General features: G+C 36.0%; 1 protein-coding gene across 1 annotated transcript; it reads right to left on the bottom strand.

Annotated features, from left to right (window-relative positions):
- Positions 1–15,370: 15,370 nt before the first annotated feature.
- Positions 15,371–34,887, bottom strand: ATP6V0D2 (ATPase H+ transporting V0 subunit d2). Its single transcript, XM_030943138.1, has 8 exons — positions 34,689–34,887; positions 27,638–27,809; positions 25,617–25,795; positions 22,844–22,923; positions 20,911–20,988; positions 17,498–17,674; positions 16,032–16,109; positions 15,371–15,532 (listed from the first exon to the last, which is right to left on the bottom strand). Exons 1-8 carry the CDS (start codon positions 34,816–34,818, stop codon positions 15,371–15,373), a joined length of 1,056 nt encoding a protein of 351 aa, XP_030798998.1. The 5' UTR covers positions 34,819–34,887.
- Between the last annotated feature and the right edge of the window lie 26,660 nt (positions 34,888–61,547).

The raw sequence follows: 61,547 nt of genomic DNA, 5'->3' as shown, positions 1-61,547 counted from the left end.
TTGAGGGGTTAAAAGTCATTGATTTTTATCTACAGTTCTAAAAAATGTATTTTTTAGCGTACAAAAATGTCTTCCAAAATGTATTCAGGAATACAGTTATTTCAATAAAAGTTATTTCAATGCCCTGATACTGTCAGCTTTTCAGATCTGTTAACCATCATTGAGACATCAGTGAATCAGCAATCAATGTATTGCTTTTTTCTTGTAAGTCTAGAGGTTGATGTGCCAAATCCTAAATTCAATAGTCAAGTAGTCAAAGGGTTGTTGTTTCTGTGCCATTTCTTAGCAGCCCAGAGTGTTAGATTTATTTTGGGGGGTGGGGGGAAATTTACAAACCAATACATGTCATTTTTATTCTAATGAGATTGTGTTGTAATTTCCTTTAAGTCTGGTGCTGCACAGTCCTCTCTAAAATCAGAAACCTTAGATTTTATGTCAACATATTGTAATGTATTTGAAAGACAGCTAAAATATAATTATCTTTTAATCAAGTACTGTTTTCCCAATTACAATAGTGTGAAATGTATTAATGTAAATTCACTTCTGTCTTGAAATTATAGCAGATAAGTGTTGAGCCACTGTTGGAAGTCTCTTGTTGTGTACTGAGTTACTTTTTTCAAGTAAGCCTGCCCTCCTGACTTGGAAGTGGGGCTGAGGTTGAGCACAAATATTGAGTAAGCTGAATGTGGCTTAGGCGCCTGAGATGAGTACAGAGACAGGTAATGGAGAATAAGGGACTCCAATCCCAGTGGAAGTGGTAAGTCACAGAAGAGTGTGGGAGCACAGCAGCTCACCATGAGGTGGACAATGGAAGAGAATAGGGTTGTTTAGAAGGCATGACTTATGGGGAGGGCATTTAAATAAGGGAAGGCAAATAGTTTGGTTTATTCTGTTCATATTCCAGTGGCAATATTTTGTATTTTTGCTCACCAATACATTTTCAGTGAGTTTTGGAAAAAAATCAGAGTATGGCAAGTTATTTTATCTTCAATTCACATGGAAGGAAGATGCATGTTTACCAAGTCTGTGCAATTACCCTTAAATCTCCATAATAACTTTTTTGAGTTCACAGGCCAACTTCAAACATGTCTAGTAAATCTGATAAATTCTTTTTCCTTGAGAAAATAGATGGCAGAGTATAGTGGAAAGCTTCTGTAAATGTTCCCTGGAAGGCCTGCAGACAAAAGAAAAGCTACATCATTAAATTGCACACTATTAACCACTGGAGAATGGGGAGTAAGGAGAGAGTAAACAATAAACCAGGCAGCCCTTATAAATGCCTACCATAAGAGAAGACTTCAGTTGGAGTTTTCATTCTTAGGCACCAAAGTCAATCAACCATGAAAAACAAATCTTTAAGAGACCAAGCTTCATTAGTTTCAGTACTCACTGGGTGATGTGATTTAATTGCAGCACTACCTAAAGCAATGCTATGCAGCCCATAGTCTGTGGGTAATTGATGGTCAATAAAAATCAAAAGGGAGCTCAAAAAGCAAGTCAAAACCAGACATTCCAGCGCAGCCATGTTCTCTCATATATAGAAGCAGAAGGGAAGAGGAGAATGAAAATTAGGTTAATTTTTTAACCTTTACTTTTATTTGTCTCTAAAAGAAGGCCATTGTGAGTACTTTGGCATGGTAAGCACAGGATGGCTTTTGAATTTGTTTTGCTTCCAGAGGTTAAGTGATCCTTCAGTTTAAAATGTTGAGAAATGTAGTGGTCTAGAGATCACAGTCAGAGAATCAAGGTTTTGGTTGTTGTAAGAAACCCTATGTCCTTTTTCCCTTATTACCCTATTTAGGTTGCATAACTGAAAATGATCAAGTGAATGTAATTTGCATTTGTCTTTTGTCAGAGCATGGCCTACGTGAGCCATCAGTTTGAGTTGCAAATTGTTTTTGTCTTTTGTTGAACCTTCTCTGAGAATTAATTAGAAAAACTAAGAAATTGAATGCTTCAAATTTGTATTTTCTGAGACTTAGCCATATATTCTTTCTCCTAACATTGCAGTGGTTTGTGTAGCGTTCATGCTTAAGAGCTGAAAGGTCTCTCACCCTTTAATATAGACTATGTGCTTATTGAACTTCTGTGCTGAACTCCTGTCATGACTTTCTTTTATTCTAAGGAAAAACAAGGGTCTCAAACTTCAGCTTTCTCCTGACCTGCCTTTCTGATCTTTCTTGGATTCTTACCTGCAAGCTTTTTTTGTTTGTCAAGCCTTAGAACATTTTTTTGTCTCTGAAAACCGCCTCTTCTTTTTCTCAACTGGACATAAGAATTAGACCACAGTATTGTATGTTTACTAGTAATAAAATAGGCTTATAAATTCATGCATGTGTTTTAACAGCTTGGGAAAGTCCTTTTTTTGTCAGGTATTTACAGTACAGTACTGTTTGTTTCTTTATGAATAATCCCAGTGTTTAATGCAGTTAAATGCATTTCAGTTTTAGGACAATGCACCTCCTTGGTAGTACATGGCAATCTTGATGAACCATTCCTTCCATGACTGTTTAAACTGATAATGGGAATAAACTAGGAAATGTTTAACTCTGCCACTTTTGATTTCCTTATTATTCTCTTTTAAAGCCTCTGGGACACCTTGTCCCCAAATCACTCTTGAAATTTCACTTGCAATTTGTGCATGTTGTATGTTTTAAAATTAATATAAAATTTATACTTATGTAAATGTAAAATCTTTTAGGCATAGATGGGAGTCATAATATTTTTAAATTGTTGTTTTTAAAACTTCATTTTTCTTATGACTTATACAGGACAGTTTTAACCAATTAAATATTAATACAGAATGTTTCAATGTTTACTGTAGAAATTAGTGTACTGCTGCTCTTTAAAAGCCTTTAAAAATGCATTGCTTTTTTTCTTCTACATACTGCACACTCAGCTTAACACGTAAAACTTTTAGCACAAATCTGATGGAGTGACAAAAGACATGTTTGAAATAGAGCTGCTTTTGTGCTCTTTTTTGTCTTCTGCCTTCAATTAGATTATATCTGTTGGTTTGGTGGGCCAGTTTGTGATACGGTCGCTAAAATATTGGCAATATCACATGTAGTGCCAACTATGTCAAGGTCTGTATTTCCTGTTCAGCTGTTTGATGTATTGCAGAGGGAAATGAGCTTCTGCCATGAGTAAAAGCCCATGAATTTTAGCTTAGAAAACACAGGATTTTCCATAGTTATTTCTCTGTCTGATGTAAGACCTTGAAGAAGAGGCTTAGTTCTGAATTTCCTGGTGCAGAGATTCCTACAGGCAAAGGTATGTGGAAAATATATGTGGGTATATGGAAGATATATGTGGGAGATATGATCAGATAGATCAGTTGTGTTTTTAAAGGCTGAGTCCTGTCTTGCACATCTCTGCGTGTGAGCTGTAGGACTCTCCTTTGGCTTTCTACCAAGTACTGAGTGAATTACAGAACTGACTGTGCACAAAACATCTCCTTTATGAATATGGCCTCTGGGATGGTTCCTATTTTCATAAAATAGTACTCTGTATCAGTTTTCTTACCTTCAGTGGATTGTAGGTGAGAGAGAAATGAAAGCAGGGTTGAAAGGAGAAAGGTGATGGACAATGGATTTTTTAAATTATAGAATTGGAATATTAATGTATTATAAATTGGTATCATTATAACCATTATTGTTATCATTGTCATTATTATTCCTGCTGACAATTCTAGCTATTCCTGAGGGAGAAACAATATGTAACATACAACAACGAAATATACACCTGTATAGTTCTTTTTCAGGTGTGTTATTTTTCCTCTCTAGAATTTAAAGAAAATACTGCTTTGATATTCAGGAAGAAATTATTAACTAGATGGAGTAGTGTTTGCATGGAATTTGTTAAATTGAAAAACGGTTTTACCTACAAAAAAAATTTGGAACCCCAAAAACATGACTCATTTTCATCCCTGTTTCAAAAAAAATACCAGGGAAGAAAGGTATTTTGACTGGTATAGTTCATTTCACACAGTTGATTATTCTATTTAAGTCAGCACAGTATTAAAAAATGGGTTTCCAGCAACCAGTGAAGTTTCTAGATACTTTAGGTAAAATAACAGTTTATTTGAAAGTGCTAAAACATTTCAACTTGTTCTGAATATTTATAATAATATGAAAATGTGAGTTAGCAAGTTCCCTAATGACAAAGATTTTATTATGAATAAAAACTAGATTTAGGAGGAGAGAGTTAACTTACCTTTCTCAAATAGAAGTATTTTATTTTCTCTCCTCTTTCCCAAGATGTAGCACATTAGCTTTGTTAAGGAGCATGCTAGTCTTGCCATATTGAGGAAAGCCACAGAACAATTTTGTTGATTTTTCTTGGTATACTAGTTTATTTTCTTATTTATTTTATGAAAGAAAATGCAAAGAAAATTAGTTTTAAAGAGCTAACAAAAGTGGAACTTAATGAAATGGTAGGAATAAAATATTAATGTAGTAACAAAGTGAGAACTCAAATGATTTTGGATACATAATTTTTTTAATGGTAAGTCACCTTGAATCTGAGTCATTTTATACACTCCTGAAGGTTTGAGACCAGACACTATTTGAAAGAGAAATGGTAAAAAAAGCTGAAGAAAGTGTGTATATTTCTGCAAAATAATATCCTTTCTGAGGCAGAGATAATTCAAATATTATTCTGAAATAGTTCACTTATACCAAACAATGGTTTGGGCTTTCTGCAAAGATATGGAAATCTATCCCTGTACCATTTTATTACCCTCTAGGTAGGAACAGAATTGGATTTTTTCCCTAAAGTGTTATGCATAAGAGTGATCCACATACTTAGCCTTTGCTGTTTCCAAGGTATTGCTTTTCTTTTTCAGCAGCTGTGCCTGCTGCACTGGCAGCGGCCAAACAGCAAACAGTAGATTTGAACAACAACTAAGAACTTGTAATTGCGTTTTCAGTCAATCTGAATTACATTCTAATGGGAATGAGAAAGCATTTTCTTTCAAAAAACAAGTCTTGAACATATATTTCTAGCATAAATTTTATATATATTGTAGATATATATGGATTCTGAAGTTTCACTGTCATTTTTAATATACTGAAATATCTGCACACAAATAGTTGGCAACAAAACTGAGTTGCAGCCAATGTGGTTTTTTTTTTTTTTGTGGCAACAAACATAACTGACGAAGCTGGACAGGCTTCAATCAGAAGACTCAAGTCAAATGATCTTTGTGACGGAGCTTAATTTTTTAAATAATTAGATAGTGGTATTGACTCTTTGTCCCATGATGGGCGGTTATTAAAATCTCTTCTGGCCTTAAGCATTGTCAGTACTTTGATTGTGAAAGAGCTGTTTTCCTGTACTCCTGGCCTTCAGTTTAATAATACTTTGTTTTTCTGTGTGGTTTAATGCAAAATCTGCCATGTAAAATTCAACAACAAATTGTTGTTGTTTTTCTCTCATAATTAAAATCAAGAGAGAGCAAAACAAACCACCAACTTCTGAAAATCACTGTTAGGAGATTACAGTACAAATGTAAAGAGGATCAGGCAAAGTCAGTGTGTAGGGAGTTTTTCCACTGAGATCAGTCCTTCACATATTGAGGAAAAGAACTTACTTAAACCTGGCCAGTAAGCTGCCTGGTTGCAGTTTCTGTGATGTATGTAATCCTCTTGATGGCATAAAATGTTGACAATTTTATGAAGACTTCTGTAAGTAAATACCAAGATGTGCAGCGATGGTGTCTGGGGTTGTTTTTTTAATAACTCTTTTAACACAAAATTAGTTTATTCCTTTTTTTTTTCTTTCTGTGCTTTTGCCAGAGTGCTTTTCCTTACTAATGTAGTCATCTCTAAAAAGGTAGTATAATTCCTGAGCATCTAGCTTTCAAAAGCCAACAAGGCTTTCAAAGCCAGAAAGATTAATTAAGTTGAAATACATCAAGTGTTTCCATGAGTTGTATACATTTCTAAGTTTGTTTTTACCCAGTGCTCTCTTTGAGACAGAAAGGGCCCAAATTAGGATAAATTTAATTTTCTATTGTTTCCACTTACAGCTTGGAAACAGGTTGTTAATTAACTTCATGTGGCTTGCAGCCTGAAAGTGGGAACAGATTATTGTATTAGTGTGGCAAAAAACAACCCCAAATGTATTTGTTCTTATTGATAATGAAAGCTCATGTCTTTGTGTAGGCCATAGATATCTGACTATCCTTTGTAGGGAAGAGGTAAACAGTCTTTGCTATGGCTTTAGGAAGACAAATAATGTTTCGGCTTTTGCTTCACAAGTTTCATCTTGACAGAAAATTGTATTTGCCACAGAACAAGGTATTTTCCAGCTTAGCAATAACTTTATTGATGTCTTGCCTTGTTCTGAAATACAATCCCTTCACTGTTGAGGGTTTTTTTTTATCTTAAGAATAGAAGAACATGCCTGAGTGTGCCAGGCAAGAGTGCGACTGTATCCTGCACCGTGAATGTAAACATGACCATTTTGAACTGTCAAAACCTGTATTAAGTTGGTGGATCCTATTAACCAGGAACTGATAAATTATTTTTCCTAAATTTTGGTATTAGTTCTGTTAGGATTCCTAAACTACTGTGTTAGAGATAGTCATTGGTCTGAGTGTGAGCATCATTTTTATTAGCCAAGGACAAACTTCACCCAAACACATTTGGACAAAATATGACTCGGTCTGCACTACTCCTTTTCTTGTAAAATTCATCCTATTGCAGCATTACCCTTGTATACGGTACCAGATTCCTCTTGAAAAACAGCTTCATGTTTTTGCTCAAATTCAGATGCTTTACTTGAGACAAATACAGTATTGCCTTCAAGAAATACTGCTATAAAGTTAGACACTTTTGAACTGGTACCATCAGTTTAGGTAATTTTAATTTTCCACGTTTATGACAGGTTTTGATATCAATCTATATATTTCTGAATTTCTAATTCCATAGAGACAGACTGTCTAACTGTTTTTCTTTTAGTGGAATTAGATTGATGTCCCCATTCTGGTTGCTGTAGGACTTTGCCAAAATATGTCAGTTATTTGTTCTTTCTGTAACTTCAAATATTGTCTGAGTAATGATCTTACCTTGTTTACCAGCATACTTGAGTAGGTGACAGAACTCTTTAGGGAGAATTAATGTTCCAAAAGGTTTTATTTATTTTTCCTTCTGCTTATTTGTGTACATTGTAAATGCACAAACTGAAATGTTTTGAGAGAGTTTTTAATAATCGTCATTCTCATTAATGTGCCTGGTGCTGTGCCCAAAACTAATCTTAATTGGTGCACTTCAGAAGATGTGTACCAATTGGAAGGGGTCCAGAGCAAACAGATTTTATCAGACATCTAGAAAATGTGATCTACAAGGAGAGGCTCAGCTTGTTTAGGTAGTTGAGCACAGCAAAAGAAAAAACAGAGTCTGTTCAGGGTAGTTATCTTTGATGATAATTTGACCTACTCTCAGTGGGGGGGTTGGACTATGCATTATTAGTAAGGTTTGTTGGGAAATAAGTCTTTTGAAAAGAGCCTCATGATAGAAACGCTGAGCTAAGACTTGAGAAATGTGCACTTAGTTCTTGTTTCTTCCCAAAGTGGCCTTGGGAAATCTCTCTGTTCTTTGATCCACCAGCACTAATATGTTAATATTTTTCCACTCTGTTTTGTTTATAGGTCTTAAACCAATTAGGACTTTGGCACTGAAAACATAACTCTGTCATGCCTGCAGCACGTGAATATAAAATTGCTCCAAACAAGCCTTGTTCTGCCTCTGACTCTTCAAAATATCTAAACTCACCTGTCATTTCACTTTAAAATTTTCCAATTATCTTGCAGGATTTCTGCCTTTTGCGTAGTATTGTCTCAGTCTGAACAAATTAGTGAATAAGTTGCTTAAACTCACTTAAAAGCAGGAACTGGTGCAACTTCAAGTTGTTTCCTGTCATGCAGAGTCACTGTGTGTATTTGAAAAAATTCTAGAGACCTAAACTGCATTGGTTTCAGGGCTCACTTCATCTGGTTTCCAATGTCTCAGGCTTGCAAGTTCATACCTCTGAGTTATACTGGTTAGGACATCTCATTGAGCTTGGGTTGTTCATCAGACAGCCAAAACTATTTCAGCTTGTTTGCTGTTGGCTATAGATAAAGTGGCTCTGGCAGCACAGACCAATCCCAAGATCTCCCTGCTGAGGGATTTAATTGATGAGTTAATGCAGTTGTTGGCATTTACACCTAGGAGCAGCTTTCTGTTCCAGAATTGGATAGCCCACTTATGCTCCTGAGAAGTATAGTAGCTGTGCTCTGAGCTTTTGCTGTTGATCAGCTATGTGTCTCTTTGCTCATTTGAGTGCAGGATACATTTTGATTTGCTTAAGCTGTCCACACAGTACCTATTAATGTATTGGCACCCTGTGGAGTGTACCTGACAGCTTCTAGCTCTTACTTTGTGTGCTCTGATAGTGGGTGAAGGGACTCATTATCTTGGTTATGACGTATAGGCATTACACTACAAATTGAAACATACCTACATACTTACTTATCTCAACTGTTTTTTTAGTGAAATAGAGGAGTAGAACATATTTGAAAGTGTCTACATTCCAATTGCTATCACTTCATTTGAATACAGGTGAGTATTGTAAATAAGTTTTGTCTGCAGCATTTCAGAGACTCATTGTTTATGAGGAACTGGATTATAATTTTTATTTCCTAAGAGCTCAAAGCGAAGTAGAAGAAAAAATCTTGCAATAGCTTAAACCTGAAAGAAGGCAGAGATCTGGGTCAACTTTGTCCTCTGTCATTCTGCTTAGATGGTTCATTCCCCATATTATCAATATCAACATTTGAACAAAAGCAGCAGCCAGCTAAAGCTAATCTAACCATGATTAAGGTAATGCTGATTAAGTCTGTACATGTATCGATCCTGTACCTTTGTGGTTGCTGTCACTACTTTAAACTCCTGTTCCCACCCTTTCCAGAGTGTATAGCTATAGTTACAACTAATTGCAGTAAACTCTTCAGCAATAGGGGTTTTGCTCAAAAATACTTTGGGATATTAAACCAGATCTGTGTATTTCACACTGAAAAATGAGGCAGCTGCATTGTTCTGAGCTGCCATTAAAAAAAGTAGTCTGTTGTTTTTCATAACATGGTAATTTGCTGCCTGTACTGCCATAGAAATATAGACTGCCAAGGTGATGTGTGCTGTAAGTCCTCTGCAGGAACAAATAATGTGTAATTCCATTCTTTGGGTGATATTTAAGAATAATTTGGAATTTCTCATAGCAGTGATTTTCTTTTGGAGTTGAAAGTCCTAGGGAAGTCTAAAGGAGCTTCTGAGATCAATCCTGTATGCAGTCCTTAAGAAGTTAGCAGATGTATAAATATCCCACCCCTAAAAATACATATGCCATCCATAAAGTACTTCAGTGGATATGAAATACAGCAACTTGTATCCTAAGCAATAAGGATAAGAACTTTCTAGTTTCTTGATTTCCTGTTCACTGTTTCTGTTTTTCCTGTTCCTGTTTTCTGTGCCAGGTCTCAAATCTATAGGAGAGTTTAGGGCTGTAGAGTTCACGGTACATGAAATGTATGAAATGTGGTGTTTTCTTTAATGAATTACTATGATCTGTTTTAGTAATTTTTTATTTTTTTTTTATTTAATTCCAAGAAATATGGCACTGCCCACTTCAAAAATAAGACTGGACATCTAGGTGGAATGTTTGTTCAAGGTCTGGCCCTTGAACACTTTTCAAAGCCTTGTGCAATGAAACACTTGATTTGCAAGACACTTAGATAAAATAGCATGTAGGGCACCTGGGATTAGAATGAGTAGGACTGATTGGAAAGGCTGGCATTTTGATTTGTGAGTTAATACCTTTGGCAAGGGTTTGTTTTAGTGCAAGACTTGGCTTGTGCTTTGGTGAGGGCAAATCCTGAGAGATGAAATTACAAACTGTATCATTTATCATGATTCAATAGCAAGGACTGATCTAAAAACTTAAAAGAAAAAGTTACAGTGTTATGATGACATTCAGAGTCACAGCCTTGCTGCCTTGGTGGAGGTTGTAAACTGTTACTGCTGGTTTTAAGAGAAAAATATTAAAGCTCACACCTTTAAATGACAGACTGTTTTCTTTGGAATGACAGAAATAAGACTTTGATATGGAAGTCATGACATTATTTTAGGCAGTCGCTTTTAGTAGCACTTTAAAAGCAGTGGCCTTCCTTGGCTTCAGTGGCTTTCCCTGTTTGGTTTCTGCATGTTTATTTGAGCAAAATGAGGAGTGTACATGCAGCTGGATCCCATAAACTAAATTAAATAGGTCTGTTTAATTAGTCAGATGATCAAACCTCTGGATCTGAACTGAAGTGCACCCACTCAGAAGCACTCTATTGTAGACCATAGACGGAGAGGCAAGTGGTGATAATAATGTTTGCAAAACTGCTCAGCTACTGTCTCCTGCCAATGACGAGTCGTCAACATTAATTCATCTAAGGGTCCTGAGAAAATGTTATCTTTTTCAGTCAGCTGCTCAGTCTGCTGTGACCTGTGCTGGGCACAGTGATCATGCTGGTTACTACCTGGCACAATATTTGTCACAGCATCCTGGCTGCTGCAGGACACTAAGAAGTTTGAAAGAGAGATTCAGGTTTTTCACATAAACCATAAAGCCATTTACCTTCCTGCAGGCTCTAACCTCCCTTCTCCTCCCACTGAATTCAATTGGAGCATTGTCATTTATTCCCGCAGGACTATTACTTACAGTAGCTTTTGCTGTATGTAGTTATATGCTTTTGTTAAGTCCTTTATTTGTTTGGGTATTTTTTTGAGACATAGAACAATTTTGTATATATTTTTACATGTTTTACAACATATTATTTAGACTAATTTGGAATTTGTTTGTAATTTTTGTACATCCTAATATATGTATATGAGAGTCCTAATGTTTGCTATAAATAAACTTTATCTGCTTTATTTTGGCTTCCTGGGCTTCTGCACATTTCCAAAAATTTTAGTTCTCCCTCTTCATGTAACATATGATAGACAAAATACTCAGGTTTTTGTTTTGTAACAGTTATGATGGCTCCATCCTATCTAAATATATACATATACACATACACATTTTATGAAGCCATTTCTGGCAAAGGTCTGGTTGAGGGGAAAGATTTTTAAAAGTACGATTTCAACCTTTTGAATTTTTTAATTACCCTACTGAGGGCAGAGAATATGTGACCTCCTTTTTTATGTTTCTTGGTTTGCCCAGATAAGTGACAGCTTTTGTCCTCAAATTCAGCCATTCTCAAGTTTGCTTGGGTTTTTTGGTTAATAGTCAGGGGTTGTAAGCAACAGCGGTATGGGGTTCAATTGAACTTGGTTGAAGTGTCATTCATGTATAAAGAATTTTTATGACCCTAAATTCATAGGTCTGATAGGCTTGTAATTATTTGAGTGCTCTCATTTGCCTCTTGTGATGTACGGTGTGGTGAAAATGGTTTAAATTATTCTAGTTGAAAATGCAAAAAGAGTTTGCTTTATTTGGCCTCAATGAACTTATTACAAATCTTTCAAATATTTTAATTGTTTTTCAAATTTTCACTGGTAAAAAAAGGTGTTGTGAAGGAACAACTTCTACATTGTTCTAGATTGACTTCCCCAATGGTTGCTTTCTCTGTTTACAGCAGATATGTGACTCAGTAGAAAATTCTGTAGTTGACACATGCACATATGTATGTATGTGTGTGTGTGTGTGTGTGTGTGTACATGCATCGTTTGCAAAGCAGAACTTTTAGAAAGCAGTGAGACGCAAAGAAAAATGAGTATTTACATTTTCAATATAATATTAATTACATAAGAATGTGTACTTTTTCTGGATTGGAAAAAATATACAGCTATTATCTTATCAATGACCTTGAAAGTTCTACCTGTTCCTTTTCAGTCTGATTTGCTGTTACATTTTATAAGTAGCAAGTTAGAACATGTAATTAACTTCCAGAGAATTTATTTTTCTTAAGTAATGCTTAAAATAATTGTAGAATATGGATTCCTAATAGTCAAATATTTCTCACAGTGTGCCATAAACATAAAAAGTTTTCCCTTTGAGAGCTTTGTCTTTTTATTTCTTGAATCACATTTTTATTTTTCCTTTGTCATTTGGGAGGCATTCCAACATATTGAATAAATTTCTGTTTGTTTGAGAAGATGCTTTTTGTCATGTAAACTGTTTTAACTGCCTGGTAGATATTATTGCCATTTATCACTTTTTTTTTTCCATTATTTATATTACATATTTCTCCACATTCCTCAGTAAACCAATCTAGCTGTCCAGCAAATCAATGGATTTGATCTTTTTTCTTGTTTAAACTATTATGGTAATATTCATCATAATAGCTTTATAAATCTGATGCAAATCCAAACACTGACCAGCTGTCTCTGGATTGTTTTTGGCGTTTCCTGAAAGTCATGCTGGAATTGACAGAACCAGAACAAGAGATTCTACTATTGTCAGCTGACTGTGAGTCCAGAGAAAATCTAATGACCACATGCTGATATGATTCATCGTATAAATCTTCAGTTCTTAGCAAAGGTGTCTAATGCAGTAATTCATGCTGGAAGGAGGGATTGGGCCTGGGAAGTGCTTGGGACAGCACAGCCCGGTGCATCCACAGTTCTGTGCTGCCCAGCTGTTTGTGAGCACATGGCAAGCACATCAAGCCTGAGCTGTAGATGGGAAGGCAAGATTCACAGCTCTCAAAGCCCACCAGGAACTCGTTCCTGGTCCTGCTCTCCAGCTCTCATTAAAGATGCAACCCAAGATGCATAGTCACCTCATACTGAACAAATTTCACTGGACAGGCTTAGCCATTAAAAAATGTGAACACAAGTCCTTGTTGAGAGGTGAAAGGGAAAAGATGAAAAGCAGCTGCTTCCTGTTCCCCTATGTTATAGGTTGACATTTCCATCAAGAAGTTAATGATGCTCTTGGTAGTGATCCTGTGATCAGAACTTCCACTATAAGGTCTTGTTGGAGATGAGATGTATCCCCTTTATATTGGGTTCCTTCCAACTCAGCAAACTCTATGAATCTATTTTATATATTTATATTTATAGATTTATAGGTCTATAGATTTATATTTATATATACACCAGCATGAAGACCATTTTACTAACAAGGGAGTAATGTAGAATATATTATTTATAGAAAAGGATAGATTTTGAGGAGTTAAAAGTTTAAAGTCCTAGCTTGCTTGTCCTTGAATTAAATATAATTGAGGTCTATTACATGCTGCCCTCATTTGGCAAATATCTAGACATTTGTTTTGAAAAAAGCATCAATCAAAACCGATGCTGTCCTTTCTATAGTCTAAAGACCAGTTCTGCTGACAACACAGTCATGAAAGCTGCAATTTCTGCTCACTTCTTTCTGAGCCAACACTATCCAGACTGTAGCAACAGCAGCTGCATATCTTCCCTGGCACAGAATGATTTAGGGTGGAGAGCAGATTCTTTCCCCTTCAAATCACTTCAGAAAATTCTTGGCAGAAAGTCAGCTCATTTGTTTTGTTCGAGTAAGGAGGCCTGATTTATCAGTACAGAAAAAGTATTCATGACTGTGCTGAATTGCATTAACTAAGTTTCTGTGTCTCAGACCAGTTGACTTTGTTATTCTTCTGCTCCCAACACTTTTTAAATGCATATATAGAATTTCATGTAATTTTAATGCAAATATAGAAAAATCTACAGATTTGTGGCAATGTTTTCTATTTCTTTCTTCATTGCAGTTTGTGAAGTAGTTTGTGATACACTTTATGGTATATGAAAGCACTGATTACAGATTAGACTCAGAAATATATTCCTTTTTTTGTTTCTTTTTATTTTTTTTCTGAATTGCTGGATCCACTAAAGATATATGCCTTAATATAGAAATAAGACTAGTATTCTTGTTTTATACACTTATTAATTTTTAGTCAATTTTTTCTAAATTCATACTAAATTATTTCTAAATTAACCTATGAAAATATTTTTTAAAGTAATAATATAAGGTTGTCTGGTATACACAATAAAGCAAAGTAATAAAATTATCTCAATTCTGCATTAAATGAGTATAGAATGTTCTGGGATATGGCTCTTTGGCGTTATTTGCAGTTCAAGAAGTGTGGTTTTATAAAAAAACCACAAAGTTTATTACTTTTTATGTTTGAATGCATGTGCACATTTACATAGCATAGAGAGAGCTATATTATATCTCAGTTTTTAAGATCATGATGTCTGAATGTTTTTCCATAATTCTGAGGTGTTGACATCAGATTTTTTTTTTGTCTACTCAGCAGGAAATGGATTGTATTTCTGTATCATATTTACTGGAGGAACAGTCAGCTGAAGAGTGAGATTTGCTGTTGTACAGCCTGAAACTGGGAAGTCATGCAGAAAATCAAGGTATGACCTGTTTGAAAGATAAAAGGGCAAATTCTTCGAATAGAGTAGGAAGGCAGAATGTTGATAAAGCTTTCAAAATCCTCCCTTTTTCTTCAGCAGAATTAATCTTGTCCTGCTACAATCTGGCTTCAACTGTTCCCTCTATTTTTAGTTACTGATCCTAGCCAGTCCTCAAATAGCTCAGAGCTGGTGTTGTTTGTGTCTGATGTAAAACTGATACAGACTTTGTTGGCATTTTCATTCATGTTTCATAATCTTCTCCAGTGCATACATAAAGACAATTCTTAGGTGTGCTGGGAGGGGATATTTTTATTGCTGTGGTCTAGATCAGACCCCCACTGTTTGACACTTAGGGTGCTCATCATTTGATCATAAAGGAAGAAATAAAAACATTTTAGTGATACTATAGTTACTTATCTACATTTAGTTACAGGGAGTAGTCACAATTAAGATCAGGAAGCTTCCCCTTCAGACTTGTTAAGGGCAATCTCAGAGTTCCTCTGTTATTTGTGTTTTAAGTCCTTCATACCATCTGTATGCCATAAGAAAGACCCTGTGAGATGGAAGTAGTGGTTTAATTTGCCCTTTGAGAAAAACATTAATTAAAAAAAAAAACATTAAATAGCTTTTCAAATGTCATTGATACAAATTTTGGTTCCACAAAAGAGAAAGAGTATATATGTAAGACATTGCAGGAGGTTTTTATTGATCAATTAAATTAAAATAGGCACAGTGGGGAACAAATCTACCAACAAATTTGTGAATAAACCCATTAATATTTCCTTATGAAGTACTCATATCTCCAATTGCATTACTTTTTTTCCTACGGTGATGTATATAAGGAGGCTCATTAATACAATTTAAAACATCTGATAAGAGTTAATTTTTGAAATAAGATTTTTCTTCTTTTCTATGAAATGATACATCTTTTCAAGCATTATAGATTATCAGATTTAGAAAATTGGAATGTAGTTGTTAATTTTGGTTCTGTGTCTCTGAGAAATGCATTCAGCAATCCATACAATATTCCTGCATTCTTGTTCCTTTAACTTCACATAGGCATAAAATACTCCAAAATGAAACTGGTTGTTGAATGCAAGCACATTCAGCTTTACCTGTAGAAAAGATGAAACAAGTGTTAGGATAAAATATCAAGGAAGGTGAATGGGATTTTTATATGGTAGCTTTAATGTTCAAGATTTCTTGCAGCTTTGCAACCATGATTATATTTAGCAATCTCTTGAGCATCAGTGTAATTGAAATGTCATCTGTGGAATAATTTTGGTAATAAAGTACAGCAATATTACAGGAAATAAAAGACAGTGGTGAAATAACTTCTCTAGTAGATTACTCAAAAGAAATTTAATTAAGTGGTGTTTATGAGATAGCTTTTGGATAGGTTATCAGGATTGATAGCTGTGTAAAGAGTCTTCAGAAGAATGTTATAGGATTAATTTTATTTAAAAAGGTAAATTCTATTTTGATTCAGCCAGATGATGACAGCCATCAAAAATCCATGTTATTGAATAGAAAGCAGTAGAGTAGAATCAAAAGCCTGGTACCTCATTCTTGTTTTAGTTATTATTCCATGTATTTTAAGGCTAGAAGTTTTACCTCATGTTCAAAAAATGCGTCTTCCAGTGTCTTTTCTCCAGTGCCACTCCCTACACCTTCAAACACAGCCTTGTATTCCTAAAAGCACAGACAACCACTGTCCATGGAAACAAGGTACTTTCGCATTCTGCGCAGCACAAACACCTTACATTACTTGGTAAATTAATCTTCATTAAGTAATCTTTCTGTATAGAAGACCTCCTGTATAGACCACAATTCTACATAAATCAAAAGTTAAAAGCATATAGTCAGCAAAAGAAAGAAAAATCACATTTGTTCTTGTATTTCTTATCATAATTTCCAACAATTTAAATTAATTTGCTGAAGGCACTAAAAGAGACTTATTGTGGAATGACATGTGACCTTTCACTCCTTTGGGCAGAGAGCACTGAACTTCTTGTACGAATAGTATCCATCAGAGCCAGAGCTCTAAATGGAGCCAAAACACTGAACTCTGATCATCACATGGCTGCTCCTTTTATTTCCAGTAGTCAGCTGTATTTACCTTACCTACATTAATATTGTATCCAAATCCATTAGTCTGATTTGTCATCCTGGAATATCCTGTGCAGATACATTTGACTTGATTTCTTAAGTATTACATTTCCATGTAATTTCCTCCTCTGTTTGTTTGGTTTGTTTTTCCCTTAAAGTAGGAGTGTAGTAGAGGTCTACTGCAATGGTTCCCAAATTCATCTAAATAACTCACCATCTCGTGAACAGTCTTGCTCCATGCCTCACTGACATGGTAACTCATGATTAAAATGTTCTCTTTATGCATAGGAGCAGATGCACAGCTTCATCGTTGTGGGGTTTTTTGTGGAAAAAGGAATAGACATTTTTTGTGTACCTACTTAAAGGTAGCTTAAATATTATGGTTAGACAGAGTACAGCAGTTAATTCGTAGATCAAGTATTGCAGATTACTAATCTTTAATAACAACACTATTTGCATCAATATTAACATTTTCATCTAGTTCTTTGAATCAATTAATGATTTAGAGAAAATGTTTCAGAAGGGAATTTTTATGGTATACTGGCAACAAATCAGGTTTGACTAATCTGTGACATGAATTGTTTGGTCAGCTCAGTTTTAAATGCTGTATGGCTATGCTCCAAAATCTTGGAGGCAGAAGCAATGAAGTGAAACTCAATTTGGGGAGAGTTAATGGAGTAGGAAGAGTTTTATTTACTAGATGTGATTTGCTCTTACTTAAACATCCTTGTAAGAGGAACTTTGTACTGCACTAATGTAATAATGTCTTATCTCAATCTTAACTCTTCATATCAAAAGTCTTTGATCCCATACACTTTTTTATGGGAACTTTAGTACCTCTGCTGATATTTTTCCTCTCTCAGAAATTCTTTTAACTTATGTGTATACTCTTAACAATTTTGCTGATGTCAGGAGATGCTAATTAACTATTTTTATATTGACTTTTTGTTTTAATAAATTAGTTTACATACTGCATAGTATTCTGCAACACACTTCACTTGCTCGTAGTCATCTGCATTGGCCAACAGGTGCAAGCCTTCTGGATAAAGTTTTCCACAGGTTGGATACAGCTTCTCTCGGTCATCTTTGCTCAGCTCAGTGCCAAATGAATTAATGGTGATGATAAAAGCACGTCTGTCTGCCTCAAACTTAATATGCAAAACAAAGAATAAAGAGGTGTTATTAGACATCTCATTCTAAATTAGAGTGGGCATATTCTGGGGTTTTTTAGTAAGTCAAACTATGGAAATGCAATTTTTTTTAAAAAGTTGACTTGAGAGCATTGGACACACACCTTATTTTTGAAATTGTAAATTCTCTCTCTGTTCTTTGCAAATATGCATTAAATTTTGACTAGAAAATCAAACAAGATTTTGCAACTACAGTTTTTATTCTGTGTTTTTTGTTCTAAAAATATGATTTCTGCTGCTTCCTCATTTCCGTGCTTAGTTACCCAGATGTTGACAAGAAAAAATATCTTCACACCCTCATGTGTGAGATTATGCAATAATGATCTTATAAATAAAACTGATAAAGGAAAGCACAAAGAATCGATAGTGCTGCCCGTAACTCAAAGTGCTGTTGATAGTAAAAGTTGAGTGAAAATCCTAAAAAAATGTAGTTTCTCAATGCACATATTTAAAATGATAATTTGATAAGGAGGAGGAGGCCATTTGCTTGCAAAGTTAAAGTTTAAAGTGGTTCAAATAACAGTTAATTTTTAATACATAGAATAAAAGGCTATATTTCTTCTGTCAGGTTTAGATGCCTGTAGTATCTGTATTTTCACTGCAGCAGCAGACTGAAAGGCAATCCAATGTCTAGACCTCGGGTTCTTATTTTGTACAAGGCAAAATTTCACTTACCATTCTTATAGTATGACTAAAATACAGTAGTGCATAAAAACAATCTTTTCTTCTGTCTTGAGATCTAAATTGACTATGGTTTTAGTTCTTTCCTTTATTCCTTGCTTTCATGTTTTAAGAACAGCACAGCCCTTGCTAATTGCAGGGATTACACAGGGAAAGTCTTGCCAAGTGAAGTAAATATGGTATAGGCACAATTTAGGCAGCTTAAAAAATTTCTTATGCTGTGAATATTTGAGCATAGAGGTGCTCTTTTCATTTGAATAATAAGGCTGCATTTGCAACACTAATCTGCCACTTTAGCAAAAACACATATTCACATCTACTCTTGTGTATGAGAACAGACAATAACAGGAACTCGCTACCCGCTGGCACTGACTTCGAAGTAAGGGAAAGGAGTAAACAGTAAAGAAGTAATGAGAAGAAAATAAGCGTGCTTGAAAAGATTTCTAGCTAATGAATAACAGGGCCAAACTTCATTTCCCTAATTAATAAAAATAATCCTGTTAGACCTACTGAAACCATTTAAGAAGGACAAATGCTTTCTATTTTTTAACTTGTTAAAGCCATGTTGAATCTAGCTCTTAGATGTGTAATATTTTGTTGATAAAAAACATTGGAGGCAATTGCAACTCATGGTAGCAGGTGTGGGTTCTGCTTCTGGTGGCTTCCAGTTTGAGAAAATTTTCAGGATAACTCCCATCCCTCCAGACCTTGCAACTCATCAAATTATTGGCACATGAGGGTCTCCAGAGAGAGTAAGGCCATGAGGCAATTACTTCGGTGACAGTCCATTTGATTGCTGCAGGTAGAGGTGGAGTCAGAGGACGGCAATTTCCTTAGTGCATGTTTGCATCTGGGAAACTACTGGTTCAGAATTTAGCATGGACCCATGCTAAATTCTGAACCAGCAGCTTTAGCTGCACTGCAATGAAGTCCTGCAGTTTCTTGCCAGAATCAGGGCTAAACATGCAGCATGTGCTGTCCACGGCGGAAAAGAGATCATCAGTACTCTTAATATGGAAGTTTGGCACCGCATGTGGTAGTCAAGGAGTTGGGGAGCTAAATACCTTAGCCTCATTGTGTAAGGTCAGGTTGGTAGTCTTATATATAAGATTACAAAATAAATAGCAAGTATTTGTTTGAATAATTTAACTTGTGGTTTTTTTGTGAATCCAACCATCAGCAGTCTGTTCTATGTGTCTCTTCAGGGTAATAAAATGTTATAAAAAAGGAAATCTTCTATAGAAAAGTTTATCCTCCTGGCTGATTGACATAAGATAGGGATTTTAAAGAAGCTTATCATAGGCTAAATTGTTACCACTGATATAAAGGGAGTTTTACCACATGCTTAAACTAACATTAGTAAGTAATCTGCGCTGAGCATGAATTTCTATTTAAAAACAAACTTTCTGAAAAATCTGAATCAACTATGCCAGCCAACCAGCCAGTCTCTTGATTTTTATTTTTAAGAAAAGTCAAAATATTTAATTTCTCTTCAATTTAACTTGATTAGAAGCATTTTGTTTAGAGCATAAATTGAAACGTTGTGACCTGCTTAATTAAAATAGGAAATTGCAATATCTTTTAGGATTTATTTTGTAAAATGTAATTCAGACACATTCTTCCCTCAGGAATGAGCTCCCAGGGTTATTATCTGTCTTCTAAATGCAAACTTTCAGTATGATGTCATCAGCCCTCAGTAAATTTTTTTTTGGTTTCCAGGGTGTAAAATTGCTTATCCAGAAAAAAAGACTCCTGGAAGCAAGTGGGTGGTCTGACTGTCAGCCTCTGCAAAGAATTGTGATGGACTAAGTGAGAAAAAGAAGAAAAGGAGACCTGAATGCTGAGAATTCAATTTCAGAAATTTCTGCATCTTTTATTAAAAAAACAAAGACAAAAATATCATTCACTAGATGCATGTATGCTTTGCAGGGAGAACATTAGGAGCTTTGTATGCCATGGAAAAAATATTAACCTTTGCTGAGTTGAGTCAAAAATATAAGACACACTGTTCTACATTTTATATGACACTTATTCCAAAGGTCACTCAACTCTAACCTTAATCACTAATTTTAATAGGAGAGTAAACAAATGTAGCAATGCCGTGAAGCTTGAAGATTATTGATTAGTAAATAGACAGTAATGCCAGGATTTAGCTCTCCCAAACTCAATAGTCAACAATTTTTGTTTTTCTACATAATGGAAAGAGATGTTAAAGGGCAACAGGTTAAGATTACTGAACCATTTCTTCTTTTCTGCTCTCTGATACAGAAAAATATTAACTGAGACTGGATCCTCCTTAGTAATGGTCTAGCTGCTTCTCTAGTGAAAAGGTAAAAGTCATCCTTGAATACGCTATTCATTGGATCTTAGAAAAAGCAAGTATATTTAGAGGAGAAGCAAACATTTCACAGATACCTTTGCAAAGGGAGAAAAATTGAACAGGAAAAACTAAGTTAGACAATTATGACAACATTGTGGAGTATTTTAATGTATAAAGACTGAATGTTTCTTACCTCAAGAATAGGTCTCATTATTTCTGCTGTAGTACCACCTTGTTTTTCACAAAACTTATAAAATGCCTCGAGGTAAGACTACATGAAAGAAGAAGAGAAATATTTTAAATGCTGCTTAAGACCTGGACCAGGATTGCACATAGCCATGAACTTCATTTTTAAATACTTCCATTAAGTTTGATAATTCCACCTATGAATTTAAATTTTAAATATGTGCTTAATTACTTAGTTCAAATGAAAGCTGAAATATTCAAATGCAAATGTCTTGTTTTTACAATTTGAGATCAAATGTTTTCAAAAATTGTAATAAGAAAAATATTATGTGTTACTTGCTTTCTAAAGAAGGAACTTTTTGAGTTCCATTGAGCTTCCACTGCATAATAAGCAGATGGCTAAAGGAAACTCTTCATTTATAGTGTGTGGAGGAGGGGATTTGGGCATATGCCATGGATGTTGGGCCAGCAGGATGAGAATACACAAACTAATCCCTGCTGCTCTACCCTAAACCCTGGATTAGGACAGAACAGCACACAAAGCTTCTGTAATACTGGTCTGCAGAGCCCTCTGGTCTATTAAGGATTCTGGCATCTGCACCCTTTCAAAATACCTGTGCCGGAAGAACACTAAATATCTGAGATGCTGTTCTGCCTGCCTCTCAATCTCCCAAAATGCTGTATTAGAGGATATTTATGTTAAAATGCATTTGCTACAACTTCACACAATCTTGTTAGGAGCTGTCACTATGCAATTAAGGGAATTTTAAGTAGAGACATCTCAAGGGGGATCTACTGCATAGAATTATGCATTAGGTTCTGTATACTGCTATCTGATAGTAGAGCAGAAGCAATCGATCACATTGACAGCTGAAGTAAAGGAGAAATTATCTATTAATAATTTCATAGTGTTTGCAGAATGGTCCCCCTAATAGTCAGATGAGCAAGAAGAAAAAAAATAGATTTGTTAAGTGTTAATATATGGATATCCACACAGGATAGAAGAATCAAATATGTATGTTACCAAATTGGAAACATGTCTAGTATAGTAGTACTGTGAAAGAATTAAAATACATTAAAAATTAACATATGTAAGCATAATTGATGTTGTATTGAATGAGAGAATTAGTAAAAGTTTCAAGAATTAAAAATCAGCTTTGGAATTTATAAATATCATTTGTAAGACAAACAGAATTTTCTTTTCTTTCCCCGTAGTACAATCACATTGCTGTAAAAATACTTCCTGCAATCTGGGGAATCCACTGTGAAAGAAAGATGATAAAGATTTTGAAGAGAATGCTCCAGGAGGAACCTTTGATGGATTGGAGTATGTATAGCCTTTAAAGAGACCATTGTAAGAGTAGTGGCCTGTGTGCTAAGATTTGTAAAGTACTTTGAAAATGCAAGGCTCATGTTAAATGCATATCCTTGCAGCACTGTGCTGCAACAATGCTAAAAATTGTTTTTAAAGGAAGAAAATTATACAAAATCCCTAAGTAAAAATCATATTAGCTGGATTCAAAACCATTAGGCCCTTTCAAATCTCATCTTCCTTATATAAATAAATATAAATATTAGCCAAAAGCCTGTCTAAGCTCACTCAGGAGTTAAGAATTCTCTGGTGTTTGGTGGCTGAGTTATTCATAAACAAATCTGGAACTGGATATTAGCTTGACATCTAGAGTATTTTCATTAACGAGATATTAAATTAGAATTTGGATGCAGACCTAAAATTTGAAAAGTCCCCAGACAGTGGAGTAGAAATGGAAGCAGCTGGGTTTCATTCCTGGACTTGAAATCAACCAGATGACCTTAGACAGCTTGCTTTATCTCGCCGTACTTCTGTTTCCCCATCCATAAAACAGGGTTAATGATACTGACCTACTTTGCTGAGACATTTGGTAAATCCCAAATATTATCATTTTGTTTCAAAGACTTGCCTTGTACAGTTTGTTGCGCATTATTTCAATGTTCATTTCATCCAGGTCGTTTTCAGACAGGCAGTCTTGAAAAAATGCAGCTGAAAGCAGAGTTTATAACATAGCAGTATAAATCTGCATGCTGATAATATGCATCTTCTGTCTATTGCTCACTAGTGTGTGAACAAGGATCCGAGGGTTCTGTTGTACAAGAAAGGGTGATATAAAAGAGAGAAAGAAAAATCCGCTTGATTTTCCCCTTATCCTCATATCCCCTCCTTTTTAATGAGAATCTGCAGTGAGGGGAATCAATCAGGGCTGCAGGCAGAGCCCACGTCTCCAGAGAGAATCATATGGGAATGCTAATGAAAGCCCTAATCTTCTCTAAAGTATATAGTTTGGTTATTATGAAGATTTTCTAGTGAGGGATATGGAAAATTATTTTTGTCCAAAATCATGCAGGTATTCTGCAACTGTTAAGGAGATCCTCTTTCCTATTTTCCCTTTTCTTCTTTGCCTATGTAGTGTGGGAAAGGCAACAGGTTGCAGCTGATAGAGGGCACATGCTTTGACCTTGACCATCTGTGCTTATGGGTCCTTGGCAGAACTGACTAAAGAGCAAGATTTTGAGCAGGGAGGCAGTGGATGAATTTCACTTGTGCAGCTGGACCATTTAAAAATATGATATTCATAACCAACGTGTGCCTCTCCCTGTTCCTGAGCTATCCCAGTGGGGCAGAACAGCACCATATGAAAATGTGTTCTCCTAAGCAGTGGCAATGGAAGATGGTATTTACAGAGAAGATGTGAGCCTGGCCAGGTTTTGTGGTCTTATCCCTTCCTACATTTCCAGCATCTAGATTTCAATAGAGAATATCAGGAAGTGTAGCCCTGAGAGTACCCTTCAGTATCTCCTTATAGATCTATTGCCCACAAATTTGTCCCATGACTTTAAAGAGCTAATAACACTTTTTTGTTTTATGAACTAGTTTAGAAAAAAAAATCCAGAAATTTACTACCAGCTGTGTGAAAACAGTGGTTTAGTTTACCTTTTAAAAGTAGTTTTCTACTGGCACTTGAAGGATTTGGTAGGCAGCAGTTCATAACTCACTATGAACAAACCACTGCTCCAAGGAATCTGTAAACTGTGTCCATATCTCTCATCAGCTTTGTCCACTCCAAACTGCAGTCTGGACTTTTTAGTCTGTCTACACATGGCAGCACTGTTCATTTTGGCTGTCCTGCTCTGTCCCTTCTCAGATTTCACTGTACAGTGTGCCAGTGCCCAGGCACTGATGGGAGTGTGCTATAGGGTGGCCTCTGTGAGGGAAAGGCAGGACTGTGCTGTGCTGGACACAGGCAGCTCCAGCTGGGACCCACCAAGGGCACAGCCCCGCCCCTCAGTTGGGCAGGTGTATCTGAAGGGGGCCTACCTGAAAAACAAACTGGGACTTTTTACCAGGGCATGTAATGATAGGACAATGGGGAATGTCTTTAAACTGAAAGAAGGTAAGTTTAGATTAGATGTTAGGAAGAAATCCTTTACTGTGAGGATGATGAGACAGGAATAGGTTGCCCAAGGAAGTTGTGGATGCCCCATCCCTGGAATTATCCAAGGCCTGGTTGGATGGGGCTCTGAGCAACCTGGTCTAGTGGAAGGTCCTTGCCCATGGCAGGGGTGTTGGAAATGGATCTTTTAGTTCACTTCCTACTCAAACCATTATTTGATTCTATGGCTCTAAACTCCCCTTGCTCCTTGAGACTGCCCTGCCTGTCTGGAGGGATGTGGCATAACCCGCAGGGATAACAGGGGGGTAGAGAAGAGGAGCCTGGTATGAAGGAGCAACAAAGGCTGGAGGGAAGGTATTTTCCCCAAGTTTTCCCCTAAATGTTTCATTATTTTCTGCTTGTCTCCTTATATCTAGATCAGTAATTAATTATGTCATACATATATAAATCAGTTATAAATCAAGTTAATCTCCCCACTGATTTAGTCTGGTTTGCCTGCAGCAGTACTTTGTGGGTGATCTCAACCCACAATCTGTTTTTTGCACCTTTTTTCTCCCCCTCATTGTGCTGAGAGTAGAAGGTGAGCAAGTGGCTGGCTGGGAAATTTTTTTTTGTCTGGGGCCAACCTATCACACCTTTTTGAGAAGCAGAACCCAAAAGCTCTCACAGTACTGAAGATGACAGCACATAGTGATTTCATATACATTCAAATACATCCAGTTCTATCTTATTCTCAGTGCCCTTCACAGGCTATTGGGTTTTGTTCATATTGGCTGCTACACCACATTGAGCAGAGTTTCATCTTAATTTATAATGTGATGTCTCCAAACTTTACCTTGCTTTGCGCTTAGATTTAGTTCTTCAAAAAAAGGACTTTATATTTGAACCATGTCCAAATCTCAAGAGGGAATCTGGGTTCTACCACATCTAATATTTATTAGTAGCTGTCTGCTTGATCCTTAGTAAAGACATATTTTTTAGTATAATGTAGGAATTGAAATAAAAATATATATGTTTTAAATCAGTGACTACTTTGAATAGAAAATATATACCTTGCACTTCTTGAGTAACATGTTTTTTTCTGAGTCTGCTACCCAAGGTGGATATAGAGGCTATTAATAAATGTTACTAGAATATGTCCTGAACACCACTGCAGATGTTCTTGATCTACAGTTCAAGATTTGTTTTACCAAAACACAGCATATCCAGTGGGAAACATCCTGTTCTAAAGAATACAGGATTAGTAGTTTTGAGAAAAATAAAAGAAATAATTTAGTGGTTTTACCTAATGGTGTGTCAACCAAAATTGCATTGAAGAGTTCAGTGGGGTTTGAGGCAATGCTGACTGCTTCCATTTGCTCAAAGCTCCCCAATGGATGGCACTTGGGAACAAGTTCAGCTATGGGTCGCTGATGTAATGTGCCAGTTATTAAAAGAATTACGTTGTCAATCATATAGCTGTATCTGTATTGGAAAGAAAAAGTAAAAATAAATTATTTTTATAATCAACTTTCACTTGAAAAAATAAAAACCAAAAATTTTTGAAAATTAGCCATAATACCAAAGTATTATCAGAATGCATGTTCATTCTGTATCAATAGCTCATCAAAAATCAACAGAAGTTTTTAAATAGCAAGAAGATAACACAGCACTAGTTTTAAACCTGATTGATATGACAGATTTAGAAAACGGACATTTTTAAAGAAGGTTGTACTGACACATGACTATAATAAACATAACAGCTGAGATGTACATTCACTGTAATAAGTGACAATGAGTGGTATCCAAAGCAAATCACCTGAGCTAACAAGTTTTCAAGTCTGGGATTTTTAATTTCATATATACCATGGACAAGGAAGTAGATGGGAATCTCAGCACTAAAACTGCAGAGTTCATGCAGTTGGTCCAATCTTAGGTTTTCTTCTCATTCAGCTTTAAACATCCTCCCATGAGGGAGCTAAGAACAGGGTCTTACAGATTTCTTCTCTATTACTTAAAGTTTTCTTTTGAGTAGAAGTTTTCTATCAGCTTCATACCAGTTTTAGTGTCAAAGGGGATGATGAGTCTTGTCAGTGACTAGGAAATGGGAGCATAACTCCCTTGAATGCCAGTCTTGAGTATGCATTGTTGACTAAGAACACAGCTATAAATATACAGGGATTTATATGCTCTCACCCAAAATATGGAAAGAGGACTTGAGGATCTGGTGGAATGTAGTTCAATGATCTGTGTGAAATATCTTAGCCAGTATATCCATTTTTTTAAAAAAACAACAGTGAGAAAAGGCTGTGCATACGCATCTATACATTTATTTCAATGAGTGTGATAAAAGAACTGCCAAAACTTTCATGCTTTCGTTTTTATTTCCCTGAAACAAAATGTGAATATTGCATGCCCACAGGCATCCTAGGACAGCCTTTAAGATCCTGTTAATATATCAGCCTAAAATTAGTCAGCTACACATGACCAGAAAAAAAATGATAATTGTTTCTTTTTTACTCTTATTATAAAACTTCTCCTTGAAATTTAGTTGAACAGTTCATTGTTCTTGTTAAAATATATTAAAAGTATCAGATCAAGGGGAGTAAATAGTTAGGTAAAATATCATGCAGGTATTGAGCTAGTCCATGTTGTTATATTGTTATAAAGCAGATCCCTGTTCTTAAAGTTGTTTAAGTCATTCATTTGCAAGTTTCATCTATTCATGATGGTATTGAGATCAGAGCTTTCTCTTCATCCAGCATCAAACAACAGCTGAACTTTCAAATAAAGCTACTTGGATCTAAGTACCTTGCAATGTACCATATAAAGTCCTCCTGGTTTTTATTTATTTGTTTCGAATAAAAATTATGACAGGTGTAGGATGTGTTGTCTTTCCCCCTTTAAAAAAGTCTACACTTTGCTACATGCCTAGGAATTAAATCACTTCCCTGTGCATCATGAAATTGTTAATCTTGCATGAATCACATCCCCTCTCCCAAACGTAGTTTTTCAACTTGTCTGACCTAGACGGTGTTTGAAAATTTTAACCATTTTTAAATTAATTAATCTCTACCACTTCTTCTGCCTCTGTTCGCACAAAGACAACTGCTTCTGTTCTTTAAAATAATTAGCTGCAAAGACAACAGCTCTTCATATAACATACAGTTTCAGAATTTATATTAGCAAGTAAAGAATGCAAATGTAGCAGCATCAAAGTAATTTCGCTGTTTTAGAACTTAAATACAAATTCCAATATGTTTCATTTATACTATTTAAACTACCTTTTCTGTGTGGTACGAAGTAATATTTGGTAATATTACTTACGTGACAAAATTCAGAAAAGTGGCAAGTGGTTCAAAAGCATGGTTTCTAAAGTAATGAAATTCTGTGAGTAGTTTTGTTTTCAGTTTTTCATCGATGGTGGAAACAGTAAGAGGGCCAGTTTCATTTGCCAAGAAATTGCCATAGTCCGTAGTCTGTAGATGTAACTTCAGATCTGAAATTAAATTCAGGAAAGATCATAAGGATAAACTATCACATTGTCTGCAACCAAATTTTTTAAAAAAGTTAATTTCTCACGCACTTTTATATTAAGCAACTGATAATACTGTATTGAAAATTTTTTTGCATAGCTATAATATAGGGTAAATGCAAAATTGATGCAAATTTGTACTGCCTTTTACCAGTAAGACTTTCTGCATATTGTAGGAAGGAACAAGTAATTTATGCCTTTGTCAGAAATCTCACCATCAGCTTTCATTTTCAGACATACCAGATAGGCTGTTACTCACTAGTGTCTCTAGCCCCTCCCTCATCAGGTTTGTTCAATGTTTCGATTTCACTGATTTGCACCATTATAATGTACCAATTATTTTGTCTGCTGCACTCTCATGGACTGGAATAGGAATAATCCTTTAACTTTGGTAAGACCTTAAATATTCCCATGAAACATCTAAATCTCAAGTAAGATTATAATCTTCTGTTTTCAGGTTGCCTGAAGAAGAGAAGGAAACACATCTTGCCTGGCACACATTCTGGACTCCAAATGGATTCTGCAGTGGAGCACTTGAAAGGGGAGAGTTTACACTCTCTTAGCATTTCTGGTTTGGCTTTCTCTGATTTATGGCTGCTACTAGTAAATCCTAAGAAGCTGTTCCAGAAACTTGGGTCATTGTGACATTTTTTGTTTGAGCTCTCAGCCCTGGTGACTGGGGAAAATGAGTTGTTTTGACCACAAAGTTAAAAGAAACTTTCATTATATCCTAGAATTAACATGACAAATTTTCTCTGCTAGCCATTTTTTACCATGAGGCATAAGCAAGCATTGAATAATTTCTTGTTGTTCAAAGCAGTTTAACGTTTTCTTTTAGAAAAGGCCCCACTGCAATCCATAATTGTGTTCAAATGCTATATTAAAACTATTTTAAATTATAGATTGGAATTCTGTTATATGATTTGGGCATTTCTAATAATTAGATTTCTATGTGAAATCTGAACTGATAATTAGGGAAAAGGACAACAACATTCCCACTAATGGAAATAAGGAAATTTATTTGCAGTTAGCAAGGTAAGCATTTATCAGCACAGTAGCTACTTTTGCCTATTTCCCTATGTGTATACTTCCTTAGTATGCAATAAGGCTGCCTACACTGAGACTTAAAGAAAAAGAACTAGTACATTGTGAAGCAGACGCCTACGTTTAGCACTGTAGCTTACTAAGATAAACTTCAGAGTCTTCTATGCAAGTTGGCTGCCTCTCAAGGTTGCTCAGAGTCCTGCCCAATCTGGCCATGCATGTTTCCAACCTCTCTAGGCAACCTCTTCCAGTGTTCAACTGCCCTCCTTTTAAAATATTTCTTCTTTATATTTAGTCTGAATCTATTCTCTTTTAGTTTGAAACCATTGCCCCTCGTCCTATTACAACAAGTTAAAATCTTGTCTCTGTCTTTCTTGTAACTCTCCTCAGGTACTGAAATCTGGCAATAAAGTCTTCCTAGAACCTTCTCCAGGATCAACAGTCTCAAATGTCTCAGCTTTTCCTTGTATGAGAGATGTTCTAGCCCTACTGGAGAGATTTCTGTGGCCCTACTCTGGACTCAGTCCAAGAGGCCCATGTCCTTCCTGAGCTGGGAACCCTGGAGCTGGACACAATACTCCAGGTGGGGTCTCACAAGGGCAGAGCAGAGGAGGAGAACAATTTCCCTCCCTTGCTTTAGATGCAGCCCAGGATACAGATGGTTTTCTGGGCTGTGAGCACACATTTTCTGCTCATGTCTGACATTTTGTCAAAGAGTAGTAGACATCCAAGTCCCTTTCCACACGTCTGCTCTCAATTCCTTCCTGCCCCAGCATGTGTTGATACCAGGAATTGCCCAACCCAGGTGCAGGACCTTACCCTTGGCCTCATTGAATCTCATGAGACTCCCATGGGCTCACTTCTCCAGCTTTGCTGGGTCCCTCTAAATGACATCCTGTGCCTCAGTTGTGTCAACTGCACCACTCATTCAGTTTGGTATCACATGCACCACTCAGTCAGTTTGGTGTCACTTGCACCACTCAGTTTGGTGCCACCTGCAAACACATGACAGTGCATTCAATCTCACTGTCCATGTCACTGATGAAGATATCAAATAGTACTTTTCCCAAAAGGGACCCTTCAGGGGCACTGCTCAGCACTGAGCTCTACCTGGATTCCCACTACTCTCTGGATGCAACCACTCAGCCAGTTCTTTATCCCCCGAATATCACCTATTCATCAAATCCATATCAAATCACATAACGTACTTAGAAAAAGTCTTATTTTCACTACCAAAAAAGTTCCATGTAGGGAGAGGAGAAATAGAATCCAAATATGAAAAAAGAAACACAATTGAAGAAAGAGGGAAAGGTAAGCAAGACTAAGAGGAAAATAAAAATGCAGTTATACCCTGAAATTAGTCTATGTAAGACCAAGTTTTTAAAAGTTCATTAATATTTTGATTTTACACCTACATTTCCTGTGAAAACTTTCCTAATTTCTCCTTTTGTTGCAAAGAGTACAAAAATACTTGACATATGCTGAGATTAGATAATACTACTTTATGAGATGCAGAGCTCAATTCCTTTTCTCAATTCCTTTTCAGATGAACCACAGATATCTACTTTTAGCCACACTGTGTAAATGCCTTTCAAACATAGTACTTTTCAGGGGTTAATTACATAAAGCAGACTGTAAAACTCAAATATCAGCCCCAACTATTGACCATTCTGAAATGTGATTAACATCATCATAAAATGAACAGAAACAAAAACCTGCTGATTGAGAGTAGTTTCACAAGACTTTGTTACCCTTCTCAGTTATCTGAATTGATTTGAGTGCCTTCATAAACAATACCTTAATATAAGGCACAAAAAATATTAGCTATAATTCATTAAATAGAGTCACCCACCTCCCAAAAGCTGTGGAGGAAATGTTATACCCAGGAATGTTGTGTTTAAAACCCTGTCAGTTACACAGCCTGCTTTGTAGATGTGTTTATCTAGCTGAATAAATAAATGCCAACATGCATACTGCGTGTAAGAAAAAATATTCCACTCTATCTCATGGTCTTGGCCAAAACAATCATCCACAATCTCCAATACCATATAATATCAACCAAGAATGTCATAATCAGAGTACACATGAAGACAGAGTTCAGTGCAGCTCACAGACTGAACTGGTGGACCTAAATTATAGTCCTTTCTTTGCTGCTGGCATAAATAAGGCCTGGGAACCATTGCTGTCAGACACTTGCACTAGTGACATGACTTGGTGACTCAGCAGGAAGAGATGGCTGAGCATTACAGGGCCTCAGACATTCCTGTTCACCAAAACCTTTTATTGATAGTAGCTGCTCCTTTTCTCAGGGTCTCTTGGAGACCTACACAAGACTCTGGCCTTTGTCCTAAAGATCCCTAGGGAAGAAAATTGCTGTATTTCAGCTGTCATCCATTCATTTTGATTATCATCCATCTGCATTGTCTATTTCCTCATTAAATTGCATGCAGGAAAATAACTTATAGGAAAAATATGACCTTAAATAATTACGTGAATTTACTCACAACTGAATAGCAAACAAACAGAATTAACTAAAGTATGACTGAAAGGAATTAGAGCACAGAGGGAGACTGGTTTAAGATGATTGCAGTTAAGACAGGAATGATCCTGATCAAAAAGACTATTGTGAGAACTTTAACAAAATGTTAACCTAGTCTCTTGGCATCAAATTCACAGTAATTTGTCTGACCCCTCACTTTGATAGCAATAACCAAATAGCTTCAGTTTTCTTTCCGTTAACACTGTTATTTCAGCCACCATGTGCTGGCAGGCCCTGGCTCTGGCAAGTGAAGTAAACTTGTGTCAGTGATTCTGTCCGGCCCAGAGTTCAGATGTTTGTCCTTCTGTGACCTACCCTCCTTTATACAGAGCAGAAGTCTTTCTGTCACAGAAAAAAGGCAAGAGAAGAACAAAACATTGCATTTGAACACCTCTACACTCCCACACCCCCATATTCTACTTCAAAACTGTCAGCAAGGTTGCTCTGGGAACCTCATTCCCTTAAAACAGGTGATGCCATAAGACCAAACCAGCATGCAGCCCATGAGGCGGCTCCATGGAAATCATAGTTCAACCAAGCTGAGGAGGATGTCTAAATGGAGCTGAAAGCCTTTCTTCCTGTCGGTATGGCCCTGAATTGAGAGGACACAGTGGTATCATTGGTCTGTGAGCAGTCTTCTTTTTTAATTTCCATCTCGCTTTTACATTTGCTCTCTGATTATCAAGCAGATGTAAAGCACTAATCTAAAGTTTTTCTTGTGGTTCTTCAGCAGTGATGTTATGGTTTCATCTCTAGAAATACCAAAACCACTTTGAAATTAAAAGATCTTTTTGCTTCTGTTTATGGGTTACTTTGAGTGGTTTTGATTTTTGTTTTCTGCTTGTTTGTTTTACCATATTTATAGTGTTTTTAGCTTAGGCCATTTTTTGTGGTGTGGTGCTAAGCCACAGAATGCAGAATAGGGTAAATTTATTACCTTTTAATGTGAAGACATGATGGCACTACTGAGAAAACATCACGTTACTACAGCACAGATCCTCTTGCTGAATATTTCAAATTTGAATAAAAGACAATGTATGAAATTTACTTTAGAAATTTACTTTAGGTAGGAGTCTGTGGGTTTGGTGCACTGTGAACTCACAGTGAAAGTTCAGTATTACAGCATCCTACATGTGCAGAGAAATAAGTGTGTTTAGCATCGTGTAGAAATCCATTGTTTTTATATTTCTCATATTTTCATTATAAATATTACATTTGGTAGGTAAATGGTGGGAATCTGTTAGCTGTCTATAATAAGTGAAAAAAGTGGTGAAAGAGATGCAGCTGGATAGAGAAAAAGGGGAAGTGATAGTGGGTGGTAGAGATGTGCTTGTAGGAGGGATGATGAAGGCTGCTGCTTCTATTGATGAAATAATTTGCATTCTAAAATTGAATGAACACTAGAAAAAGTAAGTTTCAAAAATAAAACTAATTGTTCTTCCTATTATAAATTGTAATAAAGAATGGTTTTTATCTCCCTATTGTTACCTGTCCATCTGCTTCATGTTATTAAAAATATTGAAGGTTTATCTATCAGAAATATTTGAAAACTACCTCATGGTGGTAAATAACTTCCCTATAGCATGACTTAAAATTTAGGCGTTTTTTAGCTATTCTAAACTTAACACAATTGAGTATTCTTTTGTGAAGGGTACAAATAATCCCTTTTGCTTATATGTTTTTAACTCTATATCTTTTCTTCTTATTCAGAAGCAACCAGGATTTTTTTTTCCTTCATGAAGCTTTGGGTAACATAATTTATTGAGTTTGTTTGCAGGGAGAAGTGAAGTGACAACAGAGTTTAGTTATTCTACCAATCTGTTCTTTGTGTCTTTTATAGATGCTTGAAGCTGTTACCATTTTCCAAAGTCTGTATCCTTACGCAGCAGGACTTTTTCACTTAAACAATTAAATACTATATCAAGAGTTTCTGTAGAGTCTGTAAGTTGCATACATCACAAATGCTGGAACAAATGGGGTAAAGAAACAGTTGATTTTGTCCAGCTGATGTAAGGAATAGATTTCAGTTCTCAGAGAGATTGTACACATCTGTTCTGTGTGCCTAAACTGCCACTGTATTTAATGGAGAGCTGGAACAGCTCTCCTGGTTATCAGCAGAAGTAGACACATGCACTTGGTCTGTTCAATAGTGTCTAGATTCCATTGACTGTACTGATAAACTCTTCTTTAACATATTCCTATAAGAGGAACTTTATTCTGCAGACAGGTAAATATCTACATGCATTTCTTTAAATGCAGTGGTTTTAATCTGAGAGATGAATGGCAAGCAATCTTCCCAGACTTATGTTATTACTTATATTAATAGTTTAGACAGCCTCAAAACTCTGTTGGATATGGGAATCATCATTTTTCCCTTTTTCTTACTCCTAAACCCATTACTGCATGTACAAATCAGCCAAAGCTTAAAATAGAGAGAGCTTATTCATTCTCCTTCTTCCTTTTCCAAACTGATCTAATAGACTGCAAGTTATAGAAATTGAGTGTACAATCATAGCTTTTATTTTGCAGTCAGGAAAATTATGTTCCTTTTGAAAGGTGATTTCTTTCTGTTGCATTTTTTCCTGCCAAGTGTCTAAAGGTATGTCATATGATTCTTTGGTACAAGTCTGTCTTCATCAGGCTGTGACCAGTCTTGGCCACAGAAAGCTGTTTTGGAAACTACTGTGTGTTCTCTTTATTACTGTGGCAAAGTCACCTTGAAAAGAGCTCTTTTTCCTTTTTTTTCCTTTTTCCCTAAGTTTTATCTTTGTGGAGTCTAGTTTTCTGCTCCTGGTAAGCAGAGTCTTCACCACTGCCCTAAAACTCAGGAAGTAACAAATTACTAAAATCATGTACTTTATAGAGAAACTCAGAGCCAAATAGCAAGCTTTTAACAAGATTTTGGAAACTGTTTTATACAGCTGAAATGGTATGAAAGTTCCAAACCTGAACTGTTCTATAGCATGGCTAAAATATGTGAGAAGGTTGCCAATCTCCATAAGAACTCTGTGAAAGAGATTTCTAAACCTTATCAGTAAATCAGAAAGCCCCATTGTCTGCATTGCTTAGCAAATTACAGCCTGCGCAGAAATCACAGTCTATGGAAAGCTATTAACTTAAATATGAGAACAGTTCTTCCAAGGACATGGGGCTTATCTCTGGGTTTAAGACAAACTCTCAGTAGTTCAATCTTTTACCTTCCCTTCTTCAGAAACCTAAGCAACAGTGTTTCTTCCTGAATAAGATAAACCAGCACTTACCTTCTAGTGTCTCACACTGTGCTAAATTGACATAGTCCGCACTTGTCAAGATCCCACCTTTGAACCCTCGGACCAGACCCTCCAAGTAGCCATGGTCCACATTGAAGTAAAACTCTGAGTATCCTGGCATGGAGAAAAAAGATCTTTAATCTCTCTTCTGGGTACTTGATGGCACTGAATATCTGCCACCAACTGTTTTTCCCCTCTTTGGAAGGAGTGATAAATAGTCACGGAGTTCCTGCCAGCCTATGATTGTGTTTTACCAACTGGTTTCTTCCTGTTTCTTGCTCCTACTGTAGTTCCAGTACAGTTGATGCTTACACAACAGCCAGCCAGTAAATCCAACTCCCTCCTGTCAAAGCCAGAAAATGAACTTGTTATTGCTGGAAGAGAAGCCAAAAAGGAAGTACAGGATTTAACCCCTGCTTGCAAGGATACTCTGCACTGCTTGGAGAATGAGCAAGAACATTACAAAGCTTGAATAAAACTGTATTATAAACAGGAAGTTATCTGAGAATGCCTATAGAGGAAATATTTCTGCAGTAAAATAGTAGTCTGTAGCAGAACACAGCTTAGGAGCTTAGATGATTTGGTATTGTCCCTGTATTGCTTTCTTTTTTTAATATTTTTGTTTGCTGGAAATTTTCTGCAGCTGATCTCTATCACCAAATATGTATACGAATTATAAGAACCTTCTAATAATTGGTGTGAACATTAGATGATGTGCAAAGGTGAAAGGTTTTTTAAGTGTTTGACTTTCATTGTCCTTGAAAGTCAGTATCCAGAACTTGCCTCAAAACCATAGTTTGTCCCAGGGTGCCACCCAAACCTAAAAACACACACTCATTTTTCAGAGCTTTGAACATGTTTGGTGCATGGTGTTGGCTGAAGGCATGGACCGTGGCTAGTCTATTGACATTTGTGCTGAAATGTGGCTGCAGCAAGAGTTGTGAGCTGGCAGCTGGTGGGACAAGGCTGTGACTATGACACCTTCTCCCCTGTCCTAAGATGGGAGAAACTGATGAGACCTTGGTACTCACCAGATGATTCCCGTCTATACCATGCTGCTCCTGGCACAGCATGGCTTGGAAGGCTACACAATGAAGCACAAGATGCCAGCATATTTGCTGCCAAAACAGCCACCCCTACCTCCTCTAGGAAGGTCACTAGCTGGCTGGTTTCCTGGCTGGCTGGTCGGGAGTCTCCAATGGGCAACAAGTGGCTATTGGGCAGCTATGCTGAGCCAGGGAAGAAATAAACTGCACCCTGAGGGTCAAATTAAAATTGTCTCAGGCTGGATATTATCCCACCTGTAACCCATAGCGGGGGAAATAATGACAGCATTTAGACATTTTGAAAAATCGCATGTTCAGACATGCAAACTGTATTTAGTTGGAAGTTCAATGGGGCCAACAGTATTGGAGCTTGCTCCTCATACACTGGGTTTACAGTTTTAAGTCAGTCAGTTCTTAGCACTGCAGAGTTAACCCAGCTAAAGAAGAATGAGACAGATTAGGCCTATTAAACAATAGAAACAAAACATTTCCCTCCCCCACACAAACAATTTGGTTTTGTCTTCCAAGTCCGCATACCAGCAGCGCTCAGAACCTCCTAATGCAAGAAATTTTCAGGAGAATTTTGTCAATGATGTTTCAAAACTCAGAGATTTTTCAGGATACATGACCGCCATCAGTGCTTCCTTACTGACGTGTGTCAATAACCGCATTTTAACTGCTTTTTTGTTGCTGTTGTCTGCTTTGTTCCAGCATGTTTTGCCCAACAGCCTCTGTTTTTCACCTTTTCAAAGAAAAGAAATGGGGAGAGCTGATAATGATTGCAGTGTACACTGAGAGCAGTGTGTAGGTTTAACCTACAGCTCTCCAAAGTGTGTGTTGTTGCATAAACAAGTCAGGTCTCACAGCAGCTGAGTTCAGGCTCCCCCAGCTGCAAGCACAGCGTGTCACAACGTGGCACACCTCCAGCTGGGGGCAGTCCAAGGTTGTGCTCCCGATGAGCTTCCAGAGCTTCAGACAGCAGAGCCAGTGCAGAAGTGGCTTTGCAATAAATCTTAAATTTAGTAAGGTCATGTTAATACTGCCTGGCAGGTGTGAATACCACCACTGGTGATCCTCCAGTGGGAAAGTAATACCATGGGTCTATAAATATTGATGGGACCATCACTTGAAGTATAATCACTCAGCAAAGTGGTCTAATGAAATCAGTGTAATTTTGAATGATTTCAGGAAACTGGAAAATCAGGATAAAGTCTTGAGCAATTTTATCTACTAAGGGATAAGGTGTCAGGTAATTTGATCCAGATTGATAGCCTGCATTTGGCAACATCAGAAAATCCTCAGTTCTCTAATTTTTGTTGAAAGAAAAGCTGAGGAAAAGAGACAGCTTTAACAGCAATTTAAACATGATGCATATAGTTAGTTCATGCACTAAAATTTTATGCAAAAAATATGTATTTTCAATATCTACCATTGCAGTCTATCAATATAATCTTATTTCTTATAATGAGTGGCTTAAATAGTTTCTTTTACACTTGTAGTGGGCACAGTTTTATTAAATATTATTGGGTTTCATAGTAATGATTTTATTTAGGTAGGCTGGTGAATTTGCTTTAACAAATTACCATGTGAGAAAACACGATAGTCTCACCTGCTATGTTTGTGGAGTGCAAAGGTTGAGATATTTTTAAAAGAATCTTTTAGCAGTGAGCTAAACAAATATTGATAGTGTGCTTGGGAGGAGGAGTTGTTTCAGGTTAGGCAACATTAACAACACAAAGCTCTTCAGATCTAAGCATAGAATTTAACCTTTGATACTGGAAGCTTTCAAGAGACTGATTCAAAATGCATATATTACTTAACCACAAGAGGTCATCATAACACTGCTGTAAGCCACTTTAGTTTTTCCACCTCCACTGAGAAAAACTTGGAAGGAAACACAAAAAAAAAAGTATTTTTGGATATGTTTTCAGCTCATCTAAAATTAACAATAAATCTGACATATAATGATTATTTACTCAGAAGTGACAAACAAAATCCTTCCGTGTTACAGATGTTTTGGCTATATCCACAGATATTCTCTGAACTTCCTCTATTTTGTCTTTTTTTAACACAGTTAACAGCTCTTAGCCACGAGGTTAGAAGTGAAGAACAAATGACAAAGAAACAGCAGAAGAGTGAGTAAGCAGTGTTATATTATTGGAATTTTGGCTAAATCACATGAATTCAAGGTTACTCTTTTTTTTTCATTAGAAGTATGTAAAGGTACTATTTTTTAATCTTAGAATTGCATTTAGAAGTCTCTACCAGCCTTAGCAGGCAGATCTCTGCTTAAATTTTGCTTTAGCGTATGAAGAAACAAAATTCCCTCAAGTCTTGCCTATGCAATTTTTTACAAGATAATTAGCATTATGAGTGACAGGATTCACTCTTACCAGTATACAATATATGCTTCAATATATGGGTGAAACAGATTTCTTCATTTGTCTTTATATTGACTCTTTATCTTTGGCTGTGGGAGATTTTTTGACTTAATTTCCTACCCTGTCAGTGGAAAATGCTCCTTCCTTACTTGTAAATCAGAAGTGGCTTTAAAAACATAACCTGTTTTCCCAGATGTTGCACACTCCCCCTCCCCCTCAAAAATAGGATAATATTTTCAGATTGGTCCAGCAAAAATAAGATGTGCACTACTGAGATTAAAACTATTTTAATTTTCTAACACAACTTAATAATATCTAAACAGATTTCGATTCTTTTGGAATGCTGTTTCTAGAGCATTTTTTTGTTGCATATCTTTTTGCTGACATTGAAAGGCAATTACATCAAAACTCCCTAACCTTTGTAAATTCTGTAATGTTCCAGTGTAAATTTCTGATGGGTGTGACCCATTCCTAAAAATCTTTCCAAGATGTGACCTGTTGAAATACCTTATTTTCTCAAAAAATAATAACAGGACAATTTTGACTGCAATATGTAAACTGAGATTCAGCATTTCTGAGGTGCTGAGTACCTGAAACTCTTGTAAAATGAATACCACAAGCAATTGGATACTGCATGGAGGCTAGCACTCCATGGAATGCTACAAGTATGCTGGTATGGGTAACAGAAATGCAGCTCAACCACAGAGAACACAATTACACTTATCCCAGTTTCTGAGCTTTGCTCAACTGCTCTCACCCATGAAGAAATAGTACAAACACATTTAAATTTGTGACTGCTTAGAAGTTAAAATGTATTAAATAAGTAAAGTACCTTGTATTTTTGTAAAATATATGAGTATTGAGGATGATAGACTATATGTGTACAGACACAGTCCAGCAACCATGCTTTGTAGCTATTTTTAAATCATTCCCATGCAGATCATCTGGACAGCTAAGCCCTCTTGTGCCAAAAACATGTATCCAGCTGACACACCCTGTGTTAACCTGCACCCAGGCCAATTTACTCTGTCTTTGATGAGAGAATTTGTATCAAATACACACCCCTAACTTTCCTATAATCTGATTAAATTTTGATTGAATTTAAATAAAATGCATCTTTTACAACTGTTCCTTGTTAGAAGGGTTTTTTTGATATTGGATTCATGAACACCACTCACTGATATGAAATATCAAGAAACTCCCTTTTCCCCCTTCTTTGCTTTCAAAAGAAGATCTAGCAGCTTTTTAGGTCAGCAAGTCTTTTGATTTTTAGGTTTTTGTTCAAGGAATTACATGCCAGTGTAATAAAAAGGTTTTTATCAGAGACTTAGAGTGGTAAGTCTGTGGAGAGAAGCCAGGACAAAATCATTATCAGTAGATATAAACCTAGAGAAAAGCAGATTTGAGCAAACTAACACAGCTCTGGAATGCTTTCAGAAGTGAAAATGGAAAGTTACAAAGTTTCTACATTCTCTTACAAAATTGGGCAACTTTGGTCTGAATAATTTGTACTTTTGTACACTGATATTCACATGAACTCAGCACCCTCCTGCTCAGACTCATGTTCTGGCTAATTCTATGGAGGATGACAAGATTCAGATCCTGTGTTAATCTCAAGTCTTTCTCTGCATAGTGTCAGTACTTCTTTTCAGTTATCTTAATTGTCTCTGTGAGAAAATTCATGCAGATGAGCACCCTTTTCTCTTCTTCATGGATCAGTAATTCATTAACTGTCACAGAATTCACAATCACTAGGTAACATCTTTACATATCTTCAGGGATCCTGAAGGTTTTATCCTTGACACAACCTGGAAACAAAATAAGGATGATAAAACTTTGAGATAAAAAGTACAGACAAGTCAATATGAAGTGCAAGAGGTCCATTAACTCCCCACATTTGCAGCTCTCTGAGGACCACCTCTCAAATGGTTTCCTCATCACCTTATTGATTTCGAACAGAGATGCAAATTCTGACAGCTTTTTTCTCAGATCAATAGGCAATTAGTATTTTTGACCACCAATTTAATCTGCTTCACAAAACAGCCAGAAGATATGCATGGCTTCAAAAGACAGCATTCTGCTAGCATAACACTAACATGATTATAGATTGTATCTCCTACATCCCATTCCTTGTAATCTTCATTACAGTTCCATTTCCCACTTCTGACTTCTCTCTCAAAAGGTTATGAATGAAGTCTTAAAACTGGAATGTACTGCAAAATCAGAACTCTGTTTCAACAGGGATGTGAATAGAATTTAAGTGGAGGATTGATATATTTATTTGGTCTCATGAATTGGATAGATTCAGCTTCAGATTTAAGCCTGTTTGTTACAGATTTTTCACTAGGTGGAGCAATAGTATTTTTGTTAACATGCTATTCCTATTCTGAACTCCTGTGCCAGGAGCTTGGAGTGTGCAAGGATATTCTGAATTAAATCTGTATATATTGTAAATGGGGCATTTAATTTAGGAATATATTTTTTGTCAATTTGAATTTTTAAAATTTCTGACAAGTGTTAAGATAGCTCTGATACCTCTTAAGAATTTTTAAAATGTAGAATTATTAATTTTACTTCTTTTTTTTAGTCTCAGATTCATGAACATTTTATAGATGATGGAAAAATTAACACAGAAAACAGTCCTGATAACAACTTAGTACTTTTGGTGGTTGTTGTTTGTTTAATGCATGCAGTAAGGAAGAACACCAAATTCTGGCTCATAAGTTCCCTAAATATTTGGCTAACTGAAATTCTCAAAAATGTCATTTTATATGAATGCACATTTTTGCAATTGCTTATTTACATTTAATGTTAAAATCTCTTTTCAAGGTTTATTGCTTTAAAGTATAAAGATACTTACATTAAGAAATAAATTAGGAAGACTTGCAATGACATTCTAGTTTCTTAAGATTATTAGTTTGAGAAATATTGGTGGTAAGGTTTAGAATTTTTCAAGACAAGATATTTTTGTTAGACACCCTTCTCTTGATACCTGCATGAGTAATGATTCTCTATCAAAAGATTAATCCATGTTTTCTATGGGGTTGTGTTATCAGAAGAAAAATTACACTATTTTACAATAAAATGTCAAAGTGATACATTTTAAATTGCTATTCAATTATATCTATTTTCCATTTTAATCCATATATTTTAGTTCATGGTTTGATTTGCTCCAATTATGTTATACCAGTTTTTTGGCTTCAGGCCAAGAATATAATACCTGAACATGTGTTATTCTCATGATTTATGAAACGGCTGTTAGTAATGGCCCCAATTAATTTATGAAATCAAAACATTATATCAGATATTGATTCACATTTAGGAAGAAATTAAGTCTGATAATGTGTTTGTTTGCCTTATTTCCTCCACACTTAATAGAATCAAAATAGTGTTTAATTATATAAAAGCATTGGAAAATAAATAACCATCTGATACAGTAAAGACAGCTTAGGACTGCTGCTGGCAAGGCTGATAAAATAAAACCTAATTTCAGAAAGAACGCACATAGAAATTATATTATGTTAAATTTTTAAGAAGTGACTTACTAACCATTTAAGCTCTTTTGTTGATAGATTGCTGCCTCTATGACACACTGGAACCTCATTCATAAATTAACTTCAGTCTTTAGTAAAACAGCAGAGTTGGTTCTAAACATTAATTGTGCTTTTTGAGATTTAACTATAGAGTTCTTTGAACCTCTTTTTAAATTTCTGGTTAAACAAATGCACCCACCAGCACTGCAGCGCCATGGGTGACTGAGCTGCCAGATCACACCATCATAAGGACTTAAACACTAGAGGAAATCTTACCCAGTATAATATTTAGGAATTCAAGTACTTAAGGTATTTAGGTATTCAAACACTATTCAGTTAGATAAAATTCTCAATATCACATTTTTCACAAACCCAAATGTGCACCTGAATTGTGGGAAAGGTTATTTCAGTACAATATTTTCATTTTTATATTTTCTGGTAAAGAGTCATATATTTTGGTCAAAAAACAGAAAAAAATTAATAGTAGTAGTAGTTATGTAAGTGCATTAATATTCTGACTCTGACTCCTTTACTGGAAAATAGATGCTAAATCTTCTTTAATGCCAGGGCCTGATGATCCATATCTAGGGGGATCCATGGGAAAGGTGGGACAGACGATGCAAGTTTGTTACTCTGTTACTTGGGCAGTAGGATCTGATTTAGCATGAGCAAGTACAAACTTGGATTTCTGTGTCTCTAATACCAGGAATATCAAATGCCAAACATCAAATTCAATGTCCAGAAGTTTTGTATCTCTGACTCTCCTAATCCCAGACCTGTTGTCCTGAAACAGTTTCAGACCCAGTGAGTAAGAAAACCTGGTAACTTTTCCCAGCCTTATAGAAAGGGTGAATGAATGCCAGCAAACAGAGCAGACTTTTGTCTGACTTGAAGTAGAGAAATTCTGAAAGTTAAAAGTACTTGTCTCTTTCTTGAAATCATAATCTTCTTACTTAATTGATTAAATTAGCTCATATTGGCACAACAGTAGTCACTAATAAAGAGGTATGCAAGCCTTCAAATATTTTGAGAGTAAAGGATCTGTTTCTCACTGTGAATAACTAGCACACTCCTGCCTCATATAAAAGCTGATTCCTCAACCTCAGACTTTATAAAAAATTGTGATGATTGTATACAAGCATCTATAAAAGACAGATGAAGATCTTGTTTGAAAACACCACGGTGAAATGCCTGGTTAAATCTCTAATCTCCATATGCTATATTTATTCTCTTGACCAAATTACATTTACAGCTCCTTGCCTTTGATTTTATGAACAAAACCCAAGTACAGAGAAGATTTAAGCTGGTATTGTACATAGTATTTTCAGTATGATCAGTACATGTGTGAACAAATTCTTAGATATGGAAAAAATTCCAAACACAGAGAAAATAATTTGCCAGGAAAAAAAAAAGGTTGACCTGACAGGAAAAATTGCTTTAGCTTGTGCTTGTCTACAGCTTCTGCAAATGCAGTTTTGGATAAGTCTACTGATTCTAAATGAGTCATATAAAGTGCATCAGTATGAAACGAGTGTAACCCAAAGGTGCTGCTGAACAGCAGCTGGGTATAGTCTTGAAATTAAAATTAAATTCATAGAAAATATGAAAATTTTCATCAGAGTTTGCTAAGTGGTACATTAGTTTTGTCCATGAATTTTGCTACCAGACTTTTGATTTAAGGAATTTTGTTTGACTATTCCCCAGAAAATTTGGAAGTAATATTCAGAACATAATACTTCTCAACTATTCAAAAATACTCAAGACTAGAAAACAAGATACAATTCCAGAAATTACCATAATTAATTTTTGAATTATTGTCATTTTTGCTTTGTTTTGTAAAAATGTTGATGTTTTCTTTCTCTTCTCCTGCAAAGCTTATGAATCTTTTTAAGTACATATTGCTTCAGTACTTTTCTTCTTAGTTCATATTCTGTGGCAGACTTCTGTTGACCAACTTCCTTCTAAATCATGGTATTTTATGCATTAATACCTGCAAAGATTCTCTAGAGCTGTCTTTCTGATCCTGCAATGGTTATATCGCATCTGAGCAAGTTCATAATTGTTAACATTTTTAAAGATCCTTAAAGAAGCGGGAATTAGTCCCACTTTGTCCAGCTTGTGTATTGTCTGCCCACAGCTGCCAAAGACATTGGTCCTGTTCCTTTTTAAGCAAGTTTCCATGAGCAGAACTATACAGATTGACCTCCCTGCCAGGATATTGATTTCTTAACTCAGATTCAGTTTGAAATACCCAACATTAGTGAAATCTCTGAAGGCAAGTTGACAGAATATCTGTAACTGTAAAAATATTTCTTTGTGATTGCTCTAAAATTCTGGGTAGATTATGCTGCAGGACTTAGATTTTTAGATCAAATTCACCAGATCTTTCAGGAGCCAGACTCTTAAAAAATTAGGCTTTTCTCCAAGTTTTTATGAATGACAGCCCTCAAGAAATGCACAACTAAATCGTTCAGGGAAGCATGATATTAAATAAATAAAACAACACCTTTTCATGAAGCAAGTTTTAGCATAACGATATTTTAAATAAGTTACTTCATAATTTCATGATTTTGCTTTGAAATTAAAACAAAGAACTTATTTGCATTAAAGATACAAAAAAGTATTTTGGGGAATCCCTCTGAAGTCAGTGGGTTAGTGCACTGTATGTTACCTGTCAATTATTTGAACCTGATTAGTTACATATTTAAATAGTGAATTTTTTGATCATAATTTTAAAATTTATTAAACTATTTAAAATTGAGCTGTAGAATGCAAAGTTGAGGATTTAAAATTGAAAATTGAAAGGGGCTTGTATGAATTGTGGGTGCAGAAACACATTCCATTTTGATAGGTCCTTTAGAAAAAGAAAACATAGACTAATCAGCTATTTCACATGCCCTAATGAAGTGCAGAGAACCAAAAATGTGATGTAGATAAACTGGATAATCCAAATAAATATTTTGCAATTCTAATCTATAAAAAACAAATTTTCCAAAAAAAAAATTATTCATTTTTCTATTTCACAAACTGAGTTTATCTGTAAGTATTGAGAGCTATAAATGTTAAATATCTTTGCAACTCAGACTCATGGAGGATCCTTCCTAGGCTAAAGGAGTCTGTAATGCCACTGACTCCCAAATGATTTTGGTGAAACTGACATCCTGATTTCCACTTTTCTCTGGAAAATGAGCCTCAGTGTGACTCAGATGGAATGATCTTAAGTTAGTGGCCTTTTTCTGGAAATTTTTGCATATAGTTTTATGGTTATATCTTCCTTACCCATCAAACAAAGCTACAAATTGCTGAGTAAAACATAGAAAGACTGCATTCAGTTGTCAGCATATTTTATCACTGAAGTTAGTGCTAGTAGTCTTGCCAGAAGTGCCACTAAGAATAAACATCAAAAAATGAGATGAGAAGAAATGTTAATTGTCATATGAATGCTGTGTATTTGAGAATTAGCTGAATTATTTCCTGAAAAGAGAATTCCTGTTACAATGGCAGCACAGCCACTGTACAAATGTCAAGCACAACCATGAGCTAACATCTGTGTGCAAACACACACACAAATAACATACTTGCAACACTTCAGTGGAGGGAATTTGTGCAAGTGCTGCAGGACTAGCTATGTAAGAATGATTAATTTCTAGAGTCCTTGTTCTATTCTTTTTCTTCTGTCTCTGGAGTTAATGTCACATTCTCCTGTTCTCTTAAGAGGCAACAAAATGTAGCATTCAGTAAGCAAAAATACCCACAAGATCCTTAAGATATTAATCTTTAGCTATTTTTATAAAAGAAATTCAGATTTTTTTATTTGTCTAAGATTTTTTAGCTTTATGGAAAAGCTATTTTTTCAAATGGGATAAGTAGAGTTTAGTACTTATGTGTACTTTAGTACAGTTTGGTTGTGCAGAATTGTGTAGAACTGAAGATAAAACCCAGGTGTACCCAACCTTTGGTGTCATCTGCGAATCAGCATATCTAATTTTTTGCCATTTAGCATCCTGATCATCAGGTCAACATTTTCTTTGGGCAGAGTATGATTTATGTTTATGCTTTTTCAATGGCTAAAATTGTGGCCAAATGGCTGTCTTACAAAATGAAATGTATTCAGATCTTAAAACTGCTGGTTTTGTGCTGTGCTCTGATTACCACAGGAATATCTGAAAAATGGAGAGTTCTCTTCTATACTGTTTTGGTATCTAGGAGTCCTTTTAGATTCCAATTTGTCTAATTAATGCTGGCTTTCCACAGCTGTGGTGTTTTAGTTTTTTGGGAGGGAGAGTGGGGAAGAGATGTTTTGTTTTGTTGGTTTTTATTTGTTTGCTTTTAAGTAACACAAAATAAAGCCCTCGTATCTTTTAGAATTACAGCTTTTCAAGGATGGTTGACATATTTAAATATCTAGACAGGGAAAGAACAAGTTTAGTTGATATCTGACTTCTAAGATTTAAAGAGGTGGCTTCAGTGAATGCAGCTCAAACTCTGATTTTGCCATTTGCTTCCTTATTGATTCTCATAATTAGTAGTGATTATGTTACCATTTACACTAAATTATACCTATATAAAGTAAATTTCAATTAACATCTGAAGTCTTTTCTGCCTTCTGAATGTTGATTGTTCTTTGGGATATCTATTTTCTGTTATTTAGACAAGTAAATGACTGAAGCGTCAGTTTGCTGTATGAGTGAAATGAATCCCGTTTTAGGCTGCTTACATCACAAAGTAAAAGAAGAAACTATTTGTTAGAAGAATTGAAAATAAATCAAAATTAAAATCTATATATCTTGCTTCAGTTTACAAGTTACAAACAGTCTGATACTATCTTCTGTGGATGGCAATCATTAGAAATATATTCCATAGTCAGATTCTAGCACTGCTGGAGGACTAGGGAGAGCAGATCTCATTTAGTTACAGTGTTCCCAGAGAGATAAAAATAATTCTCTGAAATGCTATCTTTCCATTCCCAGAACTTGAATAGACTGCATTTCAGATTAATTCAAATGTCTTTCAAATTAGCTTCTTAATTATCTCAATGTAATTATGCTCCTAAACATTGTTCAAACTCAATCATGCATTACAGTATAAGTTTATTTTTAATGAACAACTTTATTGCTTTAATTTATTGCAGTTACCAAACATGTTGATTTGAGACACAGCTGCTCAGGTATAATCCTTTTGATCCAATGTAAAACTTCTCTTTCCATATTCTTATGGAAATCCTGTGACTTGTTGTAACTTGTCTACAGAACTGTCTTTCAGGTAAACTTGGCACATAAACTTGGCTTCATGAACTCAAGCAAAAGAGAATTTTATTATTTCTTGCTGTCAGCCATAAGGCTTAATGACAGGTATGGGGAAATATTGGGGTAATTTCCCTATATGTTTATACTTAGCCTTTAAATGGCAACTTTTTTTTCCAAAGCTTTGAGATAAAATACTTTGTAGGAAGTTAAAAGAGCTTGATGAGGTCACATGGGAATAATTATCATAATTGCTGTATATGTAAGTCTTCCCACCTGTAACTAATTACCTATTTTACCACCATCACTGGAGATATGCATTAGCAACCTGAGTAATTTCCTTTAAACAGTACATTTTGAAAATACCTGAAAAACATGAGGGTTGCAGTATTCTAATGTTTCTGGCTCTAATTGGCTGTTTTAGGCAGATGTGTCTGGGTTAATAATACTTTCCATTGAAATATCACATTTTTGCTTTACAACAGCTGTAGAGAAACCAAAACCAGACTCTTCTTAGAGGCGCACAATAAAAGATGAGAAACAATGCTACAAATTCCAAGAGAAATTTTGCCTGGATATAAGGAAGAAAAAAAAGCCAACAATTAAAAAGTGTAGAAAAATCACTGCAAAAGCGACCTTGACTGCAGCTGCCCAGCTCTGGCAATGTTTGTTCAGTATGATCTGACAAACAAAGTACAGATGAACCTTCTTATGCAACTGCTGCTTAGCCTCACACTTTCTGTAGCATTTGGTGGCTGGATACCAGAGGGTGACAGAGGCCCTGGGGACAATTAGTAATTGGTCTTTGCTAAGCAGAAAGTCAAAGAGACTTTGCCTGGGGCTACGTGATTAGCAAGGCCATTGACAGCTTATGTTTGCAATCCGAGTTAGGAAGCAATAAATAATTAAGACAGTAGTTCCTGCTGGGTGGGTAGAGGGATACAGCATGAAAGGATGCCAGCTAGCAAAGGCAGAGCCTGTAGGGGAAGAGTTATGGCCAAGCTACCAGCCAGGACCCCAACACTGAGTGGGCAGTGATTGCCTGCTGCCCCTCATTCATGACACAGGTCTGTGCTGCTGGCCCAGAGGAACTGGGACCTGATTTGTGAGTATGTGATGAACATGTGTGGCAAAACAGAGATCTTGGAACAGAAAACTCTGGACAAATGCTACATCCCTCCTGTTAATAGTAACTTCAGAAATATATGTTTTTGTGTTTATCCCACCAAATTGGGCTGTAACACAATCCTTGAGATCTTAAAAACTCAGCTGAAGCAACTTGGTCTAATGTTAGAATTGGTTTCTGCTTTAAGCAAAGTTTCAGAATAGGTATTCTCCAGGACTGTCTTCAAACCTAAAGAATTCTGTGACATCATGACTACAACTTACAGCTAAAACTCCAAGAAACAATCATAGGGTTTTATTTATTAAATTATTTGGCTTTATTTGTTATACAATTTAATAATGTAAAATCCTATGACATACAAGTAAATGATGACTATGTACTGTCACATTCTGACTGTCATATCCTAGAAGAAGAACTAGAAAAGGAAAAATAGGTGATTCCTGATTTTCTTTGTTATGGCTGATGAACACACAAACTAGGAAATGGGAGTAATATGGATGATACAATTTTATTTTAGGGCAACCTCTCTCCTTGTGAGGAGATCAGGAAACTCCAGAAGGCACTGTCCAAAAACTTGCCTGAATGCCAATAAAAAAATATGTGAAAGATCATCTCTGTGGATCAGGGTTTAAACTAACAATGACCCTATGTTTTTTTAATATCATGGTTGCCATGCAGCTATGAATGACCTGGGACATTTTTTAGTAACTGTTGGCCACATTGCACCTCCTGCAGTGATGGTGAAAAAAAAATAAATAGTCGTATGTCTGATGTAATAGTATTTCTAAATGGCCTATGAACCACTTACAGTATAAACATAATACTTTTAATGGAACCATGATGAGAGAGGGGATTCAAAGGAAATTCCAATTTCCAGTGCTTGCTTCATCTTGAAGAGAAAGAATTCAAGAAACCTTCACTTTAGAGGGAAATGGTGACTATCAGTATTTCGAACTGTAACTGACAAAGTTACACTTTGAAGGGTCATACTTTCAGATGTTTATCTTAACTTTGACCTTTCTATCACTTAATATTGCTTTGTTCACATTCCCATGGGCAAAAGCCCATGGTACCCAGTTATTTACCAAAAATGCCAGCTCCCCACACTACCCTCCCCTAAGCTTAGGTTACAATAGAATTGTGTTTTGCATTAAGGATTCTTAAGTCAATTTTCTGAAATCCCAAAAGATAACTTTACTTCCACCACCATTCAGCTAAGAGAATATGAATAACTAGGGCAAGTGACCGGCTTGGAAACAAGACTTACCTTAGACCCTGTGCCCATTAATACTTAGCAATACAAAATATCACGTAGCTGGTAAAATTTTTCAAGTAAACAGCCTGAGTCAATATTAAGTCTATTTTAAAAGTCTCTATTGTTGGGTTAGCTGCTTTACAGCAAAATTACCAATTTCTAGTCCCAATTATGCCCAAGTACTGACAACACTGCTGCCTGTGAGATAAAAGTGTCTTGTTATTAGAAGATCTATTCACTGTGAATGATTTAATTTTCTGCCCCTGAAATCATCTTAAATTAAGTTGTTCATAAGAAAGTGATTGCAGACAGAAGGTTATTATTTGGACAAGCCTCTATGAATGAAAATTCAATAGCTAGACTCTCATTTGTCTGCCTAAAAATGTTGTTATATTTTAGGTTCATTTCATTTTGAAAAGTTTGATGGTAACAGAGAAGGACAGTCTTCACTGGAGCTTGTCTGGTGTAGGGAGGTCCAATGTCCATCTCCTTCATCTAGCCCATCAGAGAAAAATCCTAAATCCCACTGAACAATGGCAATATTGAGCTTCCGTGCAGAGACACTTTAAATAGGGCCTTCACAAAATTTTAATGAAAATTCCTCATGCCTGACCGGTGTTCAACTGCTTTTCAAGACCTTCACCAACTTATATCTGATTTTGGTTCCTACATGTTCCTTTTCTATTGGGTGAAGAAAACCTTTAGGATGGGTACAGATGGTTCTGCAGAGGCAAGTGCTGAATTCAGCTTTTCAAAAATGGACATCCCTGGAAGTAGAAAGGATGCTTTCAAAGGGAATTTTCTAGGTTGTGCATGAAGCAGTGGCAGCAAACTTTTATCTGCTGGTGAAAACCATTGCTCTGCAAAGGGATAGTTTTGGGAAAATAAAGTTGAGACTGGAGCTGGGCAGGCACTAGTTCTGCAGCCACATGTCAGCTTATCAGGAAACCTGAATTTTATTCATTTTGTTGTGTAAAGCAACCACGCAAAGTTTTGAGTTACTGTTAGAGCTAGAAACTAATAGCTGAAGGCTAATTTTTCCCAGATCTGCTGTGTGTGCTTGGTCTATTTGTGATGAAATACTATTTTGCTGCTAAAGGAGAGGAAGAAAAGAAAACAAGTGTCACAGAACACTTTCAAATGTCATTTATTAGAGAACATTAGAAATGAGGGAATTATAGCCCGCATTTCATAACTTATACAAAAAATATAGTTTGGAAAGACTGGATGAAATAATTACTTCTGACATAGATTATGTTGCAGCATATATTTAGGCAGAAGAGATTCACATAGAACAACAATAACCTTCGTCTGTTTTTAACACACTCAACCATTTAAACATAATAGAAATTATTAATAATAACACTTCCATGTCTAGGCATCTTCAAGCAACAGACTTCTTTCTCTAAACTCCTAGAATTCTACCAAAGGGCAGATTGCTTCCTGAGTCATAACAGCAGGAAATTAGTGCTAACATTGTAGAGCTTGCTGCAGAAAAGAGGAAGGGGTCAATGTCTCTGACGATTTGTCATTAGTTTGAGTTTGTGTTAAAACCTATGGCACTGATTTTTTTTTTACAAATAAGCCAAGTAATTCAAAATATTCTGCCCAAGAAACAACGTGCTTCCTACACAATGCTGTTAGCAAATTTATGTTGTCTGGCATTAGCATGTTGATGTTACCTTTTGCATGTCAAAGAAAGCATGGCTATGTTTTTTCCACATTTGAGATAGTCAATGTACATCTATGTAATGGCAAAGCTATGTTTCCTATGACTTCTTTTAAGAGCATTTTGAATCTTTCAGGATTGTCCTTCTATTAATCTATTTTAGTAAACATTACTGAGACATCATCAGTTTGTTGGGTTTTTTAATTGAACAGAAACTTGCAAACAAGTCATATATTGTTTAAAACAGAAAACAAGAACATTCATTCTTAGCGTGGCATCAGTTTAGGAAGCTTCATCAAATTTCCTTCATTCATCTGCACTGGCACTCCCAAGCAGATTCTGAGTGGGTCTGTACGTGCTGCTGATCACACAGTGATGCACTGCAGTATCTGGGTCTCTGAGCCATGTGACTCCTGTGAGCACTGTACGGGTCAGCTGCTATTTAATTTCTGTTTCACTAATAATCATAAAGAATGCCATAGGCACTTTAACGGGCAGCAGCAAACCAGGGGCTTTTGAAGTGTCCCTCTCCAATCTGAATGAAAACATCTGATAAATCAATTTCGCTATCTTAAATCTTGGCTTGGGTTTCCTGTGTTTTCCTAGTGGCATTCCTCTATGCTTCCAATAACATGGCAATTTCTATAGAAGAGCGTGTTTGTGTGTGCAGGCAGACAGCTCCTGATGACACTTCTCTTTTGTCCCTCAACACAAAGAGGGATGTATTACTCTACCAAATACAAAGGACTAATTCTACTAAATCAGCTTGTGTGCTCATTAGCGGACATAGCAGTTTGCAAAATTTAATCAACAAAGATTTGTAATCACCTTTACTAAATAGTACCAATCCTTAATTTTCTTTATTATAATCCATTTTACATCTAACTGCTACAAATGTAGTTTATAGAATAGACTGTATTCTTTGTGATTAGCTTAATATGAAGAACACAGTAATAGTTCTTTTGAGTAACTTTTCAAAGTAATTTCCTTGCATTTGGGTGCATAAAATGTTTTATCACAATTCAGGGGCATTCTTTTTACAAGCGCAATACATGAGTTTAGGGATATGAAGATATACATATTTTTGATATCCTCATTTAAGAATGTTAATGCTAATATTAACAGTTGACTTGTTAAGTGTGAAAAGAAAGCAGACATGACAATAAAATAATTACAACATCTCTAGTCCAAGTTGCTAATTGGTAAACTATTTAGGATTCATGACACACTCATTCCAATTACTCCTAAATGTGCAAACTAAATTTTATAAAAGCGCTCTTCTATCAAAAGTGAGATAAAGCTTTATCTATTTTATTTAACTACTAAATATGTTGCTATGCAGAATACCAGTCATCCCAGCTCTTTTAAAAACAAAGTACTTCGGATATTTTAAATATTTGAAAAAAATCCAGATTGCAAGTGTTTAAAAACTGCACCCAAGACGCGGTGCATTAGATAAGCAAGGCAGAGTATCACCTTGGGATGGAAAAAAGTTGAAAACGTAAGTATACTTACAGTGCCTTTTTAAATTAAAGATTTTTAAGTTTGTGAATTGCAAAGTCCTCAGGGAGAGTTATCACACTGCACTGCACATATGCCATTTTGGAAAAAAAATGGTTGCTTGGATCAGAACTGGATCTTCTAATGAAGTTTTAGAATGGAAGCCCAGACACATTGCAGAATACAAACTCCTCACCATGATTTGCCAGATTTCCCTGTATACAGCATGGTGTTGCACTGTGAGTGCCTGGCTTTGCAAAATGATGCCTATACATATGTACATACTTAGTATTTATTGGTTTTCACTACTAACGTAGTTTAAAGAAAACACCTTTGAAACTGCAATGACAGATAAAATTTCTGACTGATTTTGAATATGTGATGTTTTTTATATAGACTGTTATCTGTCAGGGGATTTGGTTTTGGTTTTTTTGTCATTTAATACTCCATGTTAAGTCATATTTCCTGAAATATTTCCAATTATAACATGGTTGTATGTTCTTGCTTGCCTGATCATGCAGTTCCAAGTAAAAAATAAATCATTTTCATTAGAACAAGGCCCCCAGTGTAGGCAGTAGGTTTATTAATTGGGTTCAATGGTACAATTTATGCCTCAAAGCAGAGGGCATAGATGTGCAGAATGACTGCAGGTTGCACCTGGACGCTGTCAGTTCCCAAATGTACATGAAAATCAAAATTCATATCCAAATCCTTTTGATAAAAGCAATTTTATCAAAATTCTTTCACCTCCTACATCATGTTTACATTAACTGTGATAAAAGCCCTTCATTCAGAGAACAGGCTTTAGGGCATACTGACATTACTACAACAAAATAACTTGGCATAATCCCAGGTCCAGTTTCTTCCTCCTGATTATTTCCCATATTTCCCTGAACATAGCAGGCTATAGTTTTCCACTCTGGAAACATTACTGCAACTTCCAGATTTTCTTCAGAAAATACCTTGTGGTTAAATTTGCATGAGAGTTGAAGACTTTCTCTGTGGCCTTTTCTTGATAGGAAACATTATTTTGCTATAGAAATATATTTTTACCGTAAGGATTTTCAGTGTATTCATAATTTTTTTATTGATTTATTCATTACTTGTTATTCAGTAATTATTTTATTTCCTTTTAGAATACAATATGTTCATACATGTTCAGGATTTGATTTTTCACACTGAAACAAATCAACTAAACATGAATTAAAAGTGAAATAAAATAAGGCTACTGCTGAAAGTATTTTCAAACCTCACCTACAATGTCTGAACATTTATTGTTCAAATTTGAGTAACTGGATTAATTGACAGAACTGACAAGAGTATGAGTGAGCAGTCAAAGAGTATTTTGTAAGGCTAAATTCATTTAAATTTCTTCTGTTCAGATGCAAAGTGACTAAGGATTTCCAAAGCATTTTTGGGGTTTGGATCAGTGGTTTTATTTGATATTAGTAATTCTGGGTGCTTGGGTAAATCTGTTTCTTTCCTCTTTCTGGACTAGAAACTCTGATCATATTCATGGTACAAAGCCAGCACCAAGATTTGCTGCTGTAGGAAGGACAGCATGAAGATCCTGAGGAGTACTTTAAACCCAAATTTATTTAGTGAATCTGAAGCATAAAATATATGAGGAAGGAAGACAAAGACTGAGAATTTGCCTGAACCTCCCCTCCTACACAAATCTGACCAGATACTTGTGGTTAATATGAAATTGTGGAGTGTGCAGTGCCACTTCTCTTTTTTAGCTATTGGAAATTTTATGCATTTAAATAAAATGCATTCCAAGGCTTGCTAATACATCTGCTACAAACAAATTTTATTCAATAAGTATACATCTTCCAGTTCTGACTTCACACTGTTAAGCAAAGAATTGCATAGAAGGGATCCAGTAAGATGAGAAGATGTGGGGATGTAAGTTTCTCCTATGGTTTTTTGTTTCACTGCATTAAAAAAAATTGAAAAGGCGAGCAAGTCATTGAAGTTTTAGTATGTAGTACTAATATTTTAATGTGTAATTTCCACTAATTGCAATGTATTTAATAAAGTAGCAAATTAAACATGCATTGCTTCTTATGAGAATTATTTTACACACATAATGTGGATTCCTTATAATGCAAATAAGAATGTGTCATCTGTGCTTGTATTTATTCAATAGAGAAAGTACCTTATTCAACTATCACAAGAATGTCCAATATGTCATATTAAGTACTTAAAATTTCAAAATAACATACATTTACACTTCTCATTTATAGGTAATAATACAGTCACTCACCAGAAGAAATTAATTTTTAGAAAGGGAAAAATTTTGCTGGAATATTTAAAAATGGACATTTGTTAAGACCAGGATCCCCTCAGAATTTTGGAGGAACTCACAGAAAGTTGGAAGGGGATCACATCAGATTTTAACTTTTTTGGGAGGAAAGAATATGGGGAATCAAGTGTAAGGAAGAGTCAAGTGTAAGAAGGAGTATGATTTTTTTATATATAATATTATGATTGTTTTGATATACTATATGATTAACTATCCTTTCTTCTGTACACTTTATTGAAAAATTATGCCCAAATCATGAGTGCTACATCATGAATGGAAAATAAATAAAAATTCATTTCCCTAGAGTCCCAAGTCTTGTTGATCCAGCCCTGCAAATGTTCAAGACCAGGCTGGATGTGGCTTAGAGAAAATTCCCTGCCATGGTGTGAGGGGGGTGGAACTAAGTGATCTCTAAGGCCCCTTCCAACCCAAACCATTCTGTGGTTCTATTGCTTAAGGAGCAGGATCCTGCATAGGGGTGCTCATGCACAAATCCCCTTGGATGCTGCGCCATTCTGCTGTCACTGCTGTCACTACCTCAGGTGACTGGCAGGAAAGGCAGCCAGCCTGATTCTGCTTGTAAAGAGCCAGACTGAGAGGACCTGGGGGGACCTCACAGGGGAAAGCTGCTCCTGCCTGGATGGGATTGCAGGCAGGGGAAGACACAGGCTCCCATGAGCACGACTCTCTGCTGCTCTGCATTTTTGCTCATATTTCAAACTTAGGTAGAATGCTTTTGCTTTGAATGGTAGTGAAAAATGGCAGAAAAATAGCTAAATTACAGTATTTAATAACATTTTCATAATCATGGGCATTCTGCAGAATGGCTATTGTCCAGATTTTTTTTGTTCAAAGGAAATAATTCATCTGAACCACATTTTTAACTCAGAGATCTATCTTTAATCAGGAGTTCACCATCTCAGTCACAGTGTGAGCTTTTATCACAATGAAGACAAAATGAAGTCATAAAAGTCTTGGAGAAAAAAATTCTTGAGTATTATTCATGATGGCAGTGGCTGGGATGAGCCAAGTTGCAGAATATGGTGCTAAGGAGTTCTGTCCATGTTGGGCAACAACTGCAGTGGTGGCATTGGTGACAATTTTTTTTGTTGTTTTCTTTTTGTTTTCTTTTTGTTTTCTTGTTTGTTGGTCTTGTGATTTTTATATAATTCATTTTCTTTATCACTGTAAAAAAGACTTCATTCTGATGGCACACTTTTCTAGTTCTATGCTTGTGCCCTATTAATGTAATAATTTGCTGCGTGTGCATTCTGATTTTTATATCTCAGTCATGAGTTCCTGAACAAGTACAAGAAGAAATCAGAATGCTAAATGTAGCATGTTAGATGTAAAACATCTAACAAGGTGCTCAGAAATTTGGATTCTCCATTTGCTGCTGAAACAGGGGCTGTTCAGGCCAGCCACAATAGCCCTGTTGTGCTGTGAAATTCTCTCACACTGTATTTGTATTTTGAATCAATAGCTGCCCTGTAGCCAAGGCTACAGTGACGCATCACCCAAGCCCACAGAGAAGCAGAAACTCATGGCTGAAGCTGGTTAGAAACTGGATTGTGGTGCATGGCCTGCTATGGGATATAATCAACATGATATGTGTGTCCATAAAAGAAAATTAGGGATGAAAATGTGAGGTGTAAGATTCAGGCATGGATAGGAAAAGATAGGACTAATCACATTGCTAGATTTGATTCGGTTTTTCTTTCAGAAGTGTCTTTTTTTCTACTGCTATTTTTCCCCTGCCATTCTCTTCATCTTCTGTTCTTGGTCCTTTCCTCCTATGAGACTCCCAAGACTACCTGAGGCTTTGCTGCTGACAGTGTGCTATTGCTGAACCTCTCAGGATACTGTACCTCCTTCAGAAGAGAAACAGAGTCTGTGTTCAGGTTAGCAGCTCCTTCTTGCTGTCATTGTGATGTTGCACAGCCCATTTGACCACCAGAGTTCCAGGGTGGGCCCCTAAGCAGTCCTATTGCTCTTCCAGTCTTGGGACCATGAGACCCAATGTGACCCAAATTCTTGAAAGCTTTGTTATTTATGTTCCTGTCTTCTCAGGAGACAGAGCTGCAGTTTTTAGTGTGATCATTGAAATATGTTTCCAACTGATTTCATTTTATATTGAACATGGACTTAATAAAGGCTGTATTGCTTTCTGTGTTGGGATGTTCAAAATAATCCTCAGTAACTTTTCAATTCAGGACTTATATTTTTTGGAAAGCAGAAGCATATTTCTCTGGGGGTAGAGTGTTACATGTTAGAAGAGTTTGGGAGAGATATTTTTTTATACTCACAGAACATGTGGTGCAAAAGCATTCAGCAACTTTTCAAAAATACAAAGATAATTTTATTCTTTTTTCATCAGACTTGTTGGAAGAACATCTCATTCACTTCTACAGTAATCTCATACCAATTTTTCCTAATCATTGATGTTTCTTTCTTCACTTACCATGTTTTTTACTGAATTTTTTACATGTTTTTCACCTGAGGAGGCAGATGGAAGAATTATGCAAAAAGGTTATTCTTAGTTGTGTACCTCAATAGTGTGTGAGGCAGAAAGCAGGAATATCTAAAATCTTTGTGTCTTTGAGCATGACTGAATGGAGACTGTCACTTGAACTCTTCTGAAGAATTGCTTTAATAAAACGTGTGTATGCTAAAAATGAGCAGTCTTTGGCCAGATAAGTCTCTGGCTTTGAAATCTAGTTTTCAGGTATAATAATTTCTTTTTGGCTTTTAAAAATGCCAAGGAATAACATTCGGGACTTAAATCTGGTTTTTATTTCTTGATTTTTTTTTAAGCTGTTGAAAAGCAATGGGATTCTGTATTATATGGGGAATACCGTTGGGTTGGTCTTTTTGGTTTTTTGTGAGCTGTATATCTTTTTTTTTATTTTTATTTAATGGCATCATTTTACTCAATAAGTTAGACACATGGATGAGAAACATGTATCTTTATCTGAAGCCAGGAGAACAAAGTTACATCCCTAATCCTTCCAAAAGGCGGTAGGATCCAAGGAGCTGTAAAACCTTTGAGATACTGGGAGAAAAAGCCTGACAAAGGGTGGTATGATTTTAACCATGGGAAGGGAATGATGATGTTGTTACCTCACCTGTTAGTGACATGTTTTTAGAAATGTTTATTTGTAATTGTCCTGAGTTTTCAATACTATGGGCTATGTTATGTGTAACTTCGTTGGCCTACAGTGTTTGAAGACACACCTCAAAATAGGCCAGATATTTTTGTCCCTTTGAATAAAGGGAGTATGTAGCCTTTCAAAGATTATTTTTGGTCTTGCACAAGCTAGGCCTGGAAACTAACAAGAGGACAGTGTCATTAAGTACGCTGTTCTCCAAGATCTAATGATATATTTTTGTTCCTGTGTGCTGTGATATAGTTGTTCCCAGCCCTAGAGTTGTGTGACTCCAGAACAACCCACTGTGGCACTGCAGAAAGTGCAGTGAGTATTCTTTCCTTTAACAGTGAGGAAAGGCATCTGCAAACAAAAAGAAATATTTTTTTTTAAAAAACTCTTATTCTCCTTCATATTTCATGAACTACCTTCCAAATCTTTCCCAGTCAGCATTTGCAGTGATCTCATTCTCAAATACAAACTCTGAAATGGCATAATAATAATAATAATAATAATAATAATAATTATTATAATAATAATAATAATATTAGTATTATTAATAATATTATTATTATTATTATTATTATTATTATATTGAGTATACTTCCAAATACCTTTTTTATATAACTATCTGCTTTTTAGTCCATTTATGAATTTTGACAAAATAATCACTTTTTTTGGTGCCCACAAACAGTGTAATGAACAATTTCTTATATCCATCAGCATGCTAGGAACTTTTATACAAAAGATTGTAGAGATAAGTGATTTGACTTATCAGGTATTAGGAGAAAGTGTTTCACCTGTCAAGAGCTACAAAATGTTTTACAGCTGTAACAAACACCCTGCAGATAAGAGACAAAAATGGCTTTACACTTCATTGAGATTTGAAATTCATGCTGTGACTTCAGTGACTTCTATCAACTAAAATTGTCTTTTCTTTTGCCACAAAGCAAATAAAAATAATTGGACGGTTTAAGTCATTATTGGTTTAGTTCCTTGAGAAAAGAAAAAAAAAGTCTCCAACTTGTTTTCAGATTAAACTATATACTTAAAAATATTTTTTCCCTTTACTCCCTGTTGTAAACTTTAATCACATTAAATTTACTTTTCAAGCTGGGCTATTGAGTGAATGTTGAGTACATAAAACCATTAAAATAACGGGGAGAGTGGTGGTGAAATCAACACGGTTCAGCTTCTAAAGAGGACAGAGACTGAATTTTCTGTACTGTATGATCTCCTTCATTAGTGGGTATCAGATAGATAATGCTGTAACTCCTTAATTTGTTGTAGCCATCACCTAAACTTCAGACCTATTCTCACAGGGCTTACCTATTGTATGTGCTGCTCCATTTAGCCGAAAATGTGATTACAAATTAAACTAGACAAAATGCCTTAAAATATTGTATCCTCAGTTGGAACCTCCAGCCCCTTCAGTGAGCAAATACTGAAACTCAGGTAAAAGACAGTAAATGACTGAGGGTCTGCTTCCAAAATGAGGCAGATCAAGCTCACTTCAAGCTGTCAGAAAAATAAGCTGAACTGTCTGACAGTAGGGCCCCTAGAATAAATAGCGTTTTTAACAGGATGTGAAGTCTTGATTGAATTTCAGCCTAAAAACAACAGATGTAATTTGGAGAACATCATTATTTTCGTTTCTGTGTCTGGCCCATTTTCAAGAAAGTATGCAGTGTGTGAATTATGTAAAATATCATATGGTGGGGTAAAATGGGAAAAAGATGTATTTTTGCACAACTGCCTGCCCAATATACTCAAGACTTCGAAAGTTTTATCATGTGGGCCATCCCATGCTCCTTCTAACTGGGTATACATATGTTCCCATAGAAAAAGTAATCCATTACTTTTGAATTTCACCAAATTTTGAAGCAAGATCTAGGCAGCAGCTGATTTTTCTCTGCATATGAGAAAATAAAAAAATCTTATCACTTTTTTCCATCCAGTCAGTCCTTTCCAAACTCTTTATGTCCCATAATAAATAAATACATTCCTTTTAGCAGTTAATGTCAATTATATCTGACAATTGGCTAATAATAATAATAATAATAATAATAATAATAATAATAGACAATATGTCAATTGTTTTCTGACAATAAATTGTATATTATATCTGTGCTTAAAGCCACTAAAAATAAATCTTTGATAAAGCACAAGTACTTTTTGTTTTGTTTTGTTTTAAGTCTGTGTCGACAATTTCATGTCTAATTTGGAGTCCTAAAGTTCCTTCATTAGGTCCTGCAGCAATGCTGCATCCAGAAACATTTCCTCTGTTTCTACTTTTGCATCCCTCTCTTCTCATTATCATTCTTAGGAACTGGAAAGACCAGATTTCCAGGAGCTGGGAAAGACGAATGTAAATGCAATGGTTTAGTGCACTGCTAGCTAGTCTTCCTAAAATCTGCAGGCAATACATCTTCTATTTTAGGAGATACCAGTTCATCCTGGATTAAGATGAAAAGCATTTTTAGACAGATTTAGGATGTCAGTACAGTAGCAGAAATAGAAGAACAAAACCAATTGCAGATAGAGCTACTCCCTGAAGGAACTGGGACAGCCATACCAGGATAGCTCCTCTGGAGTTCAAGGGGATACAAGCTAAGTTTTTTTGTCTGCTGTGTAGAAATGGGGTCTGAAAGTCATTAGAGGTAAGGGGTATGAGAGCAAAAAGAATAAGGAAACAGGTGTAGAAACCAGCTTTATATCCATAATTTTAATGTTTGACAACTGATTTAAATTGAACCATACTAAGGAAGTGAATATGAAATTATTAATATGAAATTTCCAGTATGCCAAGGCCAAAAGAGAAGCCTAGTGAATGATCTAGTTATGTATACACATACAAAATAGAGCAAAATATATCCATTAGTTGCTTTCAAGCCATAGGCATGATGTACCAGATGACAAAAAAGGTCAGTGTTGCTGAAGTGCATCTCTCCAAAGGCAAAATATCTTATTGCTTCTACAAAGGCAGGGCTTGGCATTGAAACTGGTCACATTTAATGTCTCTATCAATGATCAGGATGAGGCAATGAAGTGCACCCTCAGTAAGCTGGTAGATGACAACAAGTTGGGTGGGACTATTGATCTGCTGTAGGGCAGGAAGGCTCTGCAGAGGGGTCTGGGTAGGCTGGATCAATGATCCAAGGCCAGCTGTGTGAAGTTCAATAAGGCCAAGTGCCAGGTCCTGCACTCTGGTCACAACAACCCCAAGAAGTGCCACAGGCTGGGGCAGAGTGGCTGGAAAGTGACCCAGCAGAAAAGGACCTGGGTGGTGCTGGTCAACAGTGGCTGAACACGAGCCAGGAGTGAGCCCAGGTGGCCAAGAAGGCCAATGGCATCCTGGTCTGTGTCAAAAAGAGTGAGATCAGCAGGACCAGGACAGTGATTGTCCCCCTGTACTGATGAGGCTGCACCTTGAATCTTGTGCTCAATTCTAGGCCCCTCACTTCAGGAATGACGTTGAGATGCTGGAGCATGTCCAGAGAAGGGCAACAGTGCTGGTGAAGGTCTGGAGCACAAGCTATAGGAGGAGTTGCTGAGGGAATTGGGGATGTTTAGCTCAGAATAAGAAGAGTCTCAATGGACCTTGTCATTCTCTACAAGTACCTGAAAGGCAGTGGCAGCCAGG

The sequence above is a fragment of the Camarhynchus parvulus genome, chromosome 2 (assembly GCF_901933205.1).
Source record: "Camarhynchus parvulus chromosome 2, STF_HiC, whole genome shotgun sequence".
NCBI lineage: Eukaryota > Metazoa > Chordata > Aves > Passeriformes > Thraupidae > Camarhynchus > Camarhynchus parvulus.
This window is presented reverse-complemented; position numbering and strand designations above follow the sequence as displayed.

Excerpts from the sequence above, each read along its gene's own strand:
- ATP6V0D2 (XM_030943138.1), bottom strand. The coding sequence starts at position 34,818 with ATGCCAGGATACTCAGAGTTTTACTTCAATGTGGACCATGGCTACTTG. Across the intron at positions 17,675-20,910 it reads TAATGAGACCTATTCTTGAG|TTTGAGGCAGACAGACGTGC; the intron begins GTAAGAAACATT and ends TTGCATATTAAG. Across the intron at positions 16,110-17,497 it reads GTGTTGCAGAATACTATGCA|GAATACAAGGCTGTGTTTGA; the intron begins GTATGTAAACTA and ends CTGTGCTTTTAG.